We start from the raw sequence: 72,089 nt of genomic DNA, 5'->3' as shown, positions 1-72,089 counted from the left end.
ATCTTAGATTTAGTTGATAAAGCAAGAACATTGAAAAAATAGAAAGTTTCTTATTTTAGAAACTTTTCAAAACATCAATTTTTAGTCATAGGAGATCCTAGAGATGGGGTCAAGGAGCTTTTAGCCATGTTTTGAGGTGAGGATGAGATGGTAATGAAACTTAGATTTAGTTGATGAAGGACCACCTTTTATGTTATTGAAACCCTAGAGATGATGTCACCCTACTTCAGCCAGATTTAGCTGATGAAGGATGGAGATTGAAAAAATAGAAAGCTTCTTATTTTATAAACTTTATAAAACATCCATCTTCTGGACATAAGAAACCCTAGAGATGGTGTCAAAGAGTTATTTGCCAAGTTTTAAGATTAGGATGAGAGGGTATTGAATCTTAGATTTAGTTGCTGATGGATAGAGATTGAAGAAATAAAAAGTTTCTTATTTTAGAAACTATATAAATATCAATCTTTTACTTTTTGTAAACCCTAGATATGGTGTCGAAGTGCTTTTAGCTAAGTTTTGAGATGAGGATTAGGTGGTATTGAATCATATATTTAGTTAATGAAGGATGGAGATTGAAAAATTACAAAGTTTCTTATTTTAGAAATTTTATAAAACATCCATCTTTTAGACGTGTAAAATCCTCGAGATAGTGGTAATAAGCTTTTTGCCAAGTTTTGAGATCAGGACGAGATGGTATTGAATCTTAGATTTAGTTGATAAAGCAAGAACATTGAAATTCTGCTCGAGATTGAGAAAATATTCAGAAATTTCCTCTGGGGGGGGTCTGACCAACAGAATCAATACTCTCCAATTGCTTGGACTTCGGTCTGTCCACCAAAAAGAGAAGGGGGTGTGGGGATCCGCAGCGTTGTTGATATCAATAGAGCCTCTCAATTAAAACTCCTTTGGCACATTGTTCAGAACAGGGAATCTCTGTGGGTTAGATGGTTCAAAATCAAATACCTCAAGAAAAGTTCCTTTTGGAATAGGCCTATGCCTTCGAACCCGGCCTGGGGGGTGATAAGTATCTTTAATTGTAGAACTTTGGCGAAGCCCTTTATGTGCTATTGTGTGGGCAAAGGTAGAAACATCGATTTTTGGACTGACCCGTGGCATCCGGATGGACCCGTCCACACTCAAACAACTGAAGGCGAGGTGTTCTGTCTAACTAAGCAGACATCCATTGAATGCATGCAGCAAGATGGAAGTTGGACTCACATCCTCCACCAAGCTCACTTGCCCCAACTCCACAGGATTATGAAAACTGGGCTGTTCTCCCATCACGAAGTCGACAGAATTATTTGGAAGGGCAACCCAAATGGGAAATTTTCTCTCAGATCTGCTTGGAACCAATGTAGAACTCGTTGGGCTGAGGTTCCCTGGTTCAAGACTGTCTGGCATAAAGGCCATATCCCTAGGTACAGCTTCACCACCTGGCAAGCAATGCAAAACAGGCTCAGTACTCGGGACAGGCTATGCTTCCTCGGATCCCACAGAGATCTCAGCTGTCTGCTCTGTAACGCTGGCCCTGAATCGGTGAACCATCTCTTCTTTCGATGCTCCTATTCGGCATGGTTCTGGAGATCTATTCTGTGGCGGTGTGGGTTCAGGAGGAAGCCGCTCAAGACCCTCTTACAGGAAGAAATGTGGATCCGGGAAAAGTTTAAAGGGGATGGGCAAGCCACCTCGATTATGCGACTTAGTTTCTGTGTGGTGGTGTACATGATATGGAGAGAAAGGAATAGCCGGCTGCACGGGAAGCACCCTTGCCATAAGACGAGTACCCTCCACAGTTGCCTCAGTATCATTCATTCTAGGCTTGCTCATCTTCACCTGGACGATGTTATTAGCCGGAAAAATGTTGCAACTGCCGCAAATTTTGGTCTTCCTTGTATCCAAGTGAAAACCGACGCTGTCTTCTGCTCCTGGATTAGGCCGGATCATGAATTTTACAAGATTAATACTGATGCTGCTGTTCACAATGGGATGGGTGGAATAGGGGGCTTAATTCGGAACTCGATGGGGGAGGTCCAAGTCATGTTCTCTCTTCGGTCGGGCTGTGAGGAGATCCATCTTCTGGAAATGAAAGCCATCCTCCATGGGATCATACTCGCGAGCATGGAAGGGTATGAATCAATCTGGATTGAATCCGATTCTTTGGTTGCAGTAAATGTGATCTTAGAAAAGTGGGAGTGTCCCTGGAAAGCCATTCCAATTGTTGAAGAAATTCGTGACGCACTCAGAAACACTCAGAACTGGAAATTGTCTCATATTTGGAGAGAAGCGAACGGGGCCGCAGACTTCCTGTCTAAGCCCGACTGTTGTTGCGAAGGAGTTGTCCTCCTCCCTTCTACTATCCCCCCAACTCTTAGGGATATCCTGGATCTTGATGCAGCCGGCCACCTTTACCCTCGTGTGTAGGGTTATCAATGTGACCTTCAGATCCGCAGCGGTGATCAATGCTGTGGTTAGTTGTTGGTGTTGGGGGGCTATATGTACCCCCAATTGTGGGATTCTTCTGCACTGCTCTTTGATTCTCCTTTTGGCTCTATGCCTTTGCTGCCCATCTGGGCCCCCCTTGTAATTCTTGCTTATTGGTTTTAATATATCCGGTCGGGGTCTGCCTAACCCCAGCTTACCAATCAAAAAAAAAAGAACATTGAAAAAATAGAAAGTTTCTTATTTTAGAAACTTTTCAAAACATCAATTTTTAGTCATAGGAGATCCTAAAGTTGGGGTCAAGGAGCTTTTAGCCATGTTTTGAGGTGAGGATGAGATGGTATTGAAACTTAGATTTAGTTGATGAAGGACCACCTTTTATGGAATTGAAACCCTAGAGATGATGTCACCCAACTTCTAGCCACGTTTTGGGTTGAGAATCAGAGGGTATTGAATCTTAGATTTAACTGATGAAGGATGGAGATTGAAAAAATAGAAAACTTCTTATTTTAGAAACTTTATAAAACATCCATCTTTTGGACATAAGAAACCCTAGAGATGGTGTCAAGGAGTTATTTGCCAAGTTTTAAGATTAGGATGAGAGGGTATTGAATCTTAGATTTAGTTGCTGAAGGATAGAGATTGAAGAAATAAAAAGTTTCTTATTTTAGAAACTATATAAATATATATCTTTTACTTTTTGTAAACCCTAGATATGGTGTTGAAGTGATTTTAGCTAAGTTTTTAGATGAGGATTAGGTGGTATTAAATGATATATTTAGTTGATGAAGGATGGAGATATAAAAATTACAAAGTTTCTTATTTTAGAAACTTTATAAAACATCAATCTTTTAGACGTAGAAAACCCTAGATGTGGTGTAAAGAAGCTTTTAGCCAAGTTTGTAGAGGAGGATGAGATGGTATTGACTCTTAGATTTAGTTGATAGAGGATATTAAATTAAAAAATAAAAAGTTTCTTATTTTATAAACTCTAAAACATCCAACTTTTAGACATAAGAGACCCTGGAGATGGTGTCAAAGAGCTTTTAGCCAAGTTTTGGGATGATGATGAGATGGTTTTAAATCTTAGATTTAGTTGATGGAAGATGGAGATTGAAAAAGTAGAAAGTTTCTTGTTTTAGAAACTTTATAAAATATCAATCTTTAAGACATAGGAAATCCTAGAGATGGTGTTAAGGAGCTTTCAGTCAAGTTTTGAGATGAGGATGTGATGGTATTAGATCTTCGATTTTGTTGATAAATGATGGAGATTGAACAAATAGAAAGTTTATATAACATCCATCGTTTAGAACTAGCTGACCCTAGAGATGGTGTCAATGAGCTTTTAGCCAAGTTTTTGATTGATGATGAGATGGTATTGAATCTAAGGTTTAGCTGATGAAGGATGGAGATTGAAAAAATAGAAAGTTTTTTATTTTACAAACTTTATAAAATATCCATCTTTGAGACATTGAAAACTCGAGATATGGTGTGAATGAGCTTTTAGCAAAGTTTTGAGATGAGAATGAGAGGGTACTGAATCTTAGATTTACTTGCTGAATGATGGAGATTGAAAGAAAAAAAAGTTTCCCATTTTAGAAACTTTATAAAACATCAAACTTTTATACTTAGTGAACCCTAGAGATGGTGTCAATGAGCTTTTAGCCACATTTTGAGATGAGGATTAGATGGTATTGAATCTTAGATTGAGTTGATGAAGGATGGAGATTGAAGAAATAGAAAGTTTATTATTTTAGAAACTTTATAAAGCATCCATCTTTTAGACGTGGGAAATCCTCGAGATAGTGTTAATAAGTTTTTTGCCAAGTTTTGAGATCAGGACGAGATGGTATTGAATCTTAGATTTAGTTGATAAAGCAAGAAGATTGAAATAATAAAAAGTTTCTTATTTTAGAAACTTTTCAAAACATCAATGTTTAGCCATAGGAGACCCTAGAGATGGGGTCAAGGAGCTTTTAGCCATGTTTTGAGGTGAGGATGAGATGGTATTGAAACTTAGATTTAGTTGATGAAGGACCTCCTTTTATGGTATTGAAACCTTAGAGATGATTTCAATCAACTTCTAGCCACGTTTTGGGTTGAGAATCAGAGGGTATTGAATCTTAGATTTAGCTGATGAAGGATGGAGATTGAAAAAATAGAAAGCTTCTTATTTTAGAAACTTTATAAAACATCCATCTTTTGGACCAAAGAAACCTTGGAGATGGTGTCAAGGAGTTTTTTGCCAAGTTTTAATATTAGGATGAGAGGGTATTGAATCTTAGATTTAGTTGCCGAAGGATAGAGATTGAAGAAATAAAAAGTTTCTTATTTTAGAAACTTTATAAATATCAATCTTTTACTTTTTGTAAACCCTAGATATGGTGTCGAAGTGCTTTTAGCTAAGTTTTGAGATGAGGATTTGGTGGTATTGAATCATATATTTAGTTGATGAAGGATGGAGATTGAAAAATTACAAAGTTTCTTATTTTAGAAACTTTATAAAACATCCATCTTTTAGACGTAGAAAACCCTAGATGTGGTGTAAAGAAGCTTTTAGCCAAGTTTGTAGAGGAGGATGAGATGGTATTGACTCTTAGATTTAGTTGATAAAGGATTTTGAATTAAAAAATAAAAAGTTTCTTATTTTAGAAAGTCTAAAACATCCATCTTTGAGACATTGGAAACTCGAGAGATGGTGTCAAGGAGCTTTTAGCAAAGTTTTGAGATGAGAATGAGAGGGTACTGAATCTTAGATTTATTTGCTGAATGATGGAGATTGAAAGAAAAAAAAAGTTTCCCATTTTAGAAACTTTATAAAACATCAAACTTTTATACTTAGTAAACCCTAGAGATGGTCTCAATGAGCTTTTAGCCACATTTTGAGATGAGGATTAGATGGTATTGAATCTTAGATTTAGTTGATGAAGGATGGATATTGAAGAAATATAAAGTTTATTATTTTAGAAACTTTATAAAATATCCATCTTTTAGACGTGGGAAATCCTCGAGATAGTGTTAATAAGCTTTTTGCCAAGTTTTGAGATCAGGACGAGATGGTATTGAATCTTAGATTTAGTTGATAAAGCAAGAACATTGAAAAAATAGAAAGTTTCTTATTTTAGAAACTTTTCAAAACATCAATTTTTAGTCATAGGAGATCCTAGAGATGGTGTCAAGGAACTTTTAGCAATGTTTTGAGGTGAGGATGAGATGGTATTGAAACTTAGATTTAGTTGATGAAGGACCACCTTTTATTGTATTGAAACCCTAGAGATGATGTCACCCAACTTCTAGCCACGTTTTGGGTTGAGAATCAGAGGGTATTGAATCTTAGATTTAACTGATGAATGATGGAGATTGAAAAAATAGAAAACTTCTTATTTTAGAAACTTTATAAAACATCCATCTTTTGGACATAAGAAACCCTAGAGATGGTGTCAAGGAGTTATTTGCCAAGTTTTAAGATTAGGATGAGAGGGTATTTAATCTTAGATTTAGTTGCTGAAGGATAGAGATTGAAGAAATAAAAAGTTTCTTATTTTAGAAACTATATAAATATCAAACTTTTACTTTTTGTAAACCCTAGATATGGTGTCGAAGTGCTTTTAGCTAAGTTTTGAGATGAGGATTAGGTGGTATTGAATGATATATTTAGTTGATGAAGGATGGAGATTGAAAAATTACAAAGTTTCTTATTTTAGAACCTTTATAAAACATCAAGCTTTTAGACGTAGAAAACCCTAGATGTGGTGTAAAGAAGCTTTTAGCAAAGTTTGTAGAGGAGGATGAGATGGTATTGACTCTTAGATTTAGTTGATAGAGGATATTGAATTAAAAAATAAAATGTTTCTTATTTTAGAAACTCTAAAACATCCATCTTTTAGACATAAGAGACCCTAGAGATGGTGTCAAAGAGCTTTTAGCCAAGTTTTGGGATGATGATGAGATGGTTTTAAATCTTAGATTTAGTTGATGCAAGATGGAGATTGAAAAAGTATAAAGTTTCTTGTTTTCGAAACTTTATAAAATATCCATCTTTTAGACATAAGAAATCCTAGAGATGGTGTTAAGAAGCTTTCAGTCAAGTTTTGAGATGAGGATGTGATGGTATTAGATCTTGGATTTTGTTGATAAAGGATGGAGATTGAACAAATAGAAAGTTTATATAACATCCATCGTTTAGAACTAGCTGACCCTAGAGATGGTGTCAATGAATTTTTAGCCAAGTTTTTAATTGATGATGAGATGGTATTGAATCTAAGGTTTAGCTGATGAAGGATGGAGATTGAAAAAATAGAAAGTTTTTTATTTTATAAACTTTATAAAACATCCATCTTTGAGACATTGGAAACTCAAGATATGGTGTGAATGAGCTTTTAGCAAAGTTTTGAGATGAGAATGAGAGGGTACTGAATCTTAGATTTATTTGCTGAATGATGGAGATTGAAAGAAAAAAAAGTTTCCCATTTTAGAAACTTTATAAAACATCAAACTTTTATACTTAGTAAACCCTAGAGATGGTGTCAATGAGCTTTTAGCCACATTTTGAGATGAGGATTAGAGGGTATTGAATCTTAGATTGAGTTAATGAAGGATGGAGATTGAAGAAATAGAAAGTTTATTATTTTAGAAACTTTATAAAACATCCATCTTTTAGACGTGGGAAATCCTCGAGATAGTGTTAATAAGCTTTTTGCCAAGTTTTGAGATCAGGACGAGATGGTATTGAATCTTAGATTTAGTTGATAAAGCAAGAAGATTGAAATAATAAAAAGTTTCTTATTTTAGAAACTTTTCAAAACATCAATGTTTAGCCATAGGAGACCCTAGAGATGGGGTCAAGGAGCTTTTAGCCATGTTTTGAGGTGAGGATAAGATGGTATTGAAACTTAGATTTAGTTGATGACCTTTTATGGTATTGAAACCTTAGAGATGATGTCAATCAACTTCTAGCCACGTTTTGGGTTGAGAATCAGAGGGTATTGAATCTTAGATTTAGCTGATGAAGGTTGGAGATTGAAAAAATTGAAAGCTTCTTATTTTAGAAACTTTATAAAACATCCATCTTTTGGACAAAAGAAACCCTGGAGATGGTGTCAAGGAGTTTTTTGCCAAGTTTTAAGATTAGGATGAGAGGGTATTGAATCTTAGATTTAGTTGCTGAAGGATAGAGATTGAAGAAATAAAAGGTTTCTTATTTTAGAAACTTTATAAATATCAATCTTTTACTTTTTGTAAACCCTAGATATGGTGTCGAAGTGCTTTTAGCTAAGTTTTGAGATGAGGATTAGGTGGTATTGAATCATAGATTTAGTTGATGAAGGATGGAGATTGAAAAATTACAAAGTTTCTTATTTTAGAAACTTTATAAAACATCAATCTTTTAGACATAGAAAACCCTAGATGTGGTGTAAATATGCTTTTAGCTAAGTTTGTATAAGAGGATGAGATGGTATTGAATCGTAGATTTAGTTGATATAGGATAGTGAATTAAAAATAGAAAGTTTCTTATTTTAGAAACTCTAAAACATCAATCTTTTAGACATAAGAGACCCTAGACATGGTGTCAAAGAGCTTTTAGCCAAGTTTTGGGATGATGATGAGATGGTTTTAAATCTTAGATTTAGTTGATTGAAGATGGAGATTGAAAAAGTAGAAAGTTTCTTGTTTTAGAAACTTTATAAAATATCCATCTTTTAGACATATGAAATCCTAGAGATGGTGTTAAGAAGGTTCCAGTCAAGTTTTGAGATGAGGATGTGATGGTATTGGATTTTGTTGATAAAGGATGGAGATTGAAAAAATAGAAAGTTTATATAACATCCATTGTTTAGACATAGCTGACCCTAGAGATGGTGTCAATGAGCCTACAGCCAAGTTTTGGATTGATGATGAGATGGTATTGAATCTTAGATTTAGCTGATGAAGGATGGAGATTGAAAAAATAGAAAGTTTATTATTTTAGAAACTTTATAAAACATCCATCTTTTAGACGTGGAAATCCTCGAGATAGTGTTAATAAGCTTTTTGCCAACTTTTGAGATCAGGACGAGATGGTATTGAATCTTAGATTTAGTTGATAAAGCAAGAAGATTGAAATAATAGAAAGTTTCTTATTTTAGAATCTTTTCAAAACATCAATGTTTAGCCATAGGAGACCCTAGAGATGGGGTAAACGAGCTTTTAGCCATTTTTTGAGGTGAGGATGAGATGGTATTGAAACTTAGATTTAGTTGATGAAGGACCTCCTTTTATGGTATTGAAACCTTAGAGATGATGTCAATCAACTTCTAGCCACGTTTTGGGTTGAGAATCAGAGGGTATTGAATCTTAGATTTAGCTGATGAAGGTTGGAGATTGAAAAATAGAAAGCTTCTTATTTTAGAAACTTTATAAAACATCCATCTTTTGGACAAAAGAAACCCTGGAGATTGTGTCAAGGAGTTTTTTGCCAAGTTTTAAGATTAGGATGAGAGGGTATTGAATCTTAGATTTAGTTGCTGAAGGATAGAGATTGAAGAAATAAAAAGTTTTTTATTTTAGAAACTTTATAAATATCAATCTTTTACTTTTTGTAAACCCTAGATATGGTGTCGAAGTGCTTTTAGCTAAGTTTTGAGATGAGGATTAGGTGGTATTGAATCATACATTTAGTTGATGAAGGATGGAGGTTGAAAAATTACAAAGTTTCTTATTTTAGAAACTTTATAAAACATCCATCTTTTAGACATAGGAAATCCTAGAGATGATGTTAAGGAGCTTTCAGTCAAGTTTTGAGGTGAGGATGTGATGGTATTGGATCTTGGATTTTGTTGATAAAGGATTGAGATTGAAAAAATAGAAAGTTTATATAACATCCATCGTTTAGACATAGCTGACCCTAGAGATGGTGTCAATGATCCTTTATCCAAGTTTTGGATTGATGATGAGATGGTATTGAATCATAGATTTAGCTGATGAAGGATGGAGATTGAAAAGATAGAAAGTTTATTATTTTAGAAACTTTATAAAACATCCATCTTTTAGACGTGGAAATCCTCGAGATAGTGTTAATAAGCTTTTTGCAAACTTTTGAGATCAGGACGAGATGGTATTGAATCTTAGATTTAGTTGATAAAGTAAGAAGATTGAAAAAATAGAAAGTTTCTTATTTTAGAAACTTTTCAAAACATCAATTTGTAGCCATAGGAGAGCCTAGAGATGAGGTCAAGGAGCTTTTAGCCATGTTTTGAGGTAAGGATGAGATTGTATTGAAACTTAGATTTAGTTGATGAAAGACCACCTTTTATGGTATTGAAACCCTAGAGTTGATGTCAACCAACTTCTAGCCACGTTTTGGGTTGAGAATCAGAGGGTATTGAATCTTAGATTTAGCTGATGAAGGATGGAGATTGAAAAAATAGAAAGTTTCTTATTTTAGAAACTTTATAAAACATCCATCTTTGAGACATTGGAAACTCGAGAGATGGTGTGAAGGAGCTTTTAGCAAAGTGTTGAGATGAGAATGAGAGGGTACTGAATCTTAGATTTAGTTGCTGAATGATGGAGATTGAAAGAAAAAAAAGTTTCCCATTTTAGAAAGTTTATAAAACATCAAACTTTTATACTTACAAAACCCTAGAGATGGTGTCAAAGAGCTTTTAGCAACATTTTGAGATGAGGATTAGATGGTATTGAATCTTAGATTGAGTTGATGAAGGATAGAGATTGAAGAAATAGAAAGTTTATTATTTTAGAAACTTTATAAAACATCCATCTTTTAGACGTGGAAAATCCTCGAGATAGTGTTAATAAGCTTTTTGCCAACTTTTGAGATCAGGACGAGATGGTATTGAATCTTAGATTTAGTTGATAAAGCAAGAAGATTGAAATAATAGAAAGTTTCTTATTTTAGAAACTTTTCAAAACATCAATGTTTAGCCATAGGAGACCCTAGAGATGGGGTCAAGGAGCTTTTAGCCATGTTTTGAGGGGAGGATGAGATGGTATTGAAACTTGGATTTAGTTGATGAAGGACCTCCTTTTATGGTATTGAAACCTTAGAGATTATGTCAATCAACTTCTAGCCACGTTTTGGGTTGAGAATCAGAGGGTATTGAATCTTAGATTTAGCTGATGAAGGATGGAGATTGAAAAAATAGAAAGCTTCTTATTTTAGAAACTTTATAAAACATCCATCTTTTGGACAAAATAAACCCTGGAGATGGTGTCAAGGAGTTTTTTGCCAAGTTTTAAGATTAAGATGAGAGGGTATTGAATCTTAGATTTAGTTGCTGAAGGATAGAGAATGAAGAAATAAAAAGTTTCTTATTTTAGAAACTTTATAAATATCAATCTTTTACTTTTTGTAAACCCTAGATATGATGTCGAAGTGCTTTTACCTATGTTTTGATATGAGGATTAGGTGGTAATGAATCATAGATTTAGTTGATGAAGGATGGAGATTGAAAAATTACAAAGTTTCTTATTTTAGAAACTTTATAAAACATCCATCTTTTAGACATAGAAAACCCTAGATGTGGTGTAAATAAGCTTTTAGCCAAGTTTGTAGAAGATGATGAGATGGTATTGAATCGTAGATTTAGTTGATAGAGGATAGTGAATTAAAAATAGAAAGTTTCTTATTTTAGAAACTCTAAAACTTCCATCTTTTAGACATAAGAAACCCTAGACATGGTGTCAAAGAGCTTTTTGGCAAGTTTTGGGATGATGATGAGATGGTTTTAAATCTTAGATTTAGTTGATGGAAGATGGAGATTGAAAAAGTAGAAAGTTTCTTGTGTTAGAAACTTTATAAAATATCCATCTTTTAGACATAGGAAATCCTAGAGATGGTGTTAAGGAGGTTTCAGTCAAGTTTTGAGATGAGGATGTGATGGTATTGGATCTTGGATTTTGTTGATAAAGGATGGAGATTGAAAAAATAGAAAGTTTATATAACATCCTTTATTTAGACATAGCAGACCCTAGAGATGGTGTCAATGAGCCTTTAGCCAAGTTTTGGATTGATGATGAGATGATATTGAATCTTAGATTTAGCTGATGAAGGATGGAGATTGAAAAAATAGAAAGTTTATTATTTTAGAAACTTTACAAAACATCCATTTTTTAGACGTGGAAATCCTCGAGATAGTGTTAATAAGCTTTTTGCCAACTTTTGAGATCAGGACGAGATGGTATTGAATCTTAGATTTAGTTGATAAAGCAAGAAGATTGAAATAATAGAAAGTTTCTTATTTTAGAAACTTTTCAAAACATCAATGTTTAACCATAGGAGACCCTAGAGATGGGGTCAAGGAGCTTTTAGCCATGTTTTGAGATGAGGATTAGATGGTATTGAATCTTAGATTGAGTTGATGAAGGATGGAGATTTAAGAAATAGAAAGTTTATTATTTTAGAAACTTTATAAAACATCCATCTTTTGGACGTGGGAAATCCTGGAGATAGTGTTAATAAGCTTTTTGCCAAGTTTTGAGATCATGACGAGATGGTATTGAATCTTAGATTTAGTTGATAAAGCAAGAAGATTGAAAAAATAGAAAGTTTCTTATTTTAGAAACTTTTCAAAACATCAATTTGTAGCCATAGGAGACCCTAGAGATGGGGTCAAGGAGCTTTTTGCCATGTTTTGAGGTGAGGATGAGATTGTATTGAAACTTAGATTTAGTTGATTAAGGACCACCTTTTATGGTATTGAAACCTTAGAGATGATGTTAATCAACTTCTAGCCACGTTTTGGGTTGAGAATCAGAGGGTATTGAATCTTAGATTTAGCTGATTAAGGATGGAGATTGAAAAGATAGAAAGCTTATTATTTTAGAAACTTTATAAAACATCCATCTTTTGGACAAAAGAAACCCTGGAGATGGTGTGAAGGAGTTTTTTGCCAAGTTTTAAGATTAGGATGAGAGGGTATTGAATCTTAGATTTAGTTGCTGAAGGATAGAGATTGAAGAAATAAAAAGTTTCTTATTTTAAAAACTATATAAATATCAATCTTTTACTTTTTGTAAACCCTAGATATGGTGTCGAAGTGCTTTTAGCTAAGTTTTGTGATGAGGATTAGGTGGTATTGAATCATAGATTTAGTTGATAAAGGATGGAGATTGAAAAATTACAAGGTTTCTTGTTTTAGAAACTTTATAAAACATCAATCTTTTAGACATAGAAACCGTAGATGGTGTTAAGGAGCTTTCAGTCAAGTTTTGAGATGAGGATGTGATGGTATTAGATCTTGGATTTTGTTGATAAAGGATGGAGATTGAATAAATAGAAAGTTTATATAACATCCATCTTTTAGAACTAGCTGACCCTAGAGATGGTGTCAATGAGCTTTTAGCCAAGTTTTGGATTGATGATGAGATGGTATTGAATCTTTGGTTTAGCTGATGAAGGATGGAGATTGAAAAAATAGAAAGTTTCTTATTTTACAAACTTTATAAAACATCCATCTTTGAGACATTGGAAACTCGAGATATGGTGTGAAGGAGCTTTAGCAAAGTTTTGAGATGAGAATGAGAGGGTACTGAATCTTAGATTTATTTGCTGAATGATGGAGATTGAAAGAAAAAAAAGTTTCCCATTTTAGAAACTTTATAAAACATCAAACTTTTATACTTAGTAAACTCTAGAGATGGTGTCAATGAGCTTAGCAAACATTTTGAGATGAGGATTAGATGGTATTGAATCTTAGATTTAGTTGATGAATGATGGACATTGAAGAAATAGAAAGTTTATTATTTTGGAAACTTTATAAAACATCCATCTTCTAGACGTGGGAAATCCTCGAGATAGTGTTAATAAGCTTTTTGGCAAGTTTTGAGATCAGGACGAGATGGTATTGAATCTTAGATTTAGATGATAAAGCAAGAAGATTGAAAAATAGAAAGTTTCTTATTTTAGAAACTTTTCAAAAATCAATTTTTAGCCATAGGAGACCCTAGAGATGGGGTCAAGGAGCTTTTAGCCATATTTTGAGGTGTGGATGAGATGGTATAAAAACTTAGATTTAGTTGATGAAAGACCGCCTTTTATTGTATTGAAACCCTAGAGATGATGTCAACCAACATCTAGCCACGTTTTGGGTTGAGAATCAGAGGGTATTGAATTTTAGATTTAGCTGATGAAGGATGGAGATTGAAAAAATAGAAAGCTTCTTATTTTAGAAACTTTATAAAACATCCATCTTTTGGACATAAGAAATCCTACAGATGGTGTGAAGGAGTTTTTTTCCAAGTTTTAATATTAGGATGAGAGGGTATTGAATCTTAGATTTAGTTGCTAAAGGACAGAGATTGAAGAAATAAAAAGTTTCTTATTTTATAAACTTTATAAATACCAATCTTTTACTTTTTGTAAACCCTAGATATGGTGACGAAGTGCTTTTAGCTATATTTTGAGATGAGGATTAAGTGGTATTGAATCATAGATTTTGTTGATGAAGGATGGAGATTGAAAAATTACAAAGTTTCTTATTTTAGAAACTTTATAAAACATCCATCTTTTAGACATAGAAAACCCTAGATGTGGTGTAAAGAAGCTTTTAGCCAAGTTTGTAGAAGAGGATGAGATGTTATTGACTCTTAGATTTAGTTGATAGAGAGGATATTGAATTAAAAAATAAAAAGTTTCTTATTTTAGAAACTCTAAAACATCCATCTTTTAGACATAAGAGACACTGGGGATGGTTTCAAAGAGCTTTTGGCCAAGTTTTGGGATGATGAAGAGATGGTTTTAAATCTTAGATTTAGTTGATGGAAGATAGAGGTTGAAAAAGTAGAAAGTTTCTTGTTTTGGAAACTTTATAAAATATCCATCTTTTAGACATAGGAAATCCTAGAGATGGTGTTAAGGAGGTTTCAGTCAAGTTTTGAGATGAGGATGTGATGGTATTGGATCTTGGATTTTGTTGATAAAGGATTGAGATTGAAAAAATAGAAAGTTTATATAACATCAATTGTTTAGACATAGCTGACCCTAGAGATGGTGTCAATGAGCCTTTAGCCAAGCTTGGATTGATGATGAGATGATATTGAATCTTAGATTTAGCTGATGAAGGATGGAGATTGAAAAAATAGAAAGTTTATTCTTTTAGAAACTTTATAAAACATCCATCTTTTACACGTGGAAATCCTCGAGATAGTGTTAATAAGCTTTTTGCCAACTTTTGAGATCAGGACGAGATGGTATTGAATCTTAGATTTAGTTGATAAAGCAAGAAGATTGAAAAAATAGGAAGTTTCTTATTTTAGAAACTTTTCAAAACATCAATTTGTAGCCATAGGAGACCCTAGAGATAGGGTCAAGGAGCTTTTAGCAATGTTTTGAGGAGAGGAGGAGATTGTATTGAAACTTAGATTTAGTTGATGAAGGACCACCTTTTATGGTATTTTTACCCTAGAGTTGATGTCAACCAACTTCTAGCCACGTTTTGGGTTGCGAATCAGAGGGTATTGAATCTTAGAATTAGCTGATGACGGATGGAGATTGAAAAAATAGAAAGTTTCTTATTTTAGAAACTTTATAAAACATTCATCTTTGAGACATTGGAAACTCGAGAGATGGTGTGAAGGAGCTCTTAGCAAAGTTTTGAGATGAGAATGAGAGGGTACTAAATCTTAGATTTAGTTGCTGAATGATGGAGATTGAAAGAAAAAAAGTTTCCAATTTTAGAAACTTTATAAAACATCAAACTTTTATACTTAGTAAACCCTAGAGATGGTGTCAAAGAGCTTTTAGCAACATTTTGAGATGAGGATTAGATGGTATTGAATCTTAGATTGAGTTGATGAAGGATGGAGATTGAAGAAATAGAAAGTTTATTATTTTAGAAACTTTATAAAACATCAATCTTTTAGACGTGGGAAATCCTCGAGATAGTGTTAATAAGCTTTTTGCCAAGTTTTGAGATCAGGATGAGATGGTATTGAATCTTAGATTTAGTTGATAAAGCAAGAAGATTGAAATAATAGAAAGTTTCTTATTTTAGAAACTTTTCAAAACATCAATGTTTAGCCATAGGAGACCCTAGAGATGGGGTCAAGGAGCTTTTAGCCATGTTTCGAGGTGAGGATGAGATGGTATTGACTCTTAGATTTAGTTGATAGAGAGGATATTGAATTAAAAAATAAAAAGTTTCTTATTTTAGAAACTCTAAAACATCCATCTTTTAGACATAAGAGACCCTAGACATGGTGTCAAAGAGCTTTCAGCCAAGTTTTGGGATGATGATGAGATGGTTTTGAATCTTAGATTTAGTTGATGGAAGATGGAGATTGAAAAAGTAGAAAGTTTCTTATTTTAGAAACTTTATAAAATATCCATCTTTTAGACATAAGAAATCCTAGAGATGGTGTTAAGGAGGTTTCAGTCAAGTTTTGAGATGAGGATGTGATGGTATTGGATCTCGGATTTTGTTCATAAAGGATGGAGATTGAAAAAATAGAAAGTTTATATAACATCCATTGTTTAGACATAGCTGACCCTAGAGATGGTGTTAATGAGCCTTTAGCCAAGTTTTGGATTGTTGATGAGATGGTATTGAATCTTAGATTTAGCTGATGAAGGATGGAGATTGAAAAAATAGAATGTTTATTATTTTAGAAACTTTATAAAACATCCATCTTTTAGACGTGGAAATCCTCGAGATAGTGTTTATAAGCTTTTTGCCAACTTTTGAGATCAGGACGAGATGGTATTGAATCTTAGATTTAGTTGATAAAGCAAGAAGATTGAAAAAATAGAAAGTTTCTTATTTTAGAATCTTTTCAAAACATCAATTTGTAGCCATAGGAGACCCTAGAGATGGGGTCAAGGAGCTTTTAGCCATGTTTTGAGGTGAGGATGAGATTGTATTGAAACTTAGATTTAGTTGATGAAGGACCACCTTTTATGGTATTGAAACCCTAGAGTTGATGTCAACCAACTTCTAGCCACGTTTTGGGTTGAGATTCAGAGGTCGTTGAATTTTAGATTTAGCTGATGAAGGATGGAGATTGAAAAAATAGAAAGTTTCTTATATTAGAAACTTTATAAAACATCCATGTTTGAGACATTGGAAACTCGAGATATGGTGTGAAGGAGCTTTTAGCAAAGTTATGAGATGAGAATGAGAGGGTATTAAATCTTAGATTTAGTTGCTGAATGATGGAAATTGAAAGAAAAAAAAGTTTCCCATTTTAGAAACTTTATAAAACATCAAACTTTTATACTTAGTAAACCCTAGAGATGGTGTCAAAGAGCTTTTAGCAATATTTTGAGATGAGGATTAGATGGTATTGAATCTTAGATTGAGTTGATGAAGGGTGGAGATTGAAGAAATAGAAAGTTTATTATTTTAGAAACTTTATAAAACATCCATCTTTTAAACGTGGGAAATCCTCGAGATAGTGTTAATAAGCTTTTTGCCAAGTTTTGAGATCAGGACGAGATGGTATTGAATCTTAGATTTAGTTGATAAAGCAAGAAAATTGAAAAATAGAAAGTTTCTTATTTTAGAAACTTTTCAAAAATCAATTTTCAGCCATACGAGACCCTAGAGATGGGGTCAAGGAGCTTTTAGCCATATTTCGAGGTGAGGATGAGATGGTATTGAAACTTAGATTTGTTTTTTTTTTTTTTTGATGGGCAAGCTGGGGTTAGGCAGGGACACCGACCAGATATATTAGAAAGATGGGAGATATTACAAAGGGGGGCCACATGGGCAGCATAGACAGCAAAAAAGTAGCAAAATTAAACAAAGATCTCTAACAATCTTGCCGATAGGGTAATTCGGAACCGCCAGGGAGAAACTGTAGCCGGAGTAGATAGAACCTGCACCAAGTCTCATGAATTCACTGCCCCTAGCAGCAACAGAAACAGCCCACAAAGCAGAAGCTCGATCATAAACAACAAGAATCATGGGAATAATCATCTCAATCGAGGATAGCGAGTACCCAATGAATCTTGAGTAACAAGTTCTACAAGCTGAGAAGGGATGCCCATGACCTCTATGTCCATCCCTTTGCAGGGGCATTCAGGCTTGGATAGATAGTCAGCTGGTTGGTTCGCTTCTCTCCATATATGGGATACCTTCCAATTATGGAACTCTTGGAGACGTTTCATTATTGTATTGAACAGAGATTTAGCACGCCAGGGGCAGTCCCAGCTCCCATTCATAATCTGCACAGCTACCAACGAGTCAGACTCGATCCAAATATTACTGATATTCAGGTTTCTCGCCAGCTCAAGACCATGTAATATTGCATCCATTTCAAGAATATGAATGGGTTTCAGATCAGTATTCAAGAAGAAACAGCCTCTAATAGTCCCATTATAGTCACGAAGGATACCTCCAATGCCAGCGGCGTCCCCTTTCATAGAAGCATCAGAGTTAAGTTTTATCACGTCTCCACCCGGTTTCTCCCATTGGCAGAATTGAGGGGAAGAGTTGACAGCAAACAGGGGGCAATTGAATTGTGTAGCAAAGCATAGATTTCGGTGACCCGGTTCATCTGACAAATTGAGGAATAAAACTCTGTTTCTAATGGTGCTAATGATCCATCGAAGAATGGTTTGCTTGTGAGTGCTAGGATTACCATGAATTCTGGTGTTTCGCTCAGCCCATATAAGATATATGGTAGTCCCGAAGGCAATGCGCATGGCAGTGGCACACTGACCACTACCTTTGAAATGATTTCTTATCCAGGCTTCTTCCTCAGGTAGAGAATTCAGGGGTTTTCTTTTTTGATTGAACCGCCGGAGGATGGAGCTCCATATCCATGCAGAATAACCACATTGAAAGAAAATATGGTTGACAGATTCAATGTCCGAATTACACAGGAGACATCTGGTTTCTCTTGAGTTGCCCAAGAAAAGTAGCCTGTCACGAGTGAGCAAACGGTTTTGAACGGCCTGCCAAGCAGTGAAGCTATGCTTTGGCACATGGCCTTTAAACCATATGGAGGGGGCCCAGATTGCCTTGGGCCGAAATATCCGAATGGAATTCCAGGCTGATTTCAGAGAGAACTTGCCACTAGGTTCAGGTTTCCAAACAGGGTATGGGTCAGCTTCATTTGTAAGAGCAGAGTTGATAATTAGGTTTAATTCTCCACCCCCAGAATATTCAAGGTGTTCACCCCAAATTCCGTCCTCCATCAGCGAACTAATGGTAGAATTGAGAGGAATTGAGTTGATTTGAGGGTCTTCGAAAGTTCGCTGAATCAGAGCCCCTGAAGGGTGCCAAGGTTGACGCCAAAAATCAATTCCAGCACCATTTCCAACCGAGTAGCAGACATACCTCATAGCAACATCTCTGATTTGGAAAATGCCCCTAGCACCCCAGGATGGGTTGGATGGGTTATTCATTGTCCAGAAGTTCTTCCTTTTGACATATTTCCAATGGAACCAGTCCGCCCAAGGGTTGCCCTTAGAATTCAAACATCTCCACAGGCATTTTAGTTGGAAAGCCTTGCTAACCTCATAAATACTCCGGATACCTAAGCCACCTTCCTCCTTGGGGGAGCAGACATTCTCCCAGCTGATGGGGTGATAAGAGTTGGCCAGGGATGATCCTGCCCAGACAAAAATTCTCATAATTTTGTCAATTTCATTGAGGACTCCCATTGGAAGTCTGAAAGCAGAGGACCAGTAGACACTGAAAGAGTTCAGAACAGATTTAATAAGCTCCACCCTGCCAGCCCTAGATAGGAACCTGTTTGCCCAGGATGCAATCCTCCCACGGATTTTAGATATGAGGGGGATACAATCGCCTCTGGTTAGCCTACCTGAAGTTAGGGGCAATCCCAGATACTTTATGGGAAGGGCTCCTTCATTCATCTGCAGCACCCTTCGAATATGTCCCTTGAGCCTATGATTACATCCAGCAAATATAATCACTGATTTATTGAAGTTAGCCTCCAACCCGGTGCAGATTTTAAATATGTCAAGACATTCTTTGATCTTTATAGCATTGGCAACAGAGGCATCCGCAAAGAGCATGACATCGTCTGCATAAAACAAATGGGAAATGGGCAGATTTTCTGTAGAGAAAGGGGAAGTGAGAGCACCAGAACTGATAGCTTCAGTAAGGATACCCGATAAGATTTCCATAATGAAACAGAAGAGGGTGGGGGACAGGGGATCTCCTTGTCTGATCCCATTGGTGGCTTTGAAATAGCCCCGAGGGCTCCCATTGAGAATGACAGCAAAGGATGGGCTGCAGATGCACTGTTTTACCCACCTACACCACTTTTCATTAAAACCCATTTTTGCCATGTATGCAAGAATGGTTTCATGAGACACCTTATCATAGGCTTTCCTGAGGTCAATTTTGATGCAGATAGCAGGTTTGGCATTTTTCAGATGGAAATTATGAATAACATCCTGCGTCAGTAAGATGTTGTCATGAATCGATCGCCCTTTTATAAAAGCTGATTGGAAAGGACTGATGATACCATTCATAAAATGGCGGATCCTATTGGCCATAATTTTAGTAATGATTTTGTATGCGAAATTGCAAAGGGCTATAGGGCGGAACAAATCAGGGGAAGCCGCATCACTACATTTAGGAATTAGAGTGATATTGGTAGAGTTTACCTCAGCCAGAAGGGTATCATTTTTGAAGAAGTGTTGAATGGCCTTCACAACGTCAGCACCAATAATGTACCAGAATTTCTGATAAAATTCGCCGTTGAAGCCATCTGGGCCAGGAGCTCGGTTTCCATCCATTTCGAAAACCGTAGCTTTGACTTCCTCCTCAGGGACCGGGCGGGTTAACCAATCAGCTTCCTCCTGCAAAAGGATTTTGAAGGGGGTGGGCAACAGAGACGTCTCACAAATTGTGCCAGAGTTGAGCAGGTTTTGGAAATAGGAGATCATGATGTTTTCAATCTGGGAGTGGTCAGTCATCAGGTTACCATGAACATCGAGGAGACCCCCAATACTATTTTGATTTCTTCTCGCATTCATAATAACAGAGTAAAAATAGGCAGAGTTTGAGTCACCCAGGTTTAACCATTGCACTCTCGCATTCTGCCTGCGCATGGATTCTTCCATCCGAGAGACTTTGAAAAATCTCTCCTTGAGAGAGGATTCTCTGCTTCTAAGGTGAACATCAGTTGGATTAGATGCTAAGGCAATTTGAACATCGTCAAGGTCTTGCTTAACAGCAGGGGCAATCAGATTAACCCTCCCAAATTTTGTTTGATTCCAGATCTTGATAGCCTGTTTAGTATTTTTAAGCTTCTGAGAGAGACGGAACATGGGATTACCTTTAGATTTGATACTCCAAGCTCTTTCAACACATTCAAAGATCGAGAGATCCATAAGCCACGCACTAAAGAACTTGAATGGCTTCTTGATCTCATTATGTCTCTCAGCGAGATGAATAATTAGGGGGGCATGATCAGAAGTTCCAGGGTATCGATAGATAGCAAAGGAATCTGTAAGAGTATTTATCCATTCATCATTCACTAAGGCTCGGTCCAACCTTCTCAGCTTAAGCTCGCTAGTTTTAGGGCTGTTACTCCAGGATAAAGTCTGACCCATACATTTGAGATCATGGAGGGAACAGTAATCAATGCACTCATTGAAATCAGCCATCTCAATCCTGTTTGGTTCAGCTCCTCCCACACTTTCTTCAGCAAATCGAATTACATTGAAATCCCCCAATACAATCCAAGGAATTCTGATAGTAGGAGCTATAGAACCGAGAGAATCCCAAAGAAGTCTTCTTTCATTACCAGAGTTAGTCGCATAAACAAAAGTCAGAAGAATGGTAATATTGTAATGAATGAAAGTAACTTCTGTATGCACGTGCTGTTTAGATTCGTCAAGAACATTAACCCGAATCTGATTCCTATCCCAGACAATCCATATTCTGCCTTTAGTAGTGCAATTGTAGTTGGCGTGACAATCCCAAGTACAATGAATGTCACTCACGTAGGATTTAAGTTTGTCCGTGTAAGCTTTCGTCTCGAGCAGCCCGAAAATGGGGGTTTTTTCCCGCACAATAAGATCATGAATTTCTTCCCGACGGGTCGACGTGCACAGCCCTCTAACATTCCAGATTCCCACTTTCATCATTTCCAGGAGTGATATAAGAAGCATACTGCTCGGACTCTTTGGATCTTTCAGATCGATTTGTGGTAGACGATGAAATTCTCTCAGGAGAAGCCTCCATATAATTTTCATCTAAATTTTCAGGCTCTTCTAGGAGAGCATATGAATTAAAAAGGTTAATGCCTCCAGTTGATTTAGCAGCAATCACAGGTTTACTCACCATGTTATCATCAGGATTAGTTTGGGGGGGATGGGATCGTTCAGAGTCATTAGGGCTGACATTGGGATCAGATTCTTCTTCAGTTCCATTTTTTTTCGCATGAGAATTACAAGAAATAGGCTTGGAATTCTTGATAATTGGGTCAGTTAGAGGCTGAAAAGTGCCTTCCCCACGTTTCTGATTGCTCCCCAGAGTAGATTCAGAATCCTTGCCCTGTTTTGATACAGGTCTCCATTGCATGATTGGCTTTCTTGGTGGGATTTGCTTTGGGCAGGTTGAGCCTGAGTGATTGAAAGTGCAGCACTCTTTGCAGGAAGGAGGTCGCCATTCGTATTCAACTTTTTGGTACGTAGTCCCCAAGGAAGTTATGATTTCAATTTGGTCAGGAAAGTCACTTCCAGCCTCTACTTCTATACAAATTCGAGCATAGCTGAGGCGAGTGTTGCCGGTAGTTTGGGCGTCCATATACAATGGGCGTCCAATTTTGCTTCCAAGTTTACTGAGACAATGTGCTGACCAGAAGCGCAAATTCAGCCCGGGGAGTTTTATCCATATAGGGACAGAGGACAAAGAGAGTTTTTCAAGTGCCATATCCGGAGTCCATCTTCTCAGCACAAGGGGGCGACCCCCAAAATTGAAATTTCCTCCTTCCAGGATTCTTTCGCAGTCATCAGAATTGTTAAATTGGAAGAGGAAAAACCCATTGTGAAGGTTGAACATTTGAAACTCTCCTTTCAACGTCCATATCTTTCCAAGATGATTCCTTAAAGCCACATAATAAGGTCTTCGTCCCAGCAGGTATCCTACCAACGAATTTTGCCATTTACGATCATTCTCTTCCAGTTCATCATCTTCAAAATCAAAACCAGATTGGGTTATTGCTTCAGTTTTAGAAAAAAATTTGAGCTTTGAGGTAGATTGAATGTCTTTCCTCTCAAAGAGAGAGCTCCAAGCATCAAGCTTTCTTGGGGGAGAAGATTGGGGAACAGGGCATGGTAGGTGGGCAGATTGGGGCAGGACAACTGTTCTGACCAGAGTAGGTGAGGACAGAACATTGGGGGTTTCAAAACTGCAGGGTGGTTGGGGTAGGTGGGCAGATTGGGCAGCTGTTCTGACCAAGGCAGGTGAGGACAGACAGGGTGGTTGGGGTAGGTGGGCAGATTGGGACATGGCAGCTGTTTTGACCAGGGTAGGTGAGGACTGACCAATGGGGTTTTCAAGATTGCAGGGTGGTTGGGGTAGGTGGGTAGATTGGGACATGGCAGCTGTTTTGACCAGAGTAGGTGAGGACTGACCAATGGGGTTTTCAAGACTGCAGGGTGGTTGGGGTCTAGGGATCTCTGCATTGACAACTGGTGCACTAAGGCAATGCAGATGGGTACTGTGAGGGGGTAGGTTCTTTGATGGGGACGTTTCTGAAGACAAAGCTGGGAATGCATTGTCTTTGTTAAGGGCCTGAAGGTCAAAGATACAGTTTTGTTTGGTAACCAGGGCATCAGGTGCATGGGGATGAGAATTCAAAGAAAGGACGGGAGTTTTTTGGGTTAGATTTCCTCTTACAGACATTAACTCGACCCTACCTGCATTAACCAATCTTGGGTTAAGAGGAGGGTACTGGTTACCACTTGCTGAGTGCACTGGGCTTGACTCGGAGTTAATTCCTCCTGACTCAGTGGGTGAGTCACCTTCTCCTGCGAGTCCACAGAATGGCTGTTTTTCAGATAACATTGTTCTTCTCACAAACAACTTTGGGTTGGACATAATTTCTGGGATTCTTTTCAGCAGTTTAGTGGACGACCTGGGCTTTGATGATTCTTTTCGAGTTGGAAGAATCATGTGCTGCCGAGTTCCTCTCTTGACATGAGTTGTTTGATCGAAATCTTCTTCAGAAGCTATTTTGAAGAGATCGAATCTTGGAGGGACGAGAATGGCTTGGGCCCTATCTGTCGATTGGGAGTGAATGGATCCTTCAGGTTGGAATTTGAGGAGACTTGGAGGGCTTGGACCCTCATCCAGTTCAGAAAAAGATGGGTGGAACTTCTCCATGCTATATTCGTCCGCAGATTCTTGAGCATAGAGTGGGGTTGATTCCAATGGAGATTTCCCTGAAACATCATCAGCATCATGGGCAGCATGGGCTAACTTGAGAGCATGAGCTTGCTGATGCTTTTTCTGGAGGTTGCCAATGAAAGAGTAAAAATTGTTTGTGGGGGAGCTTTGCCTTGGCCACCCATCTTCTACCACCCCATAAAATGGGGAGGAAGTTATCTTTCCTGGGTCAGGGGGCTTAATAGAAAACAGAAACTAACCTGGAAGGGAGAAGAGCAAGGAGGGCTTGGCCCCTTGGCTTCCTACCGGCAGATGCCGGAGGAAGAAGAAGATCACGAGGGAACTTCTCTCTCTAGAATCGCAGAGCTTTGAAACTTAGATTTAGTTGATGAAGGACCTCCTTTTATGGTATTGAAACCTTAGAGATGATGTCAATCAACTTCTAGCCACGTTTTGGGTTGAAAATCAGAGGGTATTGAATCTTAGATTTAGCTGATGAAGGATGGAGATTGAAAAAATAGAAAGCTTCTTATTTTAGAAACTTTATAAAACATCCATCTTTTAGACGTGGAAATCCTCGAGATAGTGTCAAGGAGTTTTTTGCCAAGTTTTAAGATTAGGATTAGAGGGTATTGAATCTTAGATTCAGTTGCTGAAGGATAGAGATTGAAGAAATAAAAGGTTTCTTATTTTAGAAACTTTATAAATATCAATCTTTTACTTTTTGTAAACCCTAGATATGGTGTCGAAGTGCTTTTAGCTAAGTTTTGAGATGAGGATTAGGTGGTATTGAATCATAGATTTAGTTGATGAAGGATGGAGATTGAAAAATTACAAAGTTTCTTATTTTAGAAACTTTATAAAACATCCATCTTTTAGACATAGAAAACCCTAGATGTGGTGTAAATAAGCTTTTAGCCAAGTTTGTAGAAGAGGATGAGATGGTATTGAATCGTAGATTTAGTTGATAGAGGATAGTGAATTAAAAATAGAAAGTTTCTTATTTTAGAAACTCTAAAACTTTCATCTTTTAGACATAAGAGACCCTAGACATGGTGTCAAAGAGCTTTTAGCCAAGTTTTGGGATGATGATGAGATAGTTTTAAATCTTAGATTTAGTTGATGGAAGATGGAGATTGAAAAAGTAGAAAGTTTCTTGTTTTAGAAACTTTATAAAATATCCATCTTTTAAACATACGAAATCCTAGAGATGGTGTTAAGGAGGTTTCAGTCAAGTTTTGAGATGAGGATGTGATAGTATTGGATCTTGGATTTTGTTCATAAAGGATGGAGATTGAAAAAATAGGAAGTTTATATAACATCCATTGTTTAGACATAGCTGACCCTAGAGATGGTGTTAATGAGCCTTTAGCCAAGTTTTGGATTGATGATGAGATGGTATTGAATCTTAGATTTAGCTGATGAAGGATGGAGATTGAAAAAATAGAAAGTTTATTATTTTAGAAACTTTATAAAACATCCATCTTTTAGACGTGGAAATCCTCGAGATAGTGTTAATAAGCTTTTTGCCAACTTTTGAGATCAGGACGAGATGGTATTGAATCTTAGATTTAGTTGATAAAGCAAGAAGATTGAAAAAATAGAAAGTTTCTTATTTTAGAATCTTTTCAAAACATCAATTTGTAGCCATAGGAGACCCTAGAGATGGGCTCAAGGAGCTTTTAGCCATGTTTTGAGGTGAGGATGAGATTGTATTGAAACTTAGATTTAGTTGATGAAGGACCACCTTTTATGGTATTGAAACCCTAGAGTTGATGTCAACCAACTTCTAGCCACGTTTTGGGTTGAGATTCAGAGGTCGTTGAATTTTAGATTTAGCTGATGAAGGATGGAGATTGAAAAAGTAGAAAGTTTCTTATTTTAGAAACTTTATAAAACATCCATCTTTGAGACATTGGAAACTCGAGATATGGTGTGAAGGAGCTTTTAGCAAAGTTATGAGATGAGAATGAGAGGGTATTGAATCTTAGATTTAGTTGCTGAATGATAGAGATTGAAAGAAAAAAAAGTTTCCCATTTTAGAAACTTTATAAAACATCAAACTTTTATACTTAGTAAACCCTAGAGATGGTGTCAAAGAGCTTTTAGCAAAATTTTGAGATTAGGATTAGATGGTATTGAATCTTAGATTGAGTTGATGAAGGATGGAGATTGAAGAAATAGAAAGTTTATTATTTTAGAAACTTTATAAAACATCCATCTTTTAGACGTGGGAAATCTTCGAGATAGTGTTAATAAGCTTTTTGCCAAGTTTTGAGATCAGGACGAGATGGTATTGAATCTTAGATTTAGTTGATAAAGCAAGAAGATTGAAAAATAGAAAGTTTCTTATTTTAGAAACTTTTCAAAAATCAATTTTTAGCCATAGAAGACCCTAGAGATTGGGTCAAGGAGCTTTTAGCCATATTTTGAGGTGTGGATGAGATGGTATTGAAACTTAGATTTAGTTGATTAAAGACCACCTTTTATTGTATTGAAACCCAAGAGATGATGTCAACCAACTTCTAGCCACATTTTGGGTTGAGAATCAGAGGGTATTCAATCTTAGATTTAGCTGATGAATGATGGAGATTGAAAAAATAGAACGCTTCTTATTTTAGAAACTTTATAAAACATCCATCTTTTGGACATAAGAAACCCTACAAATGGTGTCAAGGAGTTTTTTGCAAAGTTTTAAGATTAGGATGAGAGGGTATTGAATCTTAGATTTAGTTGCTAAAGGATAGAGATTGAAGAAATAAAAAGTTTCTTATTTTAGAAACTTTATAAATATCAATCTTTTAATTTTTGTAAACCCTAGATATGGTGACGAAGTGCTTTTAGCTATATTTTGATATGAGGATTAGGTGGTTTTGAATCTTAGATTTAGTTGATGAAGGATGGAAATTGAAAAATTACAAAGTTTTTTATTTTTGAAACTTTATAAAACATCCATCTTTTAGACATAGAAAACCCTAGATGTGGTGTAAAGAAGCTTTTAGCCAAGTTTGTAGAAAAGGATGAGATGGTATTGACTCTTAGATTTAGTTGATAGAGGATATTGAATCAAAAAATAAAAAGTTTCATATTTTAGAAACTCTAAAACATCCATCTTTTAGACATAAGAGACCTTGGAGATGGTGTCAAAGAGCTTTTGGCCAAGTTTTGGGATGATGAAGAGATGGTTTTAAATCTTAGATTTAGTTGATGGAAGATGGAGGTTGAAAAAGTAGAAAGTTTCTTGTTTTAGAAACTTTATAAAATATCCATCTTTTAGACATACGAAATCCTAGAGATGGTGTTAAGGAGGTTTCAGTCAAGTTTTGAGATGAGGATGTGATGGTATTGGATCTTGGATTTTGTTGATAAAGGATGGAGATTGAAAAAATAGAAAGTTTATATAACATCCATTGTTTACACATAGCTGACCCTAGAGATGGTGTCAATGAGCCTTTAGCCAAGTTTTGGATTGATGATGAGATGATATTGAATCTTAGATTTAGCTGATGAAGGATGGAGATTGAAAAAATAGAAAGTTTATTATTTTAGAAACTTTATAAAACATCCATCTTTTAGACGTGGAAATCCTCGAGATAGTGTTAATAAGCTTTTTGCCAACTTTTGAGATCAGGATGAGATGATATTGAATCTTAGATTTAGTTGATAAAGCAAGAAGATTGAAAAAATAGAAAGTTTCTTATTTTAGAAACTTTTCAAAACATCAATTTGTAGCCATAGGAGACCCTAGAGATGGGGTCAAGGAGCTTTTAGCCATGTTCTGAGGTGACTATGAGATTGTATTGAAACTTAGATTTAATTGATGAAGGACCACCTTTTATGGTATTGAAAACCTAGAGTTGATGTCAACCGACTTCTAGCCACGTTTTGGGTTGAGAATCAAAGCGTATTGAATCTTAGATTTAGCTGATGAAGAATGAAGATTGAAAAAATAGAAAGTTTCTTATTTTAGAAACTTTATAAAACATCCGTCTTTGAGACATTGGAAACTCGAGAGATGGTGTGAAGGAGCTTTTAGCAAAGTTCTGAAATGAGAATGAGAGGGTACTGAATCTTAGATTTAGTTGCTGAATGATGGAGATTGAAAGAAAAAAAAGTTTCCCATTTTAGAAACTTTATAAAACATCAAACTTTTACACTTAGTAAACACTAGAGATGGTGTCAAAGAGCTTTTAGCAACATTTTGAGATGAGGATTAGATGGTATTGAATCTTAGATTGAGTTGATGAAGGATGGAGATTGAAGAAATAGAAAGTTTATTATTTTAGAAACTATATAAAACATCCATCTTTTAGACGTGGGAAATCCTCGAGATAGTGTTAATATGCTTTTTGCCAAGTTTTGAGATCAGGACGAGATGGTATTGAATCTTAGATTTAGTTGATAAAGCAAGAAGATTGAAATAATAGAAAGTTTCTTATTTTAGAAACTTTTCAAAACATCAATGTTTAGCATAGGAGACCCCAGAAATGGGGTCAGGGAGCTTTTAGCCATGTTTCGAGGTGAGGATGAGATGGTATTGAAACTTAGATTTAGTTGATTAAGGACCTCCTTTTATGGTATTGAAACCTTAGAGAAGATGTCAATCAACTTCTAGCCACGTTTTGGGTTGAGAATCAGAGGGTATTGAATCTTAGATTTAGCTGATGAAGGATGGAGATTGAAAAAATAGAAAGCTTCGTATTTTAGAAACTTTATAAAACATCCATCTTTTGGACAAAAGAAACCCTGGAGATGGTGTCAAGGAGTTTTTTGCCAAGTTTTAAGATTAGGATGAGAGGGTATTGAATCTTAGATTTAGTTGCTGAAGGATAGAGATTGAAGAAATAAAAGGTTTCTTATTTTAGAAACTTTATAAATATCAATCTTTTACTTTTTGTAAACCCTAGATATGGTGTCGAAGTGCTTTTAGCTAAGTTTTGAGATGAGGATTAGGTGGTATTGAATCATAGATTTAGTTGATGAAGGATGGAGATTGAAAAATTACAAAGTTTCTTATTTTAGAAACTTTATAAAACATCCATCTTTTAGACATAGAAAACCCTAGATGTGGTGTAAATAAGCTTTTAGCCAAGTTTGTAGAAGAGGATGAGATGGTATTGAATCGTAGATTTAGTTGATAGAGGATAGTGAATTATAAATAGAAAGTTTCTTATTTTAGAAACTCTAAAACTTCCATCTTTTGGACATAAGAGACCCTAGACATGGTGTCAAAGAGCTTTTAGCCAAGTTTTGGGATGATGATGAGATGGTTTTAAATCTTAGATTTAGTTGATGGAAGATGGAGATTGAAAAAGTAGAAAGTTTCTTGTTTTAGAAACTTTATAAAATATCCATCTTTTAGACATAGGAAATCCTAGAGATGGTGTTAAGGAGCTTTCAGTCAAGTTTTGAGATGAGGATGTGATGGTCTTAGATCTTGGATTTTGTTGACAAAGGATGGAGATTGAATAAATAGAAAGTTTATATAACATCCATCTTTTAGAACTAGCTGACCCTAGAGATGGTGTCAATGAGCTTTTAGCCAAGTTTTGGATTGATGATGAGATGGTATTGAATCTTAGGTTTAGCTGATGAAGCATGGAGATTGAAAAAATAGAAAGCTTCTTATTTTAGAAACTTTATAAAACATCCATCTTTTGGACATAAGAAACCCTGGAGATGGTGTCAAGGAGTTTTTTGCTAAGTTTTAATATTAGGATGAGAGGGTATTGAATCTTAGATTTAGTTGCTGAAGGATAGAGATTGAAGAAATAAAAAGTTTCTTATTTTAGAAACTATATAAATATCAATCTTTTACTTTTTGTAAACCCTAGATATGGTGTCGAAGTGCGTTTAGCTAAGTTTTGAGATAAGGATTAGGTGGTATTGAATCATAGATTTAGTTGATGAAGGATGGAGATTGAAAAATTACAAAGTTTCTTATTTTAGAAACTTTATAAAACATCCATCTTTTAGACATAGAAAACCCTAGATGTGGTGTAAATAATCTTTTACCCAAGTTTGTAGAAGAGGATGAGATGGTATTGAATCTTAGATTTAGTTGATAGAGGATATTGAATTAAAAAATAGAAAGTTACTTATTTTAGAAACTCTAAAACATCCATCTTTTAGACATAAGAGACCCTGGAGATGGTGTCAAAGAGCTGTTAGCCAAGTTTTGGGATGATGATGAGATGGTTTTAAATCTTAGATTTAGTTGATGGAAAATGGAGATTGAAAAAGTAGAAAGTTTCTTGTTTTAGAAACTTTATAAAATATCCATCTTTTAGACCTAGGAAATCCTAGAGATGGTGTTAAGGAGCTTTCAGTCAAGTTTTGAGAAGAGGATGTGATGGTCTTAGATCTTTGATTTTGTTGATAAAGGATGGAGATTGAATAAATAGAAAGTTTATATAACATCCATCTCTTAGAACTAGCTGACCCTAGAGATGGTGTCAATGAGCTTTTAGCCAAGTTTTGGATTGATGATGAGATGGTATTGAATCTTAGGTTTAGCTGATGAAGGATGGATATTGAAAAAATAGAAAGTTTCTTATTTTACAAACTTTATAAAACATCCATCTTTGAGACATTCGAAACTCGAGATATGGTGTGAAGGAGCTTTTAGCAAAGTTTAGAGATGAGAATGAGAGGGTGCTGAATCTTAGATTTATTTGCTGAATGATGGAGATTGAAAGAAAAAAAGTTTCCCATTTTAGAAACTTTATAAAACATCAAACTTTTATACTTAGTAAACTCTAGAGATGGTGTCAATGAGCTTTTAGCAACATTTTGAGATGAGGATTAGATGGTATTGAATCTTAGATTTAGTTGATGAAGGATGGAGATTGAAGAAATAGAAAGTTTATTATTTTAGAAAGTTTATAAAACATCCATCTTTTAGACGTGAGAAATCCTCGAGATAGTGTCAATAAGCTTTTTGCCAAGTTTTGAGATCAGGACGAGATGGTATTGAATCTTAGATTTAGTTGATGAAGGACCACCTTTTATTGTATTGAAACCCTAGAGATGATGTCAACCAACTTCTAGCCACGTTTTGGGTTGAGAATCGAGGGTATTGAATCTTAGATTTAGCTGATGAAGGATAGAGATTGAAAAAATAGAAAGCTTCTTATTTAGAAACTTTATAAAACATCCATCTTTTGGACATAAGAAACCCTACAGATGGTGTCAAGGAGGTTTTTGCCAAGTTTTAAGATTAGGATGAGAGGGTATTGAATTTTAGATTTAGTTGCTAAAGGATAGAGATTGAAGAAATAAAAAGTTTCTTATTTTAGAAACTTTATAAATATCAATCTTTTACTTTTTGTAACCCTAGATATGGTGACGAAGTACTTTTAGCTATGTTTTGAGATGAGGATTAGGTGGTATTGAATCATAGATTTAGTCGATGAAGGATGGAGATTGAAAAATTACAAAGTTTCTTATTTTAGAAACTTTATAAAACATCCATCTTTTAGACATAGAAAACCCTAGATGTGGTGTAAAGAAGCTTTTAGCCAAGTTTGTAGAAGATGATGAGATGGTATTGACTCTTAGATTTAGTTGATAGAGGATATTGAATTAAAAAAAAAGTTTCTTATTTTAGAAACTCTAAAACATCCATCTTTTAGACATAAGAGACCCTGGAGATGGTGTCAAAGAGCTTTTGGCCAAGTTTTGGGATGATGAAGAGATGGTTTTAAATCTTAGATTTAGTTGATGGAAGATGGAGATTGAAAAAGTAGAAAGTTTCTTGTTTTAGAAAATTTATAAAATATCCATCTTTTAGACATAGGAAATCCAAGAGATGGTGTTAAGGAGGTTTCAGTCAAGTTTTGAGAAGAGGATGTGATGGTATTGGATCTTGGATTTTGTTGATAAAGGATGGAGATTGAAGAAATAGAAAGTTTATATAACATTCATTGTTTAGACATAGCTGACCCTAGAGATGGTGTCAATGAGCCTTTAGCTAAGTTTTGGATTGATGATGAGATGGTATTGAATCTTAGATTTAGCTGATGAAGGACGGAGATTGATAAAATATAAAGTTTATTATTTTAGAAACTTTATAAAACATCCATCTTTTAGACGTGGAAATCCTCGAGATAGTGTTAATAAGCTTTTTGACAAATTTTGAGATCAGGACGAGATGGTATTGAATCTTAGATTTAGTTGATAAAGCAAGAAGATTGAAAAAAAAAGTTTCTTATTTTAAAAACTTTTCAAGACATCAATTTTTAGCCAAAGGAGACCCTAGAGATGGGGTCAAGGAGCTTTTAGCCATGTTTTCAGGTGAGGATCAGATTGTATTGAAACTTAGATTTAGTTGATGAATGACCACCTTTTATTGTATTGAAACCCTAGAGTTGATGTCAACCAACTTCTAGCCACGTTTTGGGTTGAGAATCAGAGGGTATTGAATCTTAGATTTAGCGGATGAAGGATGGATATTGAAAAAATAGAAAGTTTCTTATTTTAGAAACTTTATAAAACATCCATCTTTGAGACATTGGAAACTCGAGAGATGGTGTGAACGAGCTTTTAGCAAAGTTTTGAGATGAGAATGAGAGGGTAGTGAATCTTAGATTTAGTTGCTGAATGATGGAGATTGAAAGAAAAAAAAGTTTTCCATTTTAGAAACTTTATAAAACATCAAACTTTTATACTTAGTAAACCCTAGAGATGGTGTCAAAGTGCTTTTAGCAACATTTTGAGATGAGGATTAGATGGTATTGAATCTTAGATTGAGTTGATGAAGGATGGAGATTGAAGAAATAGAAAGTTTATTATTTTAGAAACTTTATAAAACATCCATCTTTTAGACGTGGGAAATCTTCGAGATAGTGTTAATAAGCTTTTTGCCAAGTTTTGAGATCAGGACGAGATGGTATTGAATCTTAGATTTAGTTGATAAAGCAAAAAGATTGAAAAATAGAAAGTTTCTTATTTTAGAAACTTTTCAAAAATCAATTTTTAGCCATAGGAGACCCTAGAGATGGGGTCAAGGAGCTTTTAGCCATATTTTGAGGTGTGGATGAGATGGTATTGAAACTTAGATTTAGTTGATTAAAGACCACCTTTTATTGTATTGAAACCCAAGAGATGATGTCAACCAACTTCTAGCCACATTTTGGGTTGAGAATCAGAGGGTATTCAATCTTAGATTTAGCTGATGAATGATGGAGATTGAAAAAATAGAACGCTTCTTATTTTAGAAACTTTATAAAACATCCATCTTTTGGAAATAAGAAACCCTACAAATGGTGTCAAGGAGTTTTTTGCAAAGTTTTAAGAATAGGATGAGAGGGTATTGAATCTTAGATTTAGTTGCTAAAGGATAGAGATTGAAGAAATAAAAAGTTTCTTATTTTAGAAACTTTATAAATATCAATCTTTTACTTTTTGTAAACCCTAGATATGGTGACGAAGTGCTTTTAGCTATATTTTGATATGAGGATTAGGTGGTTTTGAATCTTAGATTTAGTTGATGAAGGATGGAAATTGAAAAATTACAAAGTTTTTTATTTTTGAAACTTTATAAAACATCCATCTTTTAGACATAGAAAACCCTAGATGTGGTGTAAAGAAGCTTTTAGCCAAGTTTGTAGAAAAGGATGAGATGGTATTGACTCTTAGATTTAGTTGATAGAGGCTATTGAATCAAAAAATAAAAAGTTTCATATTTTAGAAACTCTAAAACATCCATCTTTTAGACATAAGAGACCTTGGAGATGGTGTCAAAGAGCTTTTGTCCAAGTTTTGGGATGATGAAGAGATGGTTTTAAATCTTAGATTTAGTTGATGGAAGATGGAGGTTGAAAAAGTAGAAAGTTTCTTGTTTTAGAAACTTTATAAAATATCCATCTTTTAGACATAGGAAATCCTAGAGATGGTGTTAAGGAGGTTTCAGTCAAGTTTTGAGATGAGGATGTGATGGTATTGGATCTTGGATTTTGTTGATAAAGAATGGAGATTGAAAAAATAGAAAGTTTATATAACATCCATTGTTTACACATAGCTGACCCTAGAGATGGTGTCAATGAGCCTTTAGCCAAGTTCTGGATTGATGATGAGATGATATTGAATCTTAGATTTAGTTGATAAAGCAAGAAGATTGAAAAAATAGAAAGTTTCTTATTTTAGAAACTTTTCAAAACATCAATTTGTAGCCATAGGAGACCCTAGAGATGGGGTCAAGGAGCTTTTAGCCATGTTCTGAGGTGACGATGAGATTGTATTGAAACTTAGATTTAGTTGATGAAGGACCACCTTTTATGGTATTGAAAACCTAGAGTTGATGTCAACCGACTTCTAGCCACGTTTTGGGTTGAGAATCAAAGCGTATTGAATCTTAGATTTAGCTGATGAAGAATGAAGATTGAAAAAATAGAAAGTTTCTTATTTTAGAAACTTTATAAAACATCCGTCTTTGAGACATTGGAAACTCGAGAGATGGTGTGAAGGAGCTTTTAGCAAAGTTCTGAAATGAGAATAAGAGGGTACTGAATCTTAGATTTATTTGCTGAATGATGGAGATTGAAAGAAAAAAAAGTTTCCCATTTTAGAAACTTTATAAAACATCAAACTTTTACACTTAGTAAACACTAGAGATGGTGTCAAAGAGCTTTTAGCAACATTTTGAGATGAGGATTAGATGGTATTGAATCTTAGATTGAGTTGATGAAGGATGGAGATTGAAGAAATAGAAAGTTTATTATTTTAGAAACTATATAAAACATCCATCTTTTAGACGTGGGAAATCCTCGAGATAGTGTTAATATGCTTTTTGCCAAGTTTTGAGATCAGGACGAGATGGTATTGAATCTTAGATTTAGTTGATAAAGCAAGAAGATTGAAATAATAGAAAGTTTCTTATTTTAGAAACTTTTCAAAACATCAATGTTTAGCATAGGAGACCCCAGAGGGTATTGAATCTTAGATTTAGCTGATGAAGGATGGAGATTGAAAAAATAGAAAGCTTCTTATTTTAGAAACTTTATAAAACATCCATCTTTTGGACAAAAGAAACCCTGGAGATGGTGTCAAGGAGTTTTTTGCTAAGTTTTAAGATTAGGATGAGAGGGTATTGAATCTTAGATTTAGTTGCTGAAGGATAGAGATTGAAGAAATAAAAGGTTTCTTATTTTAGAAACTTTATAAATATCAATCTTTTACTTTTTGTAAACCCTAGATATGGTGTCGAAGTGCTTTTAGCTAAGTTTTGAGATAAGGATTAGGTGGTATTGAATCATAGATTTAGTTGATGAAGGATGGAGATTGAAAAATTACAAAGTTTCTTATTTTAGAAACTTTATAAAACATCCATCTTTTAGACATAGAAAACCCTAGATGTGGTGTAAATAAGCTTTTAGCCAAGTTTGTAGAAGAGGATGAGATGGTATTGAATCGTAGATTTAGTTGATAGAGGATAGTGAATTATAAATAGAAAGTTTCTTATTTTAGAAACTCTAAAACTTCCATCTTTTGGACATAAGAGACCCTAGACATGGTGTCAAAGAGCTTTTAGCCAAGTTTTGGGATGATGATGAGATGGTTTTAAATCTTAGATTTAGTTGATGGAAGATGGAGATTGAAAAAGTAGAAAGTTTCTTGTTTTAGAAACTTTATAAAATATCCATCTTTTAGACATAGGAAATCCTAGAGATGGTGTTAAGGAGCTTTCAGTCAAGTTTTGAGATGAGGATGTGATGGTCTTAGATCTTGGATTTTGTTGACAAAGGATGGAGATTGAATAAATAGAAAGTTTATATAACATCCATCTTTTAGAACTAGCTGACCCTAGAGATGGTGTCAATGAGCTTTTAGCCAAGTTTTGGATTGATGATGAGATGGTATTGAATCTTAGGTTTAGCCGATGAAGGATGGAGATTGAAAAAATAGAAAGCTTCTTATTTTAGAAACTTTATAAAACATCCATCTTTTGGACATAAGAAACCCTGGAGATGGTGTCAAGGAGTTTTTTGCCAAGTTTTAATATTAGGATGAGAGGGTATTGAATCTTAGATTTAGTTGCTGAAGGATAGAGATTGAAGAAATAAAAAGTTTCTTATTTTAGAAACTATATAAATATCAATCTTTTACTTTTTGTAAACCCTAGATATGGTGTCGAAGTGCTTTTAGCTAAGTTTTGAGATAAGGATTAGGTGGTATTGAATCATAGATTTAGTTGATGAAGGATGGAGATTGAAAAATTACAAAGTTTCTTATTTTAGAAACTTTATAAAACATCCATCTTTTAGACATAGAAAACCCTAGATGTGGTGTAAATAATCTTTTACCCAAGTTTGTAGAAGAGGATGAGATGGTATTGAATTTTAGATTTAGTTGATAGAGGATATTGAATTAAAAAATAGAAAGTTACTTATTTTAGAAACTCTAAAACATCCATCTTTTAGACATAAGAGACCCTGGAGATGGTGTCAAAGAGCTGTTAGCCAAGTTTTGGGATGATGATGAGATGGTTTTAAATCTTAGATTTAGTTGATGGAAAATGGAGATTGAAAAAGTAGAAAGTTTCTTGTTTTAGAAACTTTATAAAATATCCATCTTTGAGACCTAGGAAATCCTAGAGATGGTGTTAAGGAGCTTTCAGTCAAGTTTTGAGAAGAGGATGTGATGGTCTTAGATCTTTGATTTTGTTGATAAAGGATGGAGATTGAATAAATAGAAAGTTTATATAACATCCATCTCTTAGAACTAGCTGACCCTAGAGATGGTGTCAATGAGCTTTTAGCCAAGTTTTGGATTGATGATGAGATGGTATTGAATCTTAGGTTTAGCTGATGAAGGATGGATATTGAAAAAATAGAAAGTTTCTTATTTTACAAACTTTATAAAACATCCATCTTTGAGACATTCGAAACTCGAGATATGGTGTGAAGGAGCTTTTAGCAAAGTTTTGAGATGAGAATGAGAGGGTACTGAATCTTAGATTTATTTGCTGAATGATGGAGATTGAAAGAAAAAAAGTTTCCCATTTTAGAAACTTTATAAAACATCAAACTTTTATACTTAGTAAACTCTAGAGATGGTGTCAATGAGCTTTTTGAGATGAGGATTAGATGGTATTGAATCTTAGATTTAGTTGATGAAGGATGGAGATTGAAGAAATAGAAAGTTTATTATTTTAGAAAGTTTATAAAACATCCATCTTTTAGACGTGAGAAATCCTCGAGATAGTGTTAATAAGCTTTTTGCCAAGTTTTGAGATCAGGACGAGATGGTATTGAATCTTAGATTTAGTTGATGAAGGACCACCTTTTATTGTATTGAAACCCTAGAGATGATGTCAACCAACTTCTAGCCACGTTTTGGGTTGAGAATCGAGGGTATTGAATCTTAGATTTAGCTGATGAAGGATAGAGATTGAAAAAATAGAAAGCTTCTTATTTAGAAACTTTATAAAACATCCATCTTTTGGACATAAGAAACCCTACAGATGGTGTCAAGGAGGTTTTTGCCAAGTTTTAAGATTAGGATGAGAGGGTATTGAATTTTAGATTTAGTTGCTAAAGGATAGAGATTGAAGAAATAAAAAGTTTCTTATTTTAGAAACTTTATAAATATCAATCTTTTACTTTTTGTAAACCCTAGATATGGTGACGAAGTGCTTTTAGCTATGTTTTGAGATGAGGATTAGGTGGTATTGAATCATAGATTTAGTCGATAAAGGATGGAGATTGAAAAATTACAAAGTTTCTTATTTTAGAAACTTTATAAAACATCCATCTTTTAGACATAGAAAACCCTAGATGTGGTGTAAAGAAGCTTTTAGCCAAGTTTGTAGAAGATGATGAGATGGTATTGACTCTTAGATTTAGTTGATAGAGGATATTGAATTAAAAAAAAAGTTTCTTATTTTAGAAACTCTAAAACATCCATCTTTTAGACATAAGAGACCCTGGAGATGGTGTCAAAGAGCTTTTGGCCAAGTTTTGGGATGATGAAGAGATGGTTTTAAATCTTAGATTTAGTTGATGGAAGATGGAGATTGAAAAAGTAGAAAGTTTCTTGTTTTAGAAAATTTATAAAATATCCATCTTTTAGACATAGGAAATCCTAGAGATGGTGTTAAGGAGGTTTCAGTCAAGTTTTGAGAAGAGGATGTGATGGTATTGGATCTTGGATTTTGTTGATAAAGGATGGAGATTGAAGAAATAGAAAGTTTATATAACATCCATTGTTTAGACATAGCTGACCCTAGAGATGGTGTCAATGAGCCTTTAGCTAAGTTTTGGATTGATGATGAGATGGTATTGAATCTTAGATTTAGCTGATGAAGGACGGAGATTGAAAAAATAGAAAGTTTATTATTTTAGAAACTTTATAAAACATCCATCTTTTAGACGTGGAAATCCTCGAGATAGTGTTAATAAGCTTTTTGACAAATTTTGAGATCAGGACGAGATGGTATTGAATCTTAGATTTAGTTGATAAAGCAAGAAGATTGAAAAAAAAAAGTTTCTTATTTTAAAAACTTTTCAAGACATCAATTTTTAGCCATAGGAGACCCTAGAGATGGGGTCAAGGAGCTTTTAGCCATGTTTTCAGGTGAGGATCAGATTGTATTGAAACTTAGATTTAGTTGATGAATGACCACCTTTTATTGTATTGAAACCCTAGAGTTGATGTCAACCAACTTCTAGCCATGTTTTGGGTTGAGAATCAGAGGGTATTGAATCTTAGATTTAGCGGATGAAGGATGGATATTGAAAAAATAGAAAGTTTCTTATTTTAGAAACTTTATAAAACATCCATCTTTGAGACATTGGAAACTCGAGAGATGGTGTGAACGAGCTTTTAGCAAAGTTTTGAGATGAGAATGAGAGGGTAGTGAATCTTAGATTTAGTTGCTGAATGATGGAGATTGAAAGAAAAAAAAGTTTTCCATTTTAGAAACTTTATAAAACATCAAACTTTTATACTTAGTAAACCCTAGAGATGGTGTCAAAGAGCTTTTAGCAACATTTTGAGATGAGGATTAGATGGTATTGAATCTTAGATTTAGTTGATGAAGGATGGAGATTGAAGAAATATAAAGTTTATTATTTTAGAAACTTTATAAAACATCAATCTTTTAGACGTGGGAAATCCTCGGTACTGTTAATAAGCTTTTTGCCAAGTTTTGAGATCAGGACGAGATGGTATTGAATCTTAGATTTAGTTGATAAAGCAAGAAGATTGAAATAATATAAAGTTTCTTATTTTAGAAACTTTTCAAAACATCAATGTTTAGCCATAGGAGACCCTAAAGATGGGGTCAAGGAGCTTTTAGCCATGTTTTGAGGTGAGGATGAGATGGTAGTAAAACTTAGATTTAGTTGATGAAGGACCTCCTTTTATGGTATTGAAACCTTAGAGATGATGTCAATCAACTTCTAGCCACGTTTTGGGTTGAGAATCAGAGGGTATTGAATTTTAGATTTAGCTGATGAAGGATGGAGATTGAAAAAATAGAAAGCTTCTTATTTTAGAAACTTTATAAAAACATCCATCTTTTGGACAAAAGAAACCCTGGATATGGTGTCAAGGAGTTTTTTGCCAAGTTTTAAGATTATGATGAGAGGGTATTGAATCTTAGATTTAGTTGCTGAAGGATAGAGATTGAAGAAATAAAAGGTTTCTTATTTTCGAAACTTTATAAATATCAATCTTTTACTTTTTGTAAACCCTAGATATGGTGTCGAAGTGCTTTTCGCTAAGTTTTGAGATGAGGATTAGGTGGTATTGAATCATAGATTTAGTTAATGAAGGATGGAGATTGAAAAATTACAAAGTTTCTTATTTTAGAAACTTTATAAAACATCCATCTTTTAGACATAGAAAAACCAAGATGTGGTGTAAAGAAGCTTTTAGCCAAGTTTGTAGAAGATGATCAGATGGTATTGACTCTTAGATTTAGTTGATAGAGGATATTGAATTAAAAAAAAAGTTTCTTATTTTGGAAACTCTAAAACATCCATCTTTTAGACATAAGAGGCCCTGGAGATGGTGTCAAAGAGCTTTTGGCCAAGTTTTGGGATGATGAAGAGATGGTTTTAAATCTTAGATTTAGTTGATGGAAGTTGGAGATTGAAAAAGTAGAAAGTTTCTTGGTTTAGAAACTTTATAAAATATCCATCTTTTAGACTTAGGAAATCCTAGAGATGGTGTTAAGGAGGTTTCAGTCAAGTTTTGAGATGAGGATGTGATGGTATTGGATCTTGGATTTTGTTGATAAAGGATGGAGATTGAAAAAATAGAAAGTTTATATAACATCCATTGTTTAGACATAGCTGACCCTAGAGATGGTGTCAATGAGCCTTTAGCTAAGTTTTGGATTGATGATGAGATGGTATTTAATCTTAGATTTAGCTGATGAAGGACGGAGATTGAAAAAATAGAAAGTTTCTTATTTTACAAACTTTATAAAACATCCATCTTTTAAACGTGGAAATCCTCGAGATAGTGTTAATAAGCTTTTTGACAACTTTTGAGATCAGGACGAGATGGTAATGAATCTTAGATTTAGTTGATAAAGCAAGAAGATTGAAAAAAAAGTTTCTTATTTTAGAAACTTTTCAAAACATCAATTTTTAGCCATAAGAGAGACCCTAGAGATGGGGTCAAGGAGCTTTTAGCCATGTTTTGAGGTGAGGATCAGATTGTATTGAAACTTAGATTTAGTTGATGAAGGACCACCTTTTATGGTATTGAAACCCTAGAGTTGATGTCAACCAACTTCTAGCCACGTTTTGGGTTGAGAATCAGAGGGTATTGAATCTTAGATTTAGCGGATGAAGGATGGACATTGAAAAAATAGAAAGTTTCTTATTTTAGAAACTTTATAAAACATCCATCTTTGAGACATTGGAAACTCGAGAGATGGTGTGAATGAGCTTTTAGCAAAGTTTTGAGATGAGAATGAGAGGGTACAAAATCTTAGATTTAGTTGCTGAATGATGGAGATTGAAAGAAAAAAAAGTTTTCCATTTTATAAACTTTATAAAACATGAAACTTTTATACTTAGTAAACCCTAGAGATGGTGTCAAAGGGCTTTTAGCAACATTTTGAGATGAGGATTAGATTGTATTGAATCTTAGATTTAGTTGAAGAAGGATGGAGATTGAAGAAATAGAAAGTTTATTATTTTAGAAACTTTATAAAACATCCATCTTTTAGGCGTGGGAAATCCTCGAGATAGTGTTAATAAGCTTTTTGCCAAGTTTTGAGATCAGGACGAGATGGTATTGAATCTTAGATTTAGTTGATAAAGCAAGAAGATTGAAATAATAGAAAGTTTCTTATTTTAGAAACTTTTCAAAACATCAATGTTTAGCCATAGGAAACCCTAGAGATGGGGTCAAGGAGCTTTTAGCCATGTTTTGAGGTGAGGATGAGATGGTATTGAAACTTAGATTTAGTTGATGATCTCCTTTGATGGTATTGAAACCTTAGAGATGATGTCAATCAACTTCTAGCCACGTTTTGGGTTGGGAATCAGAGGGTATTGAATCTTAGATTTAGCTGATGAAGGATGGAGATTGAAAAATTACAAAGTTTCTTATTTTAGAAACTTCATAAAACATCCATCTTTTAGACACAGAAAACCCTAGATGTGGTGTAAAGAAGCTTTTAGCCAAGTTTGTAGAAGAGGATGAGATGGTATTGAATCGTAGATTTAGTTGATAGAGGATACTGAATTAAAAATAGAAAGTTTCTTATTTTAGAAACTCTAAAACTTCCATCTTTTAGACATAAGAGACCCTAGACATGGTGTCAAAGAGCTTTTAGCCAAGTTTTGGGATGATGATGAGATGGTTTTAAATTTTAGATTTAGTTGATGGAAGATGGAGATTGAAAAAGTAGAAAGTTACTTGTTTTAGAAACTTTATAAAATATCCATCTTATTGCATAGGAAATCCTAGAGATGGTGTTAAGGAGCTTTCAGTTAAGTTTTGAGATGAGGATGTGATGGTATTGGATCATGGATTTTGTTGATAAAGGATGGAGATTGAAAAAATAGAAAGTTTATATAACATCCATTGTTTAGACATAGCTGACCCTAGAGATGGAGTCAATGAGCCTTTAGCTAAGTTTTGGATTGATCGAGATGGTATTGATTCTTAGATTTAGCTGATGAAGGACGGAGATTGAAAAAATAGAAAGTTTATTATTTTAGAAAATTTATAAAATATCCATCTTTTAGACGTCGAAATCCTCGAGATAGTGTTAATAGGCTTTTTGACAACTTTTGAGATCAGGACGAGATGGTATTGAATCTTAAATTTAGTTGATAAACCAAGAATATTGAAAAAAAAAAGTTTCTTATTTTAGAAACCTTTCAAAACATCAATTTTTGGCCATAGGAGACCCTAAAGATGGGGTTAAGGAGCTTTTAGCCATGTTTTGAGGTGAAGATCAGATTGTCTTGAAACTTAGATTTAGTTGATGAAGGACCACCTTTTATGGTATTGAAACCTTAGAGTTGATGTCAACCAACTTCTAGCCACGTTTTGGGTTGAGAATCAGAGGGTATTGAATCTTAGATTTAGCTGATGAAGGATGGAGATTGAAAAAATAGAAAGCTTCTTATTTTAGAAACTTTATAAATCATCCATCTTTTGGACAAAAGAAACCCTTGAGATGGTGTCAAGGAGTTTTTTGCCAAGTTTTAAGATTAGGATGAGAGCGTATTGAATCTTAGATTTAGTTGCTGAAGGATAGAGATTGAAGAAATAAAAAGTTTCTTATAAATATCAATCTTTTACTTTTTCTAAACCCTAGATATGGCGTCGAAGTGCTTTTAGCTAAGTTTTGAGATGAGGATTAGGTGGTTTTGAATCATAGATTTAGTTGATGAAGGATGGAGATTGAAAAATTACAAAGTTTCTTATTTTAGAAACTTTATAAAACATCCATCTTTTAGACATAAAAAACCCTAGATGTGGTGTAAAGAAGCTTTTAGCCAAGTTTGTAGAAGAGGATGAGATGGTATTGAATCGTAGATTTAGTTTATAGAGGATAGTGAATTAAAAATAGAAAGTTTCTTATTTTAGAAACTCTAAAACTTCCATCTTTTAGACATAAGAGACCCTAGACATGGTGCCAAAGAGCTTTTAGCCAAGTTTTGGGATGATGATGAGATGGTTTTAAATCTTAGATTTAGTTGATGGAAGATGGAGATTGAAAAAGTAGAAAGTTTCTTGTTTTAGAAACTTTATAAAATATCCATCTTATTGACGTAGGAAATCCTAGAGATGGTGTTAAGGAGCTTTCAGTCAAGTTTTGAGATGAGGATGTGATGGTATTGGATCTTGGATTTTGTTGATAAAGGATGGAGATCGAAAAAGATAGAAAGTTTATATAACTTCCATCTTTTAGAACTAGCTGACCCTAGAGATGGTGTCAATGAGCTTTTAGCCAAGTTTTGGATTGATGATGCGATGGTATTGAATCTTAGGTTTAGCTGATGAAGGATGGAGATTGAAAAAATAGAAAGTTTCTTATTTTACAAACTTTATAAAACATCCATCTTTGAGACATTGGAAACTCGAGATATGGTGTGAAGGAGCTTTTAGCAAAGTTTTGAGATGAGAATGAGAGGGTATTGAATCTTAGATTTATTTCCTGAATGATGGAGATTGAAAGAAAAAAAAGTTTCCCATTTTAGAAACTTTATAAAACATCAAACTTTTATACTTAGTAAACTCTAGAGATGGTGTCAATGAGCTTTTAGCAACATTTTGATATGAGGATTAGATGATATTGAATCTTAGATTTAGTTGATGAAGGATGGAGATTGAAGAAATAGAAAGTTTATTATTTTAGAAACTTTATAAAACATTCATCTTTTAGACGTGGGAAATCCTCGAGATAGTGTTAATAAGCTTTTTGCCAAGTTTTGAGATCAGGACGAGATGGTATTGAATCTTAGATTTAGTTGATAAAGCATGAAGATTGAAAAATAGAAAGTTTCTTATTTTAGAAACTTTTCAAAAATCAATTTTTAGCCATAGGAGACCCTAGAGATGGGGTCAAGGAGCTTTTAGCCATATTTTGAGGTGTGGATGAGATGGTATTGAAACTTAAATTTAGTTGATGAAGGACCACCTTTTATTGTATTGAAACCCTAGAGATGATGTCAACCAACTTCTAGCCACGTTTTGGGTTGAGAATCAGAGGGTATTGAATCTTAGATTTAGCTGATGAAGGATGGAGATTCAAAAAATAGAAAGCTTCTTATTTTAGAAACTTTATAAAACATCCATCTTTTGGACATAAGAAACCCTACAGATGGTGTCAAGGAGTTTTTTGCCAAGTTTTAAGATGAGGATGAGAGGGTATTGAATCTTAGATTTAGTTGCTAAATAATAGAGATTGAAGAAATAAAAAGTTTCTTATTTTAGAAACTTTATAAATATCAATCTTTTACTTTTTGTAAACACTAGATATGGTGACGAAGTGCTTTTAGCTATGTTTTGAGATGAGGATTAGGTGGTATTGAATCATAGATTTAGTTGATGAAGGATGGAGATTGAAAAATTATAAAGTTTCTTATTTTAGAAACTTTATAAAACATCCATCTTTTAGACATAGAAAACCCTAGATGTGGTGTAAAGAAGCTTTTAGCCAAGTTTGTAGAAGAGGATGAGATGATATTGACTCTTAGATTTAGTTGATTGAGGATATTGAATTAAAAAAAAAAGTTTCTTATTTTAGAAACTCTAAAACATCCATCTTTTAGACATAAGAGACCATCGAGATGGTGTCAAAGAGCATTTGGCCAAGTTTTGGGATGATGAAGAGATGGTTTTCAATCTTAGATTTAGTTGATGGAAGTTGGAGATTGAAAAAGTAGAAAGTTTCTTGTTTTAGAAACTTTATAAAATATCCATCTTTTAGGCATAGGAAATCCTAGAGATGGTGTTAAGGAGGTTTCAGTCAAGTTTTGAGATGAGGATGTGATGGTATTGGATCTTGGATTTTGTTGATAAAGGATGGAGATTGAAAAAATAGAAAGTTTATATAACATCCATTGTTTAGACATAGCTGACCCTAGAGATGGTGTCAATGAGCCTTTAGCTAAGTTTTGGATTGATGATGACATGGTATTAAATCTTAGATTTAGGTGATGAAGGACGGAGATTGAAAAAATAGAAAGTTTATTATTTTAGAAACTTTATAAAACATCCATCTTTTAGACGTGGAAATCCTCGAGATAGTGTTAATATGCTTTTTGACAAATTTTGAGATTAGGAAGAGATGGTATTGAATCTTAGATTTAGTTGATAAAGCAAGAAGATTGAAAAAAAAAGTTTCTTATTTTAGAAACTTTTCAAAACATCAATTTTTAGCCATATGAGACCCTAGAGATGGGGTCAAGGAGCTTTTAGCCATGTTTTGAGGTGAGGATAAGATTGTATTGAAACTTAGATTTAGTTGATGAAGGACCACCTTTTATGGTATTGAAACCCTAGAGTTGATGTCAACCAACTTCTAGCCACGTTTTAGGTTGAGAATCAGAGGGTATTGATTTAGCTGATGAAGGATGGAGATTGAAAAAATAGAAAGTTTCTTATTTTAGAAACTTTATAAAACTTCTATCTTTGAGACATTGGAAACTCGAGATATGGTGTGAAGGAGCTTTTAGCAAAGTTTTGAGATGAGAATGAGAGGGTACTGAATCTTAGATTTATTTCCTGAATGATGGAGATTGAAAGAAAAAAAAGTTTTCCATTTTAGAAACTTTATAAAACATCAAACTTTTATACTTAGTAAACTCTAGAGATGGTGTCAATGAGCTTTTAGCAACATTTTGAGATGAGGATTAGATGATATTGAATCTTAGATTTAGTTGATGAAGGATGGAGATTGAAGAAATAGAAAGTTTATTATTTTAGAAACTTTATAAAACATCGATCTTTTAGACGTGGGAAATCCTCGAGATAGTGTTAATAAGCTTTTTGCCAAGTTTTGAGATCAGGACGAGATGGTATTGAATCTTAGATTTAGTTGATAAAGCATGAAGATTGAAAAATAGAAAGTTTCTTATTTTAGAAACTTTTCAAAAATTAATTTTTAGCCATAGGAGACCCTAAAGATGGGTTCAAGGAGCTTTTAGCCATATTTTGAGGTGTGGATGAGATGGTATTGAAACTTAAATTTAGTTGATGAAGGACCACCTTTTATTGTATTGAAACCCTAGAGATGATGTCAACCAACTTCTAGCCACGTTTTGGGTTGAGAATCAGAGGGTATTGAATCTTAGATTTAGCTGATGAAGGATGGAGATTCAAAAAATAGAAAGCTTCTTATTTTAGAAACTTTATAAAACATCCATCTTTTGGACATAAGAAACCCTACAGATGGTGTCAAGGAGTTTTTTGCCAAGTTTTAAGATGAGGATGAGAGGGTATTGAATCTTAGATTTAGTTGCTAAATAATAGAGATTGAAGAAATAAAAAGTTTCTTATTTTAGAAACTTTATTAATATCAATCTTTTACTTTTTGTAAACCCTAGATATGGTGACGAAGTGCTTTTAGCTATGTTTTGAGATGAGGATTAGGTGGTATTGAATCATAGATTTAGTTGATGAATGATGGAGATTGAAAAATTATAAAGTTTCTTATTTTAGAAACTTTATAAAACATCCATCTTTTAGACATAGAAAACCCTAGATGTGGTGTAAAGAAGCTTTTAGCCAAGTTTGTAGAAGAGGATGAGATGATATTGACTCTTAGATTTAGTTGATTGAGGATATTGAATTAAAAAAAAAAGTTTCTTATTTTAGAAACTCTAAAACATCCATCTTTTAGACATAAGAGACCATCGAGATGGTGTCAAAGAGCATTTGGCCAAGTTTTGGGATGATGAAGAGATGGTTTTAAATCTTAGATTTAGTTGATGGAAGTTGGAGATTGAAAAAGTAGAAAGTTTCTTGTTTTAGAAACTTTATAAAATATCCATCTTTTAGGCATAGGAAATCCTAGAGATGGTGTTAAGGAGGTTTCAGTCAAGTTTTGAGATGAGGATGTGATGGTATTGGATCTTGGATTTTGTTGATAAAGGATGGAGATTGAAAAAATAGAAAGTTTATATAACATCCATTGTTTAGACATAGCTGACCCTAGAGATGGTGTCAATGAGCCTTTAGCTAAGTTTTGGATTGATGATGACATGGTATTAAATCTTAGATTTAGGTGATGAAGGATGGAGATTGAAAAAATAGAAAGTTTATTATTTTAGAAACTTTATGAAACATCCATCTTTTAGACGTGGAAATCCTCGAGATAGTGTTAATATGCTTTTTGACAACTTTTGAGATTAGGAAGAGATGGTATTGAATCTTAGATTTAGTTGATAAAGCAAGAAGATTGAAAAAAAAAGTTTCTTATTTTAGAAACTTTTCAAAACATCAATTTTTAGCCATATGAGACCATAGAGATGGGGTCAAGGAGCTTTTAGCCATGTTTTGAGGTGAGGATAAGATTGTATTGAAACTTAGATTTAGTTGATGAAGGGCCACCTTTTATGGTATTGAAACCCTAGAGTTGATGTCAACCAACTTCTAGCCACGTTTTAGGTTGAGAATCAGAGGGTATTGATTTAGCTGATGAAGGATGGAGATTGAAAAAATAGAAAGTTTCTTATTTTAGAAACTTTATAAAACTTCTATCTTTGAGACATTGGAAACTCGAGATATGGTGTGAAGGGGCTTTTAGCAAAGTTTTGAGATGAGAATGAGAGGGTACTGAATCTTAGATTTATTTCCTGAATGATGGAGATTGAAAGAAAAAAAAGTTTTCCATTTTAGAAACTTTATAAAACATCAAACTTTTATACTTAGTAAACTCTAGAGATGGTGTCAATGAGCTTTTAGCAACATTTTGAGATGAGGATTAGATGGTATTGAATCTTAGATTTAGTTGATGAAGGATGGAGATTGAAGAAATAGAAAGTTTATTATTTTAGAAACTTTATAAAACATCCATCTTTTAAACGTGGGAAATCCTCGAGATAGTGTTAATAAGCTTTTTGCCTAGTTTTGAGATCAGGACGAGATGGTATTGAATCTTAGATTTAGTTGATAAAGCAAGAAGATTGAAATAATAGAAAGTTTCTTATTTTAGAAACTTTTCAAAACATCAATGTTTAGCCATAGGAGACCCTAGAGATGGGGTCAAGGAGCTTTTAGCCATGTTTTGAGGTGAGGATGAGATGGTATTGAAACTTAGATTTAGTTGATGAAGGACCTCCTTTTATGGTATTGAAACCTTAGAGATGATGTCAATCAACTTCTAGCCACGTTTTGGGTTGTGAATCAGAGGGTATTGAATCTTAGATTTAGCTGATGAAGGATGGGGATTGAAAAAATAGAAAGCTTCTTATTTTATAAACTTTATAAAACATCCATCTTTTGGACAAAAGAAACCCTGGAGATGGTGTCAAGGAGTTTTTTGCCAAGTTTATAAATGAACTTTTGAGCCTCTTTTCTGGAATTGAGGATACTTCGAGCCACCGAGGATGGATTTGAGGGGATGGAGATTGAAAGAAAAAAAGTTTCCTATTTTAGAAACTTTATAAAACATCAAAGTTTTATACTTAGTAAACCCTAGAGATGGTGTCAAAGAGCTTTTAGCAACATTTTTGAGATGAGGATTAGATTGTATTGAATCTTAGATTTCGTTCATGAGGGATGGAGATTGAAGAAATAGAAACTTTATAATTTTAGAAACTTTATAAAACATCCATCTTTTAGACGTGGAAATCCTCGAGATAGTGTTAATAAGCTTTTTGCCAACTTTTGAGATAAGGACGAGATGGTATTGAATCTTAGATTTAGTTGATAAAGCAAGAAGATTGAAAAAATAGAAAGTTTCTTATCTGAGAAACTTTTTAAAACATCAATTTTTAGCCATAGGAGACCCTAGAGATGGGGTCAAGGAGCTTTTAGCCATGTTTTGAGGTGAGGATGAGATGGTATTTAAAGTTAGATTTAGTTGATGAATGACCACCTTTTATGGTAATGAAACCTTAGAGATGATGTCAACCAACTTCTAGCCACGTTTTGGGTTGAGAATCAAAGGGTGTTGAAATTTAGATTTAGCTGATGAAGGATGGAGATTGGAAAAATAGAAAGCTTCATATTTTAGAAACTTTATAAAACATCCATCTTTTAGACATAGAAAACCCTATATGTGGTGTAAAAAAGCTTTTAGCCAAGTTTATAGAAGAGGATGAGATGGTATTGAATCTTAGATTTAGTTGATAGAGGATATTGAATTAAAAAATAGAAAGTTTCTTATTTTAGAAACACTAAAACATCCATCTTTTAGACATAAGAGACCCTGGAGATGGTGTCAAAGAGCTTTTAGCCAAGTTGGGATGATGATGAGATGGGTTTAAATCTTAGATTTAGTTGATGGAAGATGGAGATTGAAAAAGTAGAAAGTTTCTTGTTTTAGAAACTTTATAAAATATCCATCTTTTAGACATAGGAAATCCTAGAGATAGTGTTAAGGAGCTTTCAGTCAAGTTTTGAGATGAGGATGTGATAGTATTGGATCTTGGATTTTGTTGATAAAGGATGGGGATTGAAAAAATAGAAAGTTTATATAACATCCATCGATTAGACATAGCTGACCCTAGAGATGGTGTCAATGAGCTTTTAGCCAAGTTTTGGATTGATGATGAGATGGTATTGAATCTTAGATTTAGCCGATGAAGGATGGAGATTGAAAAAATAGAAAGTTTCTTATTTTAGAAACTTTATAAAACTTCCATCTTTGACACGTTGGAAACTCGAGAGATGGTGTCAAGGAGCTTTTAGCAAAGTTTTGAGATGAGAATGAGAGGGTACTGAATCTTAGATTTAGTTGCTGAATGATGGAGATTGAAAGAAAAAAAAGTTTCCTATTTTAGAAACTTTACAAAACATCAAACTTTTATACTTAGTAAACCCTAGAGATGGTGTCAAAGAGCTTTTAACAACATTCTGAGATGAGGATTAGATGGTATTGAATCTTAGATTTAGTTGATGAAGGATGGAGATTGAAGAAATAGAAAGTTCATTATTTTGAAAACTTTATAAAACATCCATCTTTTAGACGTGAGAAATCCTCGAGATAGTGTTATTAAGCATTTTGCCAAGTTTTGAGATCAGGACGAGGTGGTATTAAATCTTAGATTTAGTTGATAAAGCAAGAAGATTGAAAAAATAGAAACATTCTTATCTTAAAAACTTTTCAAAACATCAATTTTTAGCCATACGATACCCTAGAGATGGGGTAAAGGACCTTTTAGCCATGTTTTGAGGTGAGGATGAGATGGTATTGAAACTTAGATTTAGTGGATCAAGGACCACCTTTTATGGTATTGAAACCCTAGAGATGATGTCAACCAACTTCTAGCCACGTTTTGGGTTGAGAATCAGAGGGTATTGAATCTTAGATTTAGCTGATGAAGGATGGAGATTGAAAAAATAGAAAGCTTTTTATTTTAGAAACTTTATAAAACTTCCATCTTTTGGACATAAGAAACCCTGGAGATGGTGTCAAGGAGTTTTTTGCCAAGTTTTAAGATTAGGATGAGAGGGTATTGAATCTTAGATTTAGTTGCTGAAGGATTGAGATTGAAGAAATAAAAAGTTTCTTATTTTAGAAACTTTATAAATATCAATCTTTTAGGTTTTGTAAACCATAGATATGCGCTCGAAGTGCTTTTAGCTAAGTTTTGAGATGAGGATTTGGTGGTATTGAATCATAGATTTAGTTGATGAAGGATGGAGATTGAAAAATTACAAAGTTCCTTATTTTAGAAACTTTATAAAACATCCATCTTTTTGACATAGAAAACCCTAGATGTGGTGTAAAGAAGCTTTTAGCCAAGTTTGTAGAAGAGGATGAGATGGTATTGAATCTTAGATTTAGTTGATAGAGGATATTGAATTAAAAAATAGAAAGTTTCTTATTTTAGAAACTCTAAAACATCCATCTTTTAGACATAAGAGACCCTGGAGATGGTGTCAAAGAGCTTTTAGCCAAGTTTTGAGATGATGATGAGATGGCTTAAAATCTTAGATTTAGTTGATTGAAGATGGAGATTGAAAAAGTAGAAAGTTTCTTGTTTTAGAAACTTTATAAAATATCCATCTTTTAGACAGGAAATCCTAGAGATGGTGTTAAGGAGCTTTCAGTCAAGTTTTGAGATGAGGATGTGATGGTATTGGATCTTGGATTTTGTTGAAAATGGATGGAGATTGAAAAAATAGAAAGTATATATAACATCCATCGTTTAGACATCGCAGACCTTAGAGATGGTGTCAATGAGCTTTTAGCCAAGTTTTGCATTGATGATGAGATGGTATTGAATCTTAGATTTAGCTGATGAAGGATGGAGAATGAAAAAATAGAAAGTTTCTTATTTTAGAAACTTTATAAAACATCCATCTTTGAGACATTGGAAACTCGAGAGATGGTGTCAAGGAGCTTTTAGCAAAGTTTTGAGATGAGAATGAGAGGGTACTGAATCTTAGATTTAGTTGCTGAATGATGGAGATTGAAAGAAAAAAAAGTTTCTTAGTTTAGAAACTATATAAAACATCAAACTTTTATATTTAGTAAACACTAGAGATAGTGTCAAAGAGCTTTTAGCAACATTTTGAGATGCGGATTAGATGGTATTGAATCTTAGATTTAGTTGATGAAGGATGGAGATTGAAGAAATAGAAAGTTTATTATTTTAGAAACTTTATAAAACATCAATCTTTTAGACGTGGGAAATCCTCGAGATAGTGTTGATAAGCTTTTAGCCTAGTTTTGAGATCAGGACGAGATGGTATTGAATCTTAGATTTAGTTGATAAAGCAAGAAGATTGAAATAATAGAAAGTTTCTTATTTTAGAAACTTTTCAAAACATCAATGTTTAGCCATAGGAGACCCTAGAGATGGGGTCAATGAGCTTTTAGCCATGTTTTGAGGTGAGGATGAGATGGTATTGAAACTTAGATTTAGTTGATGAAGGACCTCCTTTTATGGTATTGAAACCTTAGAGATGATGTCAATCAACTTCTAGCCACGTTTTTGGTTGTGAATCAGAGGGTATTGAATCTTAGATTTAGCTGATGAATGATGGGGATTGAAAAAATAGAAAGCTTCTTATTTTATTAACTTTATAAAACATCCATCTTTTGGACAAAAGAAACCCTGGAGATGGTGTCAAGGAGTTTTTTGCCAAGTTTTAAGATTAGGATGAGAGGGTATTGAATCTTAGATTTAGTTGCTGAAGGATAGAGATTGAAGAAATAAAAAGTTTCTTATTTTAGAAACTTTATAAATATCAATCTTTTACTTTTTGTAAACCCTAAATATGGCGTCGAAGTGCTTTTAGCTAAGTTTTGAGATGAGGATTAGGTGGTATTGAATCATAGATTTAGTTGATGAAGGATGGAGATTGAAAAATTCTAAAGTTTCTTATTTTAGAAACTTTATAAAACATCCATCTTTTAGACATAGAAAACCCTAGATATGTCGTAAAGAAGCTTTTAGCCAAGTTTGTAGAAGAGGATGACATGGTATTAAATCGTAGATTTAGTTGATAGAGGATAGTGAATTAAAAATAGAAAGTTTCTTATTTTAGAAACTCTAAAACTTCCATCTTTTAGACATAAGAGACCCTAGACATGGTGTCAAAGAGCTTTTTGCCAAGTTTTGGGATGATGATGAGATGGTTTTAAATCTTAGATTTAGTTGAAGGAAGATGGAGATTGAAAAAGTAGAAAGTTTCTTGTTTTAGAGACTTTATAAAATATCCATCTTATTGACATAGGAAATCCTAGAGATGGTGTTAAGGAGCTTTCAGTCAAGTTTTGAGATGAGGATGTGATGGTATTGGATATTGGATTTTGTTGATAAAGGATGGAGATTGAAAAAAATAGAAAGTTTATATAACATCCATCGTTTAGACATAGCTGGCCCAAGAGATGGTGTCAATGAGCTTTTAGGCAAGTTTTGGATTGATGATGAGATGGTATTGAATCTTAGATTTAGCTGATGAAGGATGAAGATTGAAAAAATAAAAAGTTTCTTATTTTAGAAACTTTATAAAACTTCCATCTTTGAGACATTGGAAACTCAAGAGATGGTGTCAAGGAGCTTTTAGCAAAGTTTTGAGATGAGAATGAGAAGGTACTGAATCTTAGATTTAGTTACTGAATGATGGAGATTGAAAGAAGAAAAAGTTTCCTATTTTAGAAACTTTATAAAATATCAAACTTTTATACTTAGTAAACCCTAGAGATGGTGTCAAAGAGCTTTTAGCAACATTTTTGAGATGAGGATTAGATTGTATTGAATCTTAGATTTCGTTGATGAGGGATGGAGATTGAAGAAATAGAAACTTTATAATTTTAGAAACTTTATAAAACATCCATCTTTTAGACGTGGAAACCCTCGAGATAGTGTTAATAAGCTTTTTGCCAAGTTTTGAGATCAGGACGAGATGGTATTGAATCTTAGATTTAGTTGATAAAGCAAGAAAATTGAAATAATAGAAAGTTTCTTATTTTAGAAACTTTTCAAAACATCAATGTTTAGCCGACCCTAGAGATGAGGTCAAGGAGCTTTTAGCCATGTTTTGAGGTGAGGATGAGATGGTATTGAAACTTAGATTTAGTTGATGAAGGACCTCCTTTTATGATATTGAAACCTTAGAGATGATGTCAATCAACTTCTAGCCACGTTTTAAGTTGATAATCAGAGGGTATTGAATCTTAGATTTAGCTGATGAAGGATGGAGATTGAAAAAATAGAAAGCTTCTTATTTTAGAAACTTTATAAAACATCCATCTTTGGGACAAAAGAAACCCTGGAGATGGTGTGAAGGAGTTTTTTGCCATGTTTTAAGATTAGGATAAGAGGGTATTGAATCTTAGATTTAGTTGCTGAAGGATAGAGATTGAAGAAACAAAAAGTTTCTTATTGTATAAACTTTATAAATATCAATCTTTTACTTTTTGTAAACCCTAGATATGGCATCGAAGTGCTTTTAGCTAAGTTTTGAGATGAGGATTAGGTGGTATTGAATCATAGATTTTGTTGATTTTGGATGGAGATTGAAAAATTACAAAGTTTCTTATTTTAGAAACTTTATAAAACATCCATCTTTTAGACATAGAAAACCCTAGATGTGGTGTAAAGAAGCTTTTAGCCAAGTTTGTAGGAGAGGATGAGATGGTATTGAATCGTTGATTTAGTTGATAGAGGATAGTGAATTAAAAATAGAAAGTTTCTTATTTTAGAAACTCTAAAACTTTCATCTTTTAGACATAAGAGACCCTAGACATGGTGTCAAAGAGCTTTTAGCCAAGTTTTGGGATGATGATGAGATGGTTTTAAATCTTAGATTTAGTTGATTGAAGTTGGAGATTGAAAAAGTAGAAAGTTCCTTGTTTTAGAAACTTTATAAAATATCCATCTTATTGACCTGGTATTAAGGAGCTTTCAGTCAAGTTTTGAGATGAGGATGTGATGGTATTGGATCTTGGATTTTGTTGATAAAGGATGGAGATTGAAAAAAATAGAAAGTTTATATAACATCCATCGTTTAGACATAGCTGGCCCAAGAGATGGTGTCAATGAGCTTTTAGCCAAGTTTTGGATTGATGATGAGATGGTATTGAATCTTAGATTTAGCTAATGAAGGATGGAGATTGAAAAAATAAAAAGTTTCTTATTTTAGAAACTTTATAAAACTTCCATCTTTGAGACATTGGAAACTCGAGAGATGGTGTCAAGGAGCTTTTAGCAAAGTTTTGAGATGAGAATGAGAGGGTACTGAATCTTAGATTTTTTTTTTTTTTTTGGTTGGCAAGCTGGGGTTAGGCAGGACCCCTACCAGATTCATTAAAAGGAAATAAGAAATACAAACTAAGGAGGCTCAAAAGCCAACAAGAAGGGAACAAGCTCCCAGCACATCAATAGCCAAGAAAAATAATAGAAAAAACAAATGCCATTCGGAGGAGTGACCAAGTTTCCGAAGGGAACATCCTCTCTGCAGTCCAACATCCATAGCATTTGAATTGAGGATTGGATCCATTCGATCCCTTGAGATATGGGAAAGGACCTTCCCGACCAACTAGGGATCCAGCAGGAAGACTCAAAATAATCGACATTGGGACTATGGGAAGGAGCCCAAGAACTGGGAAAATGAGCAGGATCTGCGCCCATGTTACAACCGAGTGTATACCCTCCCGGAGAAGTCATCAGTGAGAATATCAGCAAGAGCAGAGGGGATAAGATTGGTATCTATATTTGTTCCTTTGCACGTACAATCCACTTTGGACAAAAAATCAGCTGCTCTATTTGCCTCCCTCCAGACATGGGAGATTTTCCACGCTGTGAAAAAGGAGAGGGAGAATTTTATAGAATCCAGCATAGTAAGCATTTTCCAAGGGCAGCGAAGGACTCCCGATATAATTTTTTCAGCAATTGAGGAATCAGTTTCGATCCAGATGTGTTGAATGTTCAATTGAAGGGCAGATTTAAGTCCAAATGCAATAGCTTCCATCTCAAGCACATTTATGGATTCGGGCAGCCTATTGACAGAATACATAACATACGGTTCTCCTTTTTCATTTCGAACAATACCTCCAATTGATCCATAATCCCCGGAGAGCGAAGCATCAGAATTCAGCTTGAGGAAGGGAAGGCTTGGGGGAATCCAGCTACAGAACTTTGGAAAGCATGGGCGAGGAAGCAGACATATCCTGAGATTGGCAGCGATATCTTCGTTCCTCTTAGATTTCAAGTCATATAGCAGCAGGTAGGATATTCTATTATGGATTACGAATAGGATGTTTCGCAGAACAATTTGCTTGTGGGTCGACTTGTGGTTAAATAATCTGGAATTTCTTTCAGCCCAAATGCTATAAATCGCAGCCGAGAACGCAACTTTAATGGCGGTGGATATCTGATTTTTTCCTTGAAATGTGAACCGCATCCATTCTTCTTCCGCTCTCAGGGAGTTTGCTGGTTTTCTTCTCTGCTTGAACCTCCGTAAAACGTTTCTCCAAATCCAGGAAGAGAATGCACAGTTAAAGAATAAGTGATCATGAGATTCTTGTTCTTGGTTACACAAGATGCACCGAGGATCTCTTGAGCTGCCCAGAAATTGGAGACGATCAATAGTGCTGAGTTTACCTTGAATCGCTTGCCAAGCTATCATACAATGCCGAGGGATATATCCATGGAACCAGATGGATCGAAACCAACAAGGTTTTTCATTTTTGTGACGAATTTGCTCCCAAGCACTTCGTATAGAGAATGAACCATTCGTCTCTGGTTTCCAAATAACAGTGTTATCAACAGGGGATAGATGATAAATAGCCGAGTTAAGGATGCTACCCAAATTATACGGGGGTGAGATAAGAGCGGTATCCCAAGTTCCATTCAGCCGAACGTCTTCAATGGTTGCATTGCGAGGGATGTTGTAGATCATCCTTCCCACTGAAGTTTGAGAATCAATTGGACCATTTGGGTGCCAGGGATCCTTCCAAAAATTTATGCCTTTTCCAGCTCCCACAGCATAACAAATGAACTTTTGAGCCTCTTTTCTGGAATTGAGGATACTTCGAGCCACCGAGGATGGATTTGAGGGGATGGAGATTGAAAGAAAAAAAGTTTCCTATTTTAGAAACTTTATAAAACATCAAAGTTTTATACTTAGTAAACCCTAGAGATGGTGTCAAAGAGCTTTTAGCAACATTTTTGAGATGAGGATTAGATTGTATTGAATCTTAGATTTCGTTCATGAGGGATGGAGATTGAAGAAATAGAAACTTTATAATTTTAGAAACTTTATAAAACATCCATCTTTTAGACGTGGAAATCCTCGAGATAGTGTTAATAAGCTTTTTGCCAACTTTTGAGATAAGGACGAGATGGTATTGAATCTTAGATTTAGTTGATAAAGCAAGAAGATTGAAAAAATAGAAAGTTTCTTATCTGAGAAACTTTTTAAAACATCAATTTTTAGCCATAGGAGACCCTAGAGATGGGGTCAAGGAGCTTTTAGCCATGTTTTGAGGTGAGGATGAGATGGTATTTAAAGTTAGATTTAGTTGATGAATGACCACCTTTTATGGTAATGAAACCTTAGAGATGATGTCAACCAACTTCTAGCCACGTTTTGGGTTGAGAATCAAAGGGTGTTGAAATTTAGATTTAGCTGATGAAGGATGGAGATTGGAAAAATAGAAAGCTTCATATTTTAGAAACTTTATAAAACATCCATCTTTTAGACATAGAAAACCCTATATGTGGTGTAAAAAAGCTTTTAGCCAAGTTTATAGAAGAGGATGAGATGGTATTGAATCTTAGATTTAGTTGATAGAGGATATTGAATTAAAAAATAGAAAGTTTCTTATTTTAGAAACACTAAAACATCCATCTTTTAGACATAAGAGACCCTGGAGATGGTGTCAAAGAGCTTTTAGCCAAGTTGGGATGATGATGAGATGGGTTTAAATCTTAGATTTAGTTGATGGAAGATGGAGATTGAAAAAGAAGAAAGTTTCTTGTTTTAGAAACTTTATAAAATATCCATCTTTTAGACATAGGAAATCCTAGAGATAGTGTTAAGGAGCTTTCAGTCAAGTTTTGAGATGAGGATGTGATAGTATTGGATCTTGGATTTTGTTGATAAAGGATGGGGATTGAAAAAATAGAAAGTTTATATAACATCCATCGATTAGACATAGCTGACCCTAGAGATGGTGTCAATGAGCTTTTAGCCAAGTTTTGGATTGATGATGAGATGGTATTGAATCTTAGATTTAGCCGATGAAGGATGGAGATTGAAAAAATAGAAAGTTTCTTATTTTAGAAACTTTATAAAACTTCCATCTTTGACACGTTGGAAACTCGAGAGATGGTGTCAAGGAGCTTTTAGCAAAGTTTTGAGATGAGAATGAGAGGGTACTGAATCTTAGATTTAGTTGCTGAATGATGGAGATTGAAAGAAAAAAAAGTTTCCTATTTTAGAAACTTTACAAAACATCAAACTTTTATACTTAGTAAACCCTAGAGATGGTGTCAAAGAGCTTTTAACAACATTCTGAGATGAGGATTAGATGGTATTGAAACTTAGATTTAGTTGATGAAGGATGGAGATTGAAGAAATAGAAAGTTCATTATTTTGAAAACTTTATAAAACATCCATCTTTTAGACGTGAGAAATCCTCGAGATAGTGTTATTAAGCATTTTGCCAAGTTTTGAGATCAGGACGAGGTGGTATTAAATCTTAGATTTAGTTGATAAAGCAAGAAGATTGAAAAAATAGAAACATTCTTATCTTAAAAACTTTTCAAAACATCAATTTTTAGCCATACGATACCCTAGAGATGGGGTCAAGGAGCTTTTAGCCATGTTTTGAGGTGAGGATGAGATGGTATTGAAACTTAGATTTAGTGGATCAAGGACCACCTTTTATGGTATTGAAACCCTAGAGATGATGTCAACCAACTTCTAGCCACGTTTTGGGTTGAGAATCAGAGGGTATTGAATCTTAGATTTAGCTGATGAAGGATGGAGATTGAAAAAATAGAAAGCTTTTTATTTTAGAAACTTTATAAAACTTCCATCTTTTGGACATAAGAAACCCTGGAGATGGTGTCAAGGAGTTTTTTGCCAAGTTTTAAGATTAGGATGAGAGGGTATTGAATCTTAGATTTAGTTGCTGAAGGATTGAGATTGAAGAAATAAAAAGTTTCTTATTTTAGAAACTTTATAAATATCAATCTTTTACGTTTTGTAAACCATAGATATGCGCTCGAAGTGCTTTTAGCTAAGTTTTGAGATGAGGATTAGGTGGTATTGAATCATAGATTTAGTTGATGAAGGATGGAGATTGAAAAATTACAAAGTTCCTTATTTTAGAAACTTTATAAAACATCCATCTTTTTGATATAGAAAACCCTAGATGTGGTGTAAAGAAGCTTTTAGCCAAGTTTGTAGAAGAGGATGAGATGGTATTGAATCTTAGATTTAGTTGATAGAGGATATTGAATTAAAAAATAGAAAGTTTCTTATTTTAGAAACTCTAAAACATCCATCTTTTAGACATAAGAGACCCTGGAGATGGTGTCAAAGAGCTTTTAGCCAAGTTTTGGGATGATGATGAGATGGTTTAAAATCTTAGATTTAGTTGATGGAAGATGGAGATTGAAAAAGTAGAAAGTTTCTTGTTTTAGAAACTTTATAAAATATCCATCTTTTAGACAGGAAATCCTAGAGATGGTGTTAAGGAGCTTTCAGTCAAGTTTTGAGATGAGGATGTGATGGTATTGGATCTTGGATTTTGTTGAAAATGGATGGAGATTGAAAAAATAGAAAGTATATATAACATCCATCGTTTAGACATCGCAGACCTTAGAGATGGTGTCAATGAGCTTTTAGCCAAGTTTTGCATTGATGATGAGATGGTATTGAATCTTAGATTTAGCTGATGAAGGATGGAGATTGAAAAAATAGAAAGTTTCTTATTTTAGAAACTTTATAAAACATCCATCTTTGAGACATTGGAAACTCGAGAGATGGTGTCAAGGAGCTTTTAGCAAAGTTTTGAGATGAGAATGAGAGGGTACTGAATCTTAGATTTAGTTGCTGAATGATGGAGATTGAAAGAAAAAAAAGTTTCTTAGTTTAGAAACTATATAAAACATCAAACTTTTATATTTAGTAAACACTAGAGATAGTGTCAAAGAGCTTTTAGCAACATTTTGAGATGCGGATTAGATGGTATTGAATCTTAGATTTAGTTGATGAAGGATGGAGATTGAAGAAAAAGAAAGTTTATTATTTTAGAAACTTTATAAAACATCAATCTTTTAGACGTGGGAAATCCTCGAGATAGTGTTGATAAGCTTTTAGCCAAGTTTTGAGATTAGGACGAGATGGTATTGAATCTTAGATTTAGTTGATAAAGCAAGAAGATTGAAAAAATAGAAAGTTTCTTATCTTAGAAACTTTTCAAAACATCAATTTTTAACCATAGGAGACCCTTGAGGTGATGATGAAATGGTATTGAAACTTAGATTTAGTTGATGAAGGACCACCTTTTATGGTATTGAAATCCTGGAGATGATGTCAACCAACTTCTAACCACGTTTTGGGTTGATAATCAGAGGTTATTAAATCTTAGATTTAGCTGATGAAGGATGGAGATTGAAAAAAATAGAGCTTCTTATTTTAGAAACTTTATAAAACATCCATCTTTTGGAAATAAGAAACCCTAGAGATGGTGTCAAGGAGTTTTTTGCCAAGTTTTAAGATTAGGAGGAGAGGGTATTGAATCTTAGATTTAGTTGCTGAAGGATTGAGATTGAAGAAATAAAAAGTTTCTTATGTTAGAAACTTAAATATCAATCTTTTACTTTTTGTAAACCCTAGATATGGCGTCGAAGTGCTTTTAGCTAAGTTTTGAGATGAGGATTAGGTGGTATTGAATCATAGATTTAGTTGATGAAGGATGGAGATTGAAAAATTACAAAGTTTCTTATTTTAGAAACTTTATAAAACATCCATATTTTTGATATAGAAAACCCTAGATGTGGTGTAAAGAAGCTTTTAGCCAAGTTTGTAGAAGAGGATGAGATGGTATTGAATCTTAGATTTAGTTGATAGAGGATATTGAATTTAAAAATAGAAAGTTTCTTATTTTAGAAACTCTAAAACATCCATCTTTTAGACATAAGAGTCCTGGAGATGGTGTCAAAGAGCTTTTAGCCAAGTTTTGGGATGATGATGAGATGGTTTAAAATCTTAGATTTAGTTGATGGAAGATGGAGATTGAAAAAGAAGAAAGTTTCTTGTTTTAGAAACTTTATAAAATATCCATCTTTTAGACAAGAAATCCTAGAGATGGTGTTAAGGAGCTTTCAGTCAAGTTTTGAGATGAGGATGTGATGGTATTGGATCTTGGATTTTGTTGATAAAGGATGGAGATTGAAAAAATAGAAAGTTTATATAACATCCACCGTTTAGACATAGCTGACCCTAGAGATGATGTAAATGAGCTTTTAGCCAAGTTTTGGATTGATGATGACATAGTATTGAATCTTAGATTTAGCTGATGAAGGATGGAGAGTGAAAAAATAGAAAGTTTCTTATTTTAGAGACTTTATAAAACATCCATCTTTGAGACATTTGAAACTCGAGAGATGCTGTCAAGGAGCTTTTAGCAAAGTTTTGAGATGAGAATGAGAGGGTATTGAATCTTAGATTTAGTTGCTGAATGATGGAGATTGAAAGAAAAAAAAGTTTCCTATTTTAGAAACTTTATAAAACATCAAACTTTTATACTTAGTAAACCCTAGAGATTGTGTCAAAGAGCTTTTAGCAACATTTTGAGATTAGGATTAGATGGTATTGAATCTTAGATTTAGTTTGTGAAGGATGGAGATTGAAGAAATAGAAAGTTTATTATTTTAGAAACATTATAAAGCATCCATCTTTTAGACGTGGGAAATCCTCGACATAGTATTAATAAGCTTTTTGCCAACTTTTGAGATCAGGACGAGATGGTATTGAATCTTAGATTTAGTTGATAAAGCAAGAAGATTGAAAAAATAGAAAGTTTCTTATCTTAGAAACTTTTCAAAACATCAATTTTTAGCCATAGGAGACCCTAGAGATGGGGTCAAGGAGCTTTTAGCAACGTTTTGAGGTGAGGATGAGATGGTATTGAAACTTAGATTTAGTTGATGAAGGACCACCTTTTACGGTATTGAAACCCTAGAGATGATGTCAACCATCTTCTAGCCACGTTTTGGGTTGAGAATCCGAGGGTATTGAATCTTAGATGTAGCTGATGAAGGATGGAGATTGAAAAAATAGAAAGCTTCTTATTTTAGAAACTTTATAAAACATCCATCTTTTGGACATAAGAAACCCTAGAGATGGTGTTAAGGAGTTTTTTGCTAAGTTTTAAGATTAGGATGAGAGGGTATTGAATCTTAGATTTACTTTCTGAAGGATAGAGATTGAAGAAATAAAAAGTTTTTATTTTCGAAACTTTATAAATATAAATCTTTTACTTTTTGTAAACCCTAGATATGGTGTCGAAGTGATTTTAGCTAAGTTTTAAGATGAGGATAAGGTGGTATTGAATCATAGATTTAGTTGATGAAGGATGGATATTGAAAAATTACAAAGTTTCTTATTTTAGAAACTTTATAAAACGTCAATCTTTTAGACATAGAAAGCCCTAGATGTGGTGAAAAGAAGCTTTTAGCCAACTTTGTAGAAGAGGATGAGATGGTATTGAATCTTAGATTTAGTTGATAGAGGATATTGAATTAAAAAATAGAAAGTTTCTTATTTTATAAACTCTAAAACATCAATCTTTCTGACATAAGAGACCCTGGAGATGGTGTCAAAGAGCTTTTAGCCAAGTTTTGGGATGATGATGAGATGCTTTGAAATCTTAGATTTAGTTGATGGAAGATGGAGATTGAAAAAGTAGATAGTTTCTTGTTTTAGAAACTTTATGAAATATCCATCTTTTAGACATAGGAAATCCTAGAGATGGTGTAAAGGAGCTTTCAGTCAAGTTTTGAGATGAGGAAGTGATGGTATTGGATCTTGGATTTTGTTGATAAAGGATGGAGATTGAAAAAATAGAAAGTTTATATAACATCCACCGTTTAGACATAGCTGACCCTAGAGATGATGTAAATGAGCTTTTAGCCAAGTTTTAGATTGATGATGACATAGTATTGAATCTTAGATTTAGCTGATGAAGGATGAAGATTGAAAAAATAGAAAGTTTCTTATTTTAGAGACTTTATAAAACATCCATCTTTGAGACATTTGAAACTCGAGAGATGGTGTCAAGGAGCTTTTAGCAAAGTTTTGAGATGAGAATGAGAGGGTATTGAATCTTAGATTTAGTTGCTGAATGATGGAGATTGAAAGAAAAAAAAGTTTCCTATTTTAGAAACTTTATAAAACATCAAACTTTTATACTTAGTAAACCCTAGAGATTGTGTCAAAGAGCTTTTAGCAACATTTTGAGATTAGGATTAGATGGTATTGAATCTTAGATTTAGTTTGTGAAGGATGGAGATTGAAGAAATAGAAAGTTTATTATTTTAGAAACATTATAAAGCATCCATCTTTTAGACGTGGGAAATCCTCGACATAGTGTTAATAAGCTTTTTGCCAACTTTTGAGATCAGGACGAGATGGTATTGAATCTTAGATTTAGTTGATAAAGCAAGAAGATTGAAAAAATAGAAAGTTTCTTATCTTAGAAACTTTTCAAAACATCAATTTTTAGCCATAGGAGACCCTAGAGATGGGGTCAAGGAGCTTTTAGCAACGTTTTGAGGTGAGGATGAGATGGTATTGAAACTTAGATTTAGTTGATGAAGGACCACCTTTTACGGTATTGAAACCCTAGAGATGATGTCAACCATCTTCTAGCCACGTTTTGGGTTGAGAATCCGAGGGTATTGAATCTTAGATGTAGCTGATGAAGGATGGAGATTGAAAAAATAGAAAGCTTCTTATTTTAGAAACTTTATAAAACATCCATCTTTTGGACATAAGAAACCCTAGAGATGGTGTTAAGGAGTTTTTTGCCAAGTTTTAAGATTAGGATGAGAGGGTATTGAATCTTAGATTTACTTTCTGAAGGATAGAGATTGAAGAAATAAAAAGTTTTTATTTTCGAAACTTTATAAATATAAATCTTTTACTTTTTGTAAACCCTAGATATGGTGTCGAAGTGATTTTAGCTAAGTTTTAAGATGAGGATAAGGTGGTATTGAATCATAGATTTAGTTGATGAAGGATGGATATTGAAAAATTACAAAGTTTCTTATTTTAGAAACTTTATAAAACGTCAATCTTTTAGACATAGAAAGCCCTAGATGTGGTGAAAAGAAGCTTTTAGCCAACTTTGTAGAAGAGGATGAGATGGTATTGAATCTTAGATTTAGTTGATAGAGGATATTGAATTAAAAAATAGAAAGTTTCTTATTTTATAAACTCTAAAACATCAATCTTTCTGACATAAGAGACCCTGGAGATGGTGTCAAAGAGCTTTTAGCCAAGTTTTGGGATGATGATGAGATGCTTTGAAATCTTAGATTTAGTTGATGGAAGATGGAGATTGAAAAAGTAGATAGTTTCTTGTTTTAGAAACTTTATGAAATATCCATCTTTTAGACATAGGAAATCCTAGAGATGGTGTAAAGGAGCTTTCAGTCAAGTTTTGAGATGAGGAAGTGATGGTATTGGATCTTGGATTTTGTTGATAAAGGATGGAGATTGAAAAAATAGAAAGTTTATATAACATCAATCGTTTAGACATAGCTGACCCTAGAGATGGTGTCAATGAGCTTTTAACAAAGTTTTGGATTGATGATGAGATGGTATTCAATCTTAGATTTAGGTGATGAAGGATGGAGATTGAAAAAATAGAAAGTTTCTTATTTTAGAAACTTTATAAAACATCCATCTTTGAGACATTGGAAACTCGAGAGATGGTGTCAAGGAGCTTTTAGCAAAGTTTTGAGATGAGAATGAGAGGGTACTGAATCTTAGATTTATTTGCTGAATGATGGAGATTCAAAGGAAAAAAAATTACTTATTTTAGAAACTTTATAAAACATCAACCTTTTATACTTAGTAAACCCTAGATATGGTGTCAAAGAGCTTTTAGCAACATTTTCAGATGAGTAAAGATTTAGTTGATGAAGGATGGAGATTGAAGAAATAGAAAGTTTATTACTTTAGAAACTTTAGAAAACACCCATCTTTTAGACGTGGAAAATCCTCGAGATAGTGTTAAAAAGCTTTTTGCCAAGTTTTGAGATTAGGACGAGATGATATTGAATCTTAGATTTTTTTTTTGATGCTATAGGGTATCCCCACCCTACTTCGTGGGGCGGGACTAGTCCCTAGGGATGCACGCAGGCACCTGGTAGACCACGCGCATCGGTTGAACAAGGGGGGATTCGAACGCTCGTCACTGGGGAGCATACCCATGACTTTACGCCAAAGAGCCACACCCTCCCGAGTTTTGAATCTTAGATTTAGTTGATAAAGTAAGAAGATTGAAAAAATAGAAAGTTTCTTATTTTAGAAACTTTTCAAAACATCAATTTTTAGCCATAGGAGACCCTAGAGATGGGGTCAAGGAGCTTTTAGCCATGTTTTGAGGTGCGGATGAGATGGTATTCAAACTTAGATTTAGTTGATGAAGGAGCACCGTTTATGGTATTGAAACCCTAGAGATGATGTCAACTAACTTCTAGCCCCGTTTTCAGTTGAGAATCAGAGGGTATTGAATCTTAGATTTAGCTGATGAAGGATGGAGATTGAAAAAATAGAAAGCTTCTTATTTTAGAAACTTTATAAAACATCCATCTTTTGGACATAAGAAACCTTAGAGATTGTGTCCAGGAGTTTTTTGCCAAGTTTTAAGATTAGGATGAGAGGGTATTGAATCTTAGATTTAGTTGCTGAAAGATAGAGATTGAAGAAATAAAAAGTTTCTTATTTTAAAAACTTTATAAATAGCAATCTTTTACTTTTTGTAAACCCTAGATATGGTGTCGAAGTTCTTTTAGCTAAGTTTTGAGATGAGGATTAGATGGTATTGAATCATAGATTTAGTTGATGAAGGATGGAGATTGAAAAATTACAAAGTTTCTTATTTTAGAAACTTTATAAAACATCCATCTTTTAGACATAGAAAACCCTAGATTTGGTGTAAAGAAGCTTTTAGCCAAGTTTTTAGAAGATGATGAGATGGTATTGAATCTTAGATTTAGTTGATAGAGGATATTGAATTAAAAAATAGAAAGTTTCCTATTTTAGAAACTCTAAAACATCCATCTTTTAGACATAAGAGACCCTGGAGATAGTGTCAAAGAGCTTTTAGCCAAGTTTTGGGATGATGATGAGATTGTTTTAAATCTTAGATTTAGTTGATTGAAGATGGAGATTGAAAAAGTAGAAAGTTTCTTGTTTTAGAAAATTTATAAAATATCCATCTTTTAGACATAGGAAATCCTAGAGATGGTGTTAAGGAGCTTTCAGTCAAGTTTTGAGATGAGGATGTGATGGTATTGGATCCTGGATTTTGTTGATAAAGGATGTAGATTGAAGAAATAGAAAGTTTATATAACATCCATCGTTTAGACAAAGCTGACGTTAGAGATGGTTTCAATGAGCTTTTAGCCAAGTTTTGGATTGATGATGAGATGGTATTAAATATTAGATTTAGCTGATAAAGGATGGATATTGAAAAAATAAAAAGTTTCTTATTTTAGAAACTTTATAAAACATCCATCCTAGAGATGGTATCAAGGAGTTTTTTGCCAAGTTTTAAGATCAGGATGTGAAGGTATTGAATCTTAGATTTAGTTGCTGAAGGATAGAGATTGAAGAAATAAAAAGTTTCTTATTTTAAAAACTTTGTAAATATCAATCTTTTACTTTTTGTAAACCCTAGATATGGTGTCGAAGTGCTTTTAGCTAAGTTTTGAGATGAGGATTATGTGGTATTGAATCGTAGATTTAGGTGATGAAGGATGGAGATTGAAAAATTACAAAGTTTCTTATTTTAGAAACTTTATAAAACATCCATCTTTAAGACATAGAAAACCCTATATGTGGTGAAAGAAGCTTTTAGCCAAGTTTGTAGAAGAGAATGAGATGGTATTGAATCTTAGATTTAGTTGATAGAGGATATTGAATTAAAAAATAAAAAGTTTCTTATTTTAGAAACTCTAAAACATCCATTTTTAAGACATAAGAGACCCTGGAGATGGTGTTAAAGAGCTTTTAGCCATGTTTTGGAATGATGATGAGATGGTTTTAAATCTTAGATTTAGTTGATGGAAGATGGAGATTGAAAAAGTAGAAAGCTTCTTGTTTTAGAAACTTTATAAAATATCCATCTTTTAGACATAGGAAATCCTAGAGATGGTGTTAAGGAGCATTCAGTCAAGTTTTGAGATGAGGATGTGATGGTATTGGATCTTGGATTTTGTTGATAAAGGATGGAGTTTGAAAAAATAGAAAGTTTATATAACATCCATCGTTTAAACATAGTTGACCCTAGAGATGGTGTCAATGAGCTTTTAGCGAAGTTTTGGATTGATGATTAGATGGTCTTGAATATTAGATTTAGCTGATGAAGGATGGAGATTGAAAAAATAGAAAGTTTCTTATTTTAGAACCTTTATAAGACATCCATCTTTTAGACAGAGAAACCCTAGATGTGGTGTAAAGAAGCTTTTAGCCATGTTTGTAGAAGAGGATGATATGTTATTGAATCTTAGATTTAGTTGATGAAGGATATTGAATTAAAAAATAGAAAGTTTCTTATTTTAGAAACTCTAAAACATCCATCTTTTAGACATAAGAGACCCTGGAGATGGTGTCAAAGAGCTTTTAGCCAAATTTTGGAATGATGATGAGATGGTTTTAAATCTTAGATTTAGTTGATGGAAGATGGAGATTGAAAAAGTAGAAAGCTTCTTGTTTTAGAAACTTTATAAAATATCTATCTTTTAGACATAGGAAATCCTAGAGATGGTGTTAAGGAGCATTCAGTCAAGTTTTGAGATGAGGATGTGATGGTATTGGATCTTGGATTTTGTTGATAAAGGATGGAGTTTGAAAAAATAGAAAGTTTATATAACATCCTTCGTTTAAACATAGTTGACCCTAGAGATGGTGTCAATGAGCTTTTAGCGAAGTTTTGGAGTGATGATTAGATGGTCTTGAATATTAGATTTAGCTGATGAAGGATGGAGATTGAAAAAATAGAAAGTTTCTTATTTTAGAAACTTTATAAGACATCCATCTTTTGGACATAGAAACCCTAGATGTGGTGTAAAGAAGCTTTTAGCCATGTTTGTAGAAGAGGATGATATCTTATTGAATCTTAGATTTAGTTGATATAGGATACTGAATTTGAAAAATAGAAAGTTTCTTATTTTAGAAACTCTAAAACATCCATCTTTTAGACATAAGAGACCCTGAAGATGGTGTCAAAGAGCTTTTAGCCAAGTTTTGGGATGATGATGAGATGGTTTTAAATCTTAGATTTAGTTGATGGAAGATGGAAATTGAAAAAGTTGAAAATTTCTTGTTTTAGAAACTTCATAAAATATCCATATTTTAGACATAGGAAATCCTAGAGATGGTGTTAAGGAGCTTTCAGTCAAGTTTTAAGATGAGGATGTGATGGTATTGGATCTTGGATTTTGTTGATGAAGGATGGAGATTGAAAAAATAGAAAGCTTCTTATTTTAGAAACTTTATAAAACATCCATCTTTTAGATATTGGAAACTCAAGAGATTGTGTCAAGGAGCTTCTAGCAAAGTTTTGAGATGAGAATGAGAGGGTACTGAATCTTAGATTTAGTTGCTGAATGATGGAGATTGAAAGAAAAAAAAGTTTCCTATTTTAGAAACTTTATAAAACATCAAACTTTTATACTTAGTAGACCCTAGAGATGGTGTCAAAAAGCTTTCAGCAACATTTTGAGATGGGGATTACATGGTATTGGATCTTAGATTTAATTGATGAAGGATGGAGATTGAAGAAATAGAAAGTTTATTATTTTAGAAACTTTATAAAACATCAATCTTTTAGACGTGGGAAATTCTCGAGATAGTGTTAATAAGCTTTTTGCCAAGTTTTGAGATCAGGACGAGATGGTATTGAATCTTAGATTTAGTTGATAAAGTAAGAAGATTGAAAAAATAGAAAGTTTCTTAATTTAGAAACTTTTCAAAACATCAATTTCTAGCCATAGGAGACCCTAGAGATGGGGTCAAGGAGCTTTTAGTCATGTTTTGAGGTGAGGATGAGATGGTATTGAAACTTAGATTTAGTTGATGAAAACCACCATTTATGGTATTGAAACCCTAGAGATGATGTCAACTAACTTCTAGCCACGTTTTGGGATAAGAATCAGAGGGTATTGAATCTTAAATTTAGCTGATGAAGGATGGAGATTGAAAAAAATAGAAAGCTTCTTATTTTAGAAACTTTATAAAACATCCATCTTTTGGACATAAGAAACCCTAGAGATGGTGTCAGGGAGTTTTTTGCCAAGTTTTAAGATTAGGATGAGAGGGTATTGAATCTTAGATTTAGTTACAGAAGGATAGAGATCGAAGAAATAAAAAGTTTCTTATTTTTGAAACTTTATAAAATATCAATCTTTTACTTTTTGTAAACCCTAGATATGGCGTCGAAGTGCTTTTAGCTAAGTTTTGAGATGAGGATTAGGTGGTATTGAATCATAGATTTAGTTGATGAAGGATGGAGATTGAAAAATTACAAAGTTTCTTATTTTAGAAACTTTATAAAACATCCATCTTTTAGACATAGAAAACTATAGATGTGGTGTAAAGAAGCTTTTAGCCAAGTTTGTAGAAGAGGATGAGATGGTATTGAACCTTAGATTTAGTTGATAGAGGATATTGAATTAAAAAATAGAAAGTTTCTTATTTTAGAAACTCTAAAACATCCATCTTTTAGACATAAGAGACCCTGGAGATGGAGTCTAAGAGCTTTTAGCCAAGTTTTGGGATGATTATGAGATGGTTTTAAATCTTAGATTTAGTTGATGGAAGATGGAGATTGAAAAAGTAGAAAGTTTCTTGTTTTAGAAACTTTTTAAAATATCCATCTTTTAGACATAGGAAATCCTAGAGATGGTGTTAAGGAGCTTTCAGTCAAGTTTTGAGATGAGGATGTGATGGTATTGGACGGTGAATTTTGTTAATAAAGGATGAAAATTGAAAAAATAGAAAGTGTATGTAACATCCATCGTTTAGACATAGCTGACCCTAGAGATGGTGTCAATGAGCTTTTAGCCAAGTTTTGGATTGATGATGAGATGGTATTGAATCTTAGATTTAGCTGATGAAGGATGGAGATTGAAAAAATAGAAAGTTTCTTATTTTAGATGACAATGAGAGGGTACTGAATATTAGATTTAGTTGCTGAATGATGGAGATTAAAAGAAAAAAAAGTTTCCTATTTTAGAAACTTTATAAAACATCAAACTTTTATACTTAGTAAACCCTAGAGATGGTGTCAAAGAGCTTTTAGCAACATTTTGAGATGAGGATTAGATGGTATTGAATCTTGGATTTAGTTGATGAAGGATGGAGATTGAAGAAATATAAAGTTTATTATTTTAGAAACTTTATAAAACGTCCATCTTTTAGATGTAGGAAATCCTCGAGATAGTGTTAATAAGCTTTTTGCCAAATTTTGAGATCAGGACGAGATGGTATTGAATCTTAGATTTAGTTGATAAAGTAAGAAGATTGAAAAAATAGAGAGTTTCTTACTTTAGAAACTTTTCAAAACTTCAATTTTTAGCCATAGGAGACCATAGAGATGGGGTCAAGGAGCTTTTAGCCATGTTGTGAGGTGAGGATGAGATGGTATTGAAACTTAGATATAGTTGATGAAGGACCACCTTTTATGATATTGAAACCCTAGAGATGATGTCAACCAACTTCTAGCCACGTCTTGGGTTGAGAATCAGAGTGTATGGAATCTTAGATTTAGCTGATGAAGGATGGAGATTGAAAAAATGGAAAGCGTCTTATTTTAGAAACTTTATAAAACATCCATGTTTTGGACATAAGAAACCCTAGAGATGGTGTCAAGGAGTTTCTTGCCAAGTTTTAAGATTAAGATGAGAGGGTATTGAATCTTAGATTTAGTTGCTGAAGGATAGAGATTGAAGATGAGATGGTATTCAATCTTAGATTTAGGTGAAGAAGGATGGAGATTGAAAAAATAGAAAGTTTCTTATTTTAGAAACTTTATAAAACCTCCATCTTTGAGACATTGGAAACTCGAGAGATGGTGTCAAGGAGCTTTTATTAATGTTTGGAGAAGAGAATGAGAGGGTACTGAATCTTAGATTTAGTTGCTGAATGATGGAGATTGAAAGAAAAAAAAGTTTCCTATTTTAGAAACTTTAGAAATATCAATCTTTTACTTTTTGTAAACCCTAGATATGGTGTCGAAGTGCTTTTAGCTAAGTTTTGAGATGAAGATTAGGTGGTATTGAATCATAGATTTAGTTGATGAAGGATGGAGATTGAAAACTGACAAAGTTTCTTATTTTAGAAACTTTATAAAACATCCATCTTTTAGACATAGAAAACCCTAGATGTGGTGTAAAGAAGCTTTGAGCCAAGTTTGTAGAAGAGGATGAGATGGTATTGAATCTTAGATTTAGTTGATAGAGGATATTGAATTAAAAAATAGAAAGTTTCTTATTTTAGAAACTCTAAAAGATCCATCTTTTAGACATAAGAGACCCTGGAGATGGTGTCAAAGAGCTTTTAACCAAGTTTTGGGATGATGATGAGATGGTTTTAAATCATAGATTTAGTTGATGGAAGATGGAGATTGAAAAAGTAGAAAGCTTCTTGTTTTAGAAACTTTATAAAATATCCATCTTTTAGACATAGAAAATCCTAGAGATGGTGTTAAGGAGCATTCAGTCAAGTTTTGAGATGAGGCTGTGATGGTATTGGATCTTGGATTTTGTTGATAAAGATGGAGTTTGAAAAAATAGAAAGTTTATATAACATCCATCGTTTAGACATAGCTGACCCTAGAGATAGTGTCAATGAGCTTTTAGCCAAGTTTTGGATTGATGATGAGATGGTATTGAATCTTAGATTTAGCTGATGAAGGATGGAGATTGGAAAAATAGAAAGTTTCTTATTTTAGAAACTTTATAAAACATCCATCTTTTAGACATTGGAAACTCGAGAGATGGTGTCAAGGAGCTTTTAGCAAAGTTTTGAGATGAGAATGAGAGGGTACTGAATCTTAGATTTAGTTGCTGAATGATGGAGATTGAAAGAAAAAAAAGTTTCCTATTTTAGAAACTTTATAAAATATCCATCTTTTAGACATAGAAAATCCTAGAGATGGTGTTAAGGAGCATTCAGTCAAGTTTTGAGATGAGGATGTGATGGTATTGGATCTTGGATTTTGTTGATAAAGATGGAGTTTGAAAAAATAGAAAGTTTATATAACATCCATCGTTTAAACATAGTTGACCCTAGAGATGGTGTCAATGAGCTTTTAGCGAAGTTTTGGAGTGATTATTAGATGGTCTTGAATATTAGATTTAGCTGATGAAGGATGGAGATTGAAAAAATAGAAAGTTTCTTATTTTAGAAACTTTATAAGACATCCATCTTTAAGACATAGAAATCGTAGATGTGGTGTAAAGAAGCTTTTAGCCATGTTTGTAGAAG

The 72,089-nt window shown here is 33.8% G+C and overlaps 1 protein-coding gene across 1 annotated transcript; it reads right to left on the bottom strand.

Annotated features, from left to right (window-relative positions):
* Positions 1 to 17,350: 17,350 nt before the first annotated feature.
* LOC143859577 (uncharacterized) lies at positions 17,351 to 54,982 on the bottom strand. Its single transcript, XM_077370229.1, has 3 exons — positions 54,782 to 54,982; positions 21,532 to 23,873; positions 17,351 to 21,476 (listed from the first exon to the last, which is right to left on the bottom strand). The coding sequence occupies exons 1-3, from the start codon at positions 54,980 to 54,982 to the stop codon at positions 17,351 to 17,353; spliced, it is 6,669 nt and encodes a 2,222-aa protein (XP_077226344.1).
* Positions 54,983 to 72,089: the final 17,107 nt, after the last annotated feature.

The sequence above is a fragment of the Tasmannia lanceolata genome, unplaced genomic scaffold (assembly GCF_043159265.1).
Source record: "Tasmannia lanceolata isolate RefF3 unplaced genomic scaffold, GAP_Taslan_0.1 ptg000034l, whole genome shotgun sequence".
NCBI lineage: Eukaryota > Viridiplantae > Streptophyta > Magnoliopsida > Canellales > Winteraceae > Tasmannia > Tasmannia lanceolata.
This window is presented reverse-complemented; position numbering and strand designations above follow the sequence as displayed.

Excerpts from the sequence above, each read along its gene's own strand:
- LOC143859577 (XM_077370229.1), bottom strand. The coding sequence starts at position 54,982 with ATGGGCGCAGATCCTGCTCATTTTCCCAGTTCTTGGGCTCCTTCCCAT. Across the intron at positions 23,874-54,781 it reads ATGTTCCCTTCGGAAACTTG|AAAAAGCATCAGCAAGCTCA; the intron begins GTCACTCCTCCG and ends GGCAACCTCCAG. Across the intron at positions 21,477-21,531 it reads AGATCCAAAGAGTCCGAGCA|AGGGCTGTGCACGTCGACCC; the intron begins GTATGCTTCTTA and ends CTGGAATGTTAG.